Raw genomic sequence first — 71533 nt, 5'->3', positions numbered from 1 at the left:
ATGTCAGACGGAGCAGGTTCCACCTGCACTGGCGGCCAGGAGCTGTCAGAGCTGGACACAGAGAGCCTGCTGTCGTGCACGTACAGCTGGCTTCTAGAGTGCTAACACACAGGCATTTCATCCACGTTGAATTACCCTGCGGCCTTTCCAAAGGGCTGATTGGCCATGAATCACTGATAATGGAGGTCTTTATGTTAATGGTTAGTTTAGTTCTTTGGCAGCTCCGAGTGTGGAGTCTGTGCGTGAACATCTGCATTGGTAATCACATGGATTATTACTGCCATCCAAACGAAGAGAAAAAAACATCTCTCTTAATGTATGTTGTTCATAATTTTCTGTCATCTCCCTTTTCTGTTTCAGAGCCTCGTCTGTGCCAAGTGCCTGTTTGAATGCTCGCGCCTGCTCTCTGCTTTGGTAATCGCTTGCTTCCATCCCACAACCACCTGCTGGTCTCCCAGGGATACGCCTGGCACGGTAGGAATGGTGAAGGAGAGAGGCAGATGGGCGAGCTACTCTATGTGCCTGCTCTCCTCAGCCCTCACAGAGATGGGTGAGGCACGCAATCGTTATCTGCTAAGTGGCTTCTTTTGGGGTCAGTGGGGAAGTATCTCTACTCAAAGAGAGAGAGAGAGAGGGGGGGGGGGGGGGGGGAGAGACCCAGAGAGAGGGAGAGAGAGAGGGAGAGACAAAGAGACAGAGAGGGAGAGCGAGAGAGAGAGAGAGAGAGAGAGAGAGAGAGAGGGGGAGACAGAGAAAGAAAGGGAGAGACAGAGAGAGAGAGGGAGAGCGAGAGAGGCAGACAGATACAGAGTGGATGTCAGTGGTCACCCTGTGCTTCAGGTAATCATCTGGAGTGCTTCCCGTGTCATGCACTGTCTGGGTTCTGTGTTCTGGCTGTCGTGACATGAGACATGCACTGCCCACTTAATGTGCTACACGCTCCCCTGGGATTCATCTAGGAGGGAGATATGGCTTGACAGGTCTGATGAGAACACATCTTATTTGGGAAAACTCTTTCAAAACATTGACGACATCTTACATAAAATGGGCGAGTTTTTAGGCGAACTGGAGGTAAAAAAAAAGAAAAAAGTCTCAAATCAGGGGACAAATCAAACAGATGGGAAAGACAGGCCAGGCTAAAGGTTATAGGCAGTCGGGGAAAGATGTGCTTTGAGGAGTGTTGTGAAGGAGGTGGCAGCCTGTCGTGTGCGAGGACGGAGGGAGTTTCAGAGTCTGAGGGCAGAGCAGCTAAAAGCACAACCTCCCATGGGGGAGAGGGGACAGCATGACCTCCCATGGAGGAGAGGAGAAACGGGGGGGAGCAGATGAGGAAGAGGGGCTCCTCAGTTAGAAGACCTTCTTCCAGGTGTCTTGTGCTCTCAGTCAATTATCCTGATGGTTCGTTTGAATTTATGGAATGAATCAGAGTGTAAATGCTGCTCGAGGCACCGGGTCACAGAAATGCTGTCTGTGTGACGCATGACCGTGCTAACGAGCTTAGTCCATCATCATCGATACACAGTGATGAGGATGGCTGAACATGACATGGTTATTATCAGCTACGCAGCCTGGTGCTTTAATGGGCCGGCGGTTCTTATCTGGACCACAGGTGTGTAATTGTCAAGAATCCATTCGGGTAACAAAACTAATCTCTGATGGCAAATACATTTAGCAAAAACCCGTTATCTGACACACAAAAGGAGGACAATGTGCTGTGTTTGAGACCTGCTATTCATAACGTCCGGGCCAGGACTTAGCTCGGCACGGATGAGGAAAGCAGTGATGTCGTGGAGACACTGTAGCCAGGCAACACACAGGGAACAATGGAAACATGCAGGAGCTCCACTGCAGGGCATTAAACCGAGGGACACGGAGCCAGGTTATCTATCACTGGCCATGCTACATCAACACACCAACTTAGACGGCTTCATCTCCTCACAGCTCACATTCGTTCCCATTAAAGCTGAGATGTTTCACACGTGAAATCCTCTCCTTTTCTTTTGATAAGATGTCCTAGGCTTCATTGTTTTTTAATCCCCATGCTCAACAGGGTTCCAAACACCCGATCCAATGCCCTCCGTATGAGCTGCCTAGGTCACATGTCCGTGCGCGAGCCAACGTCTCCAGAAGACACTGTTCTGCTCATGCGTCCTTCTAGTGTGTTGTGAGTGTGCCTCTGGGAATGTTTATTTAGTCATTTGGCTAAATTGACAGAATCTCAACCTGCTGTGCTCAGGACCTCTACAGAACGCCCTCACTGTGTTGAGGCTGGGTCCTCTACAGAACGCCCTCACTGTGCTGAGGCTGGGTCCTCTACAGAACGCCCTCACTGTGTTGAGGCTGGGTCCTCTACAGAACGCCCTCACTGTGCTGAGGCTGGGTCCTCTACAGAACGCCCTCACTGTGCTGAGGCTGGGTCCTCTACAGAACGCCCTCACTGTGTTGAGGCTGGGTCCTCTACAGAACGCCCTCACTGTGCTGAGGCTGGGTCCTCTACAGAACGCCCTCACTGTGTTGAAGCTGAGTCCTCTACAGAACGCCCTCACTGTGTTGAGGCTGGGTCCTCTACAGAACGCCCTCACTGTGCTGAGGCTGGGTCCTCTACAGAACGCCCTCACTGTGCTGAGGCTGGGTCCTCTACAGAACGCCCTCACTGTGCTGAGGCTGAGTCCTCTACAGAACGCCCTCACTGTGTTGAGGCTGGGTCCTCTACAGAACGCCCTCACTGTGCTGAGGCTGGGTCCTCTACAGAACGCCCTCACTGTGCTGAAGCTGAGTCCTCTACAGAACGCCCTCACTGTGCTGAGGCTGAGTCCTCTACAGAACGCCCTCACTGTGCTGAGGCTGGGTCCTCTACAGAACGCCCTCACTGTGTTGAGACTGGGTCCTCTACAGAACGCCCTCACTGTGCTGAGGCTGGGTCCTCTACAGAACGCCCTCACTGTGCTGAGGCTGGGTCCTCTACAGAACGCCCTCACTGTGCTGAGGCTGGGTCCTCTACAGAACGCCCTCACTGTGCTGAGGCTGGGTCCTCTACAGAACGCCCTCACTGTGCTGAGGCTGGGTCCTCTACAGAACGCCCTCACTGTGCTGAGGCTGGGTCCTCTACAGAACGCCCTCACTGTGTTGAGGCTGGGTCCTCTACAGAACGCCCTCACTGTGCTGAGGCTGAGTCCTCTACAGAACGCCCTCACTGTGCTGAGGCTGGGTCCTCAGCCCTGGCATTGATGTTTCCAAGGGGGAGTATAACTTGATTACTCAGAAATCCAATTACTCTGAGAATCCATCATTGTTTCATTACTCAGTCTTGTATTATTGTCCACAGCTCAGTCCAGTGAGGATTCCTGATATTGATCTAAAGCCAAGCTTTAAATATGTGATATTGGCAGGAACAAATTAAAATAGATTTAGTTTTTTGGGGGCGATGAAAGGAACTTTAAGAATTGTTCAATTCGAATTTTTTTAAGCAAAAGAAATGGGATGAAGCAGAAAAGGCAGCTTCAAATTACATTGAGAAAAGTTAAGAAGTGTGGACGGAACCGTGAACAGAAAAAGTGAAACATGTCATTAAATGAAGTCATTGAAGGGACCCTAACTGTCGTGAAAGCCTTTTGTTCCTTTCTCTGGCTTCAACTGCACTGTCAGTTATCTGGGCTACTGAATCAGCCCATACATGAAAGGAAATGTCTCTGGGAGCCATTGGTCTGACTTATAATGTGATGACTCAAGTCATTTAATTTCAAAACGAAAGCACTGGTTGTTACTGTACTTCCTCTATAGTTGCAGAAGGGGAAAGCTTGTCTGGGAGGCGAGGGAGACCATAAAATGCGGAATGAGTGAATTTCACTTGACCAAAACCAAAGATGACCTCAGGGATATGAGGAATGTTGGCATCGCTCTCCCTTTGATACAGAAGGCTCCGTACTCCCTCCCATTCTCCCTGCTCTTGTATAATTTGTGTGATCTATGTAAAGTGTGTGTGTGTGTGTGTGTGTGTGTGAGAGAGAGACAGAGAGAGAATGTGTTGTTTGGCTGGCCTGCAAAGATTTATCCCCTCTGAAACAGAACCGTAGGGTAAAAGTTCACTGAGAACAGCAAGGCATTTCTTCAAGAACCGGGCCGGGGCTTGGCAGTCGCTGTCTTCAAGTTCCCGTCACGGGATGCTGAGTTTCCCTCCATCTGTATCCCTTCTCCTCCTCTGGTTCTTGGTCCCGCGCATGTAGAAGGGTGTTGATGTGCTCTTCCATAGCCAGAGCAATAAATAAAGTAAACTTGCAGAGCTTATCGTACCTACTGGAGTGGTTGTCCCAGATTGCATTAACACATGTGGCGTTGTTACGTAACAATATTCTGCCGTTGAGCACGTCTCACTGGCAGGTAAGTAGCTTAGTTAAAAGTGAGTTAGGAGGTTAATTGGTTTTAACTCGGCTCAGGATATAATCCGTTCAAAACTAGTTTTTGAGGAGGGAAACAGGAGCAGGGTTGGTTGTGTTCACCCTGACCTCTGACCCCTGAGGTTCGGAGGTCGCTGGCAACTTCATCTGGTTCACCACGTCAGGTCAACTCCCATCAGCCTCCACTGACAGACACTCGTAGACCCGTGTCCCGTGTTTAGGAAATACACAAGTACTGAAGTATTGACAGCCTGAACATGACTTTGAATATTGTGTTCTTTCTCAGAACGGAATACTCCATTTGGCTGATTATCGTACAGCCTTGTTGTGTTACATTTAGTCATTTTAGCAGACGCTCTTATCCAGAGCGAACTGGCAACCTTCGGATTACTAGCCCGATTCCCTCACCGCTCAGCCAACTGACTCCCCTATGTGTTACAGGGCATATAGTCTGACTCAACAAAAAAGACAACTGTAGATCTCTATGTTCAGTTCATGGAAATGAAGACTAAATAAGAGAATGTAGGTATGAGTGGGCAGGGACAAGAAACATCATTATTTTTAATGGCTACCCAATGCTACTTTGTCTTCTATGTTCTTTGAAAGAATGCTCAAAACTGTCCTTGAGAAGTACAACAAGCAAATCAAGTTCGTTCCAAGGAAGCGCATGCTGAAACAACTCAAGTTTTAATCAGTTTACTCAAAGAAACTTTCTAACAGTAGATGTTTCACCTTCAGCAAAGTCAGTGGGATCAGTAACACAAAGCCTTCACCTCAGAGAGGAGGCTGAAATATGGTCTCTGTCAGGCCCACGGGAACCAGAGCTGTAATCCAGGCTTAATCACAACTGCTTTACGGTGCCTCCACCAAGCCTGCTTCCACCGCAAAGGTCAGACAGCAGAGGCTAACAAGGACCTAGCATGGCCGTTATCTTCAAAAGCCCCGTCAGAGATGGGAGAGGTTTTTCCACGCTCGGTGCGTGTGGCCTTTTCCCTGCACTCGAGTTCATTAGCTTAATACCTACAGACATCTGTTTATGGCGCTCGCCCATTACTACATCTTAGCCAATCAGAACGTTCCCTGGGGAAATTACCCAGAGGAGAGAGACAGCATCTAGCAGGAGCATCTCTTGCCTGCGCCCACAGGGCAGCTATATCATTACGCCAATTAGACGCCTTATGAAGAAGAGGCAGCTGGTGTTCCAACTGCTGGTGTTCTGGGTATTGTCGGCGCTGACTCCTGGGGCTTCTGTAGTGTGTGTCACTGCCGCCTCAAGTCCTCTTCTCTGTGTCGAGCTGAATGTTTGAGGGTTCCCAGAACAACCACTGAGAGCTCAAGGAAGGATTATAGACCGATGGAGCCTGTTTCCAATGGCAGGGAAAACATCAACATGGCCAAAAGCCATGTCAATGTATGGACTTAAGAATAATAGATTTTTTTTGTTAATGGAGTGAGCTTTAATGATCTGAAGGCCACCATATTGGATATCAGATTCATGGTTAGGGTTAGTCTCTCATTTGATGGACCTCGGTTTTAAATGCAAATTCAAAACGGATGGGCCTAAGGAAGCGAAGGCATTCTGAAACCCCTTCGTGAATCGTAAAAAAAGAATAATCATAAAATGCATTTCATTGCAATTCCAGGTGCCTTTAAATCTCCACAGACAGGCGGGGGGGTGTTGAAGCCATTAGGAGAACATCTACCCCAACTATGCCCTTTGGATCTGCAATCTATCCTGGCATGTTTTCGCTGCTGTTAGGAAGACATACAACATGATGAGGAAACAGTCCATGTTCTGAGCTGTACATTTGGAATTCCACTGCAAAAGCCATCTTTTGTCGTAGATATGTTACAGTGCCACGGCTGTGGGTGTCCACCCCCCCCCCCCCCCCCTCTCCTTATGTGAAATAGGCCCGATTTCCTAATCCCTCTCGCACACACAACAAGTGGGGAAGGGTTGAGTTTCATTCATCTCTCCCAGCAGAGATCCAGGCCCTGCTCAGATCATAAATCCTATAGGCCCCCAAAGCTCTTCGTCCTCCAGCATACGTGATGTGGCCAATGATCTTTCCCAGCCTCTTTCTATCACCTCTCCGTCTGTTTCAGATGGAGGGATACAGTAGAGAGGGGAGATGTCTGCAAGATGACAAACCAACCAGGGATGTTTTGCATTGTGATTTAATGGCATTGTGGTGTGTAACATGTCAGGGAGTTTAGATTATATGGATGTAAGCCATGAAAAAGAGTTAAACTACTCAGGGAGAGAGAGTAAACCACATGTTATGCACAGCAATGTCCTAAATCTTTTTTTTTTTCCTCTCCAAACATTCCAACCAGTCCTGGAATGAAAAGTTCATAAATATATTTGTCCCGATAATTGTTCTACAACACAGACTCATTTAAATGTAGACAAGGAGTGTGTGTCTACAGTTGGATAGTTTAATGCGTTAGGAAGAATGTGCAAGCGGGACCGGTGACCATAGCACTGTGGCAGTTGTGAAATTAATGTGGACATTTATTGAAATGACTGTGAGGGCCGTAAGGACTGATGTGTTATGTAAATGTGGTGTGTATGGCTGACCTCACCTCATTCTTATTAGCTCTCTATTGTGTAGAGTTTCAGAGGAGCCATTAGCTGCTGGTGGAGGTCAGCGGGTGCAGCTAGGAACACCACGGTTCAGTGGCTCCGAACAGCACTACAGGATCTGCAGAACATGCTCTGCCAAAGTTCATTTTCTCTCAGGACAAAATTCGATTCCCATCACTCTGCGGAGTGGTCTTCTCTTTGTACGAAAACGACCTACGAACCAGCATGGGCGTTGCTGCAGAGCGATACAGGATAGTGGTTCATCTGACCTAAGGGGAGCGCTGAGTTGATCTATTCAAGATACTGCAGACGTGGCCGGTTTATTAGGATGTATTTCAAACTGTCTTTAAACAATACTCAAGGATTATAGAATCAGCTGAAACATTTGCCTACATATATCTGTCACAAATCTAATCTAGCCCTATGCCTATCCAAGACAGTTAAATACCACTGACATTAATCCCACTATAAAGTCATTTCATTTAGTTTTTAGAAACAAAGTGAGACATATGAATAATCCAAACGTGAACCAGGGACATGCCCTACATGTAATGTGTCCACTGGGAAGAGAGTGGAGAGTTGAACATATTTTAACAATGCTCTGGAATCCCCCAATCCTCCAAATTTGATGTAAAGATCATGAATTACATCTGCTGGGGCAGTTGACACTGTCATTGCCTAAGTATGCAACCACTGGATGGAACAATGTGGCTTGATTGACATGAATATAAATTAAAATGATTTTCTCACAAGACACAAACCACCAGATTTTGTGTCCTACAGGAAAGTGGGTTGAGCATATCCATGTGTTTCTAATTAAGACGCCAAGCAAACAAATTCTGTTAAAAGTCCAAGTAAGCAAAACCCATTTCATTATTCAAAATGTCATTAACAGTGAGGCTTAGCTCTTTGATGAAGATTTTGCATTCAAAGTCAAAGCCATCCCCAAAGGAAATAAATGTTTTCGTAGTGTTTTTATTAGAATTTTAAAAGTGAGTGGGTAATGGGAGTGGAATTGCAAAGTGCTTTTTAACAGCTGCCCAATTAAAGCTAGAAGCTTCGTTCACTGTGACACATCCTAGCAGTGATATACGATCGGCACATCACAAAGAATCTTGCTCAGATGATGAAAATGAAGAGGCCATGGCTGGAGAAGCTTCTCTTGAAAGGCCTGTTTGGTTTTCACAGGGCTTGCCACAGTGACAGCGCCCCTCCCTCCTCAGCCAGTCCCATCCACCACATTACAGGAAGTTACTGTTTTCTGTGGGGATGGCTGGAATGTGAGAAGAAAATAAAAAGCTCAACTTAAAAAGCACATACCAAGACAACTCGGAGAAACGTTCGGAAGGCTCTGCCAAGACTTTTTCAAGGGAGAGAGGGTGGAAGGGGCTAATCTTTTAGGCAATACCACCCCCTGCTCAACTGGAAAGGAATGTGTCCTTTCACTAGTTCAATTGAGGGCTTGGCTGGCATGGAAATAATAGGGAAAGAAGTCACTAATTTCCCAGATTGGGGTGTGGGGGTGGTGGCGGGTGGGGGTTAGAGGGGGGGGGGGGGGGGTGGTGTTAGAGGGTGGGGTGGGGGGGGGAGTTTACACTAGTCACAGTGAGAACCAACACTGCTCAGCCATTTCAACTCCATTGGAATAAAGGCTCAATACACCGTCACATGGCTTTACATTGTGATTTCATCACACTGACGAAGACAAGAACAAACAGTGTTATTGTATCTTAGGATGACACTGTGCTTGCCACGTTAATAAATAAGCATTGTGCCCGAGACCATGAAGTTATTTATATCATATACCTCAATTATTCAGTGTTTTCATTCTCCAAGGGGCACTATTGATGTAGAATGGAAGCAGGAAGAGGGAAGTGCATGAATATGGGCTCAATAAATCACATTTTCAGGGTGTTTTTCAAGTCTTTTTCAGCTGGGTAACAGCAAAGAAAATGCCTGCCTGGTGCATGGCAGAACCTGGCAACCCGGCGGTGCTGTGCTGGCAGAGAGGGGGGGGGGGGGGGGGGGGGGGTAAGCACCGTTGTGCTTCTCAACTCTTCCCAGAGCCTTAATTGTCTGCTGTAATTACAGCCCCACGGCCTGATGTGGAGCAGACATGAGCAGGGAGCTGTTTCAGGCCTGGCAGGAGCAGGATGAGGAGGTGCTGACCGAGCAGGAACTTCCACCACAACCCTCCCTGCACATCACCCTGCCATCCCTTGTACCAGGCCAGCGCTGGGGCTGTCCTCCACAGCTGAACCCCCCTCGGCCTGGCTACCCGGGGGTAACAGAGGGGACAGATCAGGGCTAACGAGCATCCCTGGACTAGCACGTTTGCGCTAGCGCAGGTTCTGACGCTCGGTAGTTCTGCTCAGCACCTTAAACAACTGCAGCTTTAACGGAATGTGCTGAATAAACACATTCGCTTATGTTCTGCTTTTTGGGGGAAACTTCCAAAGAGTTGGAAGGCAGTTTAACTTTATTAGCATGTTCCCTCAACCATCCTTAATGATACAGCAGTCAGAATGGTAGGCCTAACGTGGATATTTGATTTTTTTTTTGTCTATTTCCAGAGGGGAACTTCTCTCATAATTACAGAGGTGGACATTCAAGTTTCCTTTCACTTTTTGGACTCATGAGTCACGTTCCACATTATTATGGATATGGAAAGTTAAGGAACCAACTGCTGCTTTGTACCAATGGCTACTGGCAGAGTGAAGCTTTAGAAAGACACCAAAAAACATTTTAGTATTTCAGAGCAGAAGCCTAGAGAGCTTTCCATAAAGAATGCAGTACACCTCCAGGGTCATCTTGAACAGGGGACATACATGCGACAGTCAGCCTAGCATACTTGATAAAACCACAGATACACAAACATGTTGTCGACTCCGTCCTGATAGGAGCAAATGAACCTTTCATTTGACCCCTTCTTCCTACCACACTTTTGGCACACGGACACAAAAATGGAATGGAACCTACAGTTGACCCTTCTACGACTAGATCTACAAACGAGAACAAGCCATCGCTTGTATACTCCAGATGCATGCATGGAAGTGTACAAGTGTGTGTGTGTGTGTGCGTGTGTGTGTGCATGCGTGTCAGAGTGCTTGAACGTCATGCGACCAGACAATACCTCCAGTGTAATGATCTGTGGCAGTGGGAGGGCCGTGGATGCCTCCTGGATGCTTATCTAGTGTGGGCTGACACTGCGACAGGAACGAAGCTCTACGACATGAGGCTGATAAATGATGTACAGTGACCCCCAGCATTCCATCTGCATACCCGCGGGAGTGTCAGGGCACAAACGACAGCCTCGCGCTCCGAAGAGGTAGCGGGTCAAACACCTGCCACGCAGTTTCTGGAATGTGGAAGAATGCAGCCTCGATTTGGACAGTCTCAGATACTCGACTGATCGTTTCACCGTTCGAGGAAGACAGAATCATTTGTCAGTCTTTTGAAGTTGCACATGGACTAAATGTGTGCCTGTAGGAAAAATAAGAACAGAAAACAGACAATAAGAAGAGCTTTAAGCTTGTGTTCTTTTCCAGGAAATATTTGGACGACGGGTATCAAATACTTCATGGAAGTACATTTCCTTTCCCTTTTCTATCCATCTTGTCACTCACTTTGATATCTCCTTTTAAAGATAACTTAAGAGGCCTTTCTTTCCCAAACTCCCATGACATCATCAACTTTCACATCCAATGTAAATCTCGCCGTGACCTCCACAGGGGTCATCTGCATTCACTAACGACTGGCTGTCACAAGCTTGATGACAGTCCCAGCGCATAATCAGGGTCGTCATCACTGAGGGATGCCATTAGGCACGGCTGGCTGGACCTCTATGGCCGGCTGGAACGCAGATCCTCGAGCCTCCAGAGCCGCTCTGCTTCTCTGTGACCCGGTGAACCCCGGGCGCCCAGGAGGGCTAAGCACATTAGTGGAGCCACCATAACCGCTGGCTCACTCCCCGCTGCCAGTCCGACCCACAGAGACCCCTTAGGAGGGTTCATGTTGAGGGACACTGCCGGTGGTGTGGAGAGTCGTCTCACAGAGCCTGCTAAGACACCAAGGAGGGGGCAGCCGGACAGTAGACAAGAGGGTCTTGGGAAGTGAGGAGGGTAGATGGAAGAGCCAGGGTTTCTATACTGTGCTTCACTGGCAGGCAATTGAACCTGGACATTTCAGACCATTTGTTTAGAGGCAGGCTGGGAGTTTATCTACTGGTAGGGCTGAGCTGAGGAGAGAGGTTAGGCTCAGCTTGTGGGATAATCAAAGTCATCTAGTTAATCACAGAATAACTGTGTAACTCTCCTGGTGAGTTGTGTTCTGAAGAGCTTCAGAACACAAGTTCCTGTGCTGTCTTGACTGGCCAGACTACTGACGCAGTTCATTTTGCATAGACAAATGGGATGTCCTCCTCTGATTTGATTTAACACAGAGACCATGCAAAAACACACAAACCGCTGTCTAAGCGATGCTTACGTTTGTGCTACAACGTTGGCTGACAAATAGCTCATCGTGGAAAACTAAAGAACCGATTCTGAAAGTTTTATTTGAGGAAGCACTCATTTCAAGGTTCCCTTTTCTAGTTTATTGTTACAGCCAGAATAAGCCTTAAACACCACCGATGCGTCAGAAGTAAGTTTCTAAAACAAACTGCACACTTGCATTTAGTCATACCACACATTTTAGGGATTTCCATTTTGTTGCCCTTTCGCCGAAACCATGCTGTGCTCATTAAATCTAAACCCAGTTTGAAAAGGGAGATCGACAACCATTCACCAACATATTATACAGCAGGTGAGATCCATAGCAGACGTTCCTGTTTTTCAACTGTAGGTGACAACGCGTGGGTGGGTTGGTCTCCTACTGTGTGCTGCATAATGAGAGGCAATTACTCCGTATGACAGGTGACCGTTTCATCCCGCGTCACGGCATCAGAACCAAGCCCGTTAGCCGTGGGAAGGCGAGACGCCAACACCGCTGAATCACTGCCTCAGAGACTCTGGTCTCACAGCTAAGAACTCATCACTGCACAGCTCATCAGAGAAGCCATCTTACATCACCTCAGAAGGTTTAGAGTTGTTCAGGTCCCACTGAATCAGTGCAGGACATTCCAACGGCTCTGACACTGGGAGAGTAGGAGGTGTCCTACACCCTTTAGATAAACGGTGTAGTAGATCATAAGAGCTTCACGTTGACATGCTCTGTTTGTTTAACTCTGAATGTAAACTAGAGACGTATAACTTATGTTTAACTGCCATGTTGAGTTAATGAAATGGCTATAAGTCAAACATGCAGGCGTCTGACAGTCATCTGCTGTTAGGAAAATGTTATGGTTAACTCAGCTGATTGCGACATTGCTATTTATGATTTGACAAAGCACACTTTAACAAACCTTAAAGGGAAATTGGAACATTTTTGGAAAACATTCCTGGCCTTATTTTATTCAGTCCCTGCATGAACAACAGTGTTGAAAGCTTTCATTTCAAACATAATGGCCAAGGGAGAAATAGATTTAAGCAACAGAAATCCTACAGAAAACCCTTGCAGAGCTAACTAAACAAAACACACGAGTTGGCATTTTTGCTTGTGTATTACTAATACACACATGAAGTGAAAGTTAACTGGGATAAGAGAAAACAGTTGTGTTGGAGAATCCCTCCAGTCATCAAATAGCATCTGGTCTGTGTCATGTACAGCCTTTTGTGTCCTCAATGAAGTTCATACAGTTGGATTCTAAACTTTGTTCTGAATCTGTAGCATAAACATTTTGCTTTCCATTCACAGAGGAAAAACACTTTCAACAAATTAATGTTGTGGAGATTAAGAATTACAGGCAAAAAATCAAATGTGATACCGTACAGAACATTCTAAAAATCAAGAACACAAGCAAAAATATGGGGGGTGCCATTCAATGCAGGAGAGAACATGTTATCACAACGTCAGACATTTGTCCAAATTGTTTGCATTGTCTGTGTTGTAAGGCTCCACAATACACAATTTACAGTTTTCAAGAGCGTTATTATTCCCCGTTGGCGTATTCAAACAGGCTTTGTTACAGTGTTCTAAGAGAAACCGCTACTGTAGGTCTTTTGAGGGGACCCAGCGCTAAATGTGAACAAACCTCTATTGGCTTCTATGGCATGTTGCCAAGTCAGGGGGTTTTCACAATGGGGCCTGTGGTAGGCAGGTATAAAAAGCGAAGGTTTCCACCAGGTAGGCAGTCAGTCCTTCACCAAGCGTTCCAGCCTCAGCAACTGAAGCCCCACCAGAGCTCTGAGCCAAAATGACCTCCAACATGATGTCCAAGATCACCTTCTACGAGGACAGGAACTTCCAGGGCCGTTCCTACGAGTGCATGAACGACATGTCCGACATGTCCTCTTACATGTCCCGCTGCCACTCCTGCAGGGTGGAGAGAGGCTGCTTCATGGTCTACGACCGCACCAACTACATGGGTAACCAGTACTTCATGAGGAGGGGCGAGTACCCCGACTACATGAGCATGTTCAACTGGAGCGACAGCATCAGGTCCTGCCGTATGATCCCCATGCACAGAGGTAACTACAGGATGAGGATTTACGAGAGGGAGAACTTCGGAGGTCAGATGCACGAGATGATGGACGACTGCGAGTCCATCATGGACCGTTACCGCATGTCCAACTGCATGTCCTGCAACGTGATGGAGGGCAACTGGCTGATGTACGAGCAGCCCAACTACAGAGGCAGGCATATGTACATGAGGCCTGGCGAGTACAGGAACTTCAGCCAGATGATGGGAGGCATGGGAGGCATGGGCGGCAACATGAGGTTCATGAGCATGAGACGCATCATGGATTCTTACTACTAGATACCGCTTGACAAATGTAAATCACTAAACGTTTTCATGAGAAATAAAAAAACGTTGTCGTAAAGTCTGATTCTGAGATTACTTTCAATTGGGTTTGTTGTGAATGGGAAAGGTGTGAACGTGTTTAGCTAGGATTGTGAGCAGAGATCTGGTGGCTACAGTTTTCAGTCAGAAGACGATCTTGATGATCTCATGAAGTCACAACCGACTCACATCCAACAGCAAAGCAGAGGCAACAACTATCAAATGAACTTGTCATGGTAAAAAAAATCTAATCCAATACTCATGTGTTATACTTATCTAATCATGTAATGTTGCCACCACATAGCAAGTATAGTTTTGTTTTAAGAGCAGGAACAACTTCTTGGATGTGCTTCTGATAGCTAACCACCTCAAACCTTTTTTTTTATATGAAATTACTAACAATCCACAAAAAAACACTAATTACTTTCTAAAACCACAACACAGAATACCCTGTTGAACCGGAATCCAGCAGCCTGTCTTAACGTTAATCCTAGAGGAGACCTGAGGAGCGGATCTCAGACCTCCAGTTCTGCTCCGCAAGTCAAGGTGTGTCTGCTCCATGGTCCAGCCTGAGCTGTTTCTCACACTACCAAGAGGAGTGGCTCCCATAGCACAAAGCTAATTAGGTGGGTTTGAATGGGTGACGTCATGAAGACTTACATTTAGTCATTTAGCAGACGCTCTTATCCAGAGCGACTTACAAGAAGTACAGGGACATTCCCCCCGAGGCAAGTAGGGTGAAGTGCCTTGCCCAAGGACACAACGTCATTTTGCACAGCCAGGAATCGAACCAGCAACCTTCTGATTACTAGCCCGATTCTCTAACCGCTCAGCCACCTGACTCCAAGACTTGGGGTCTAGGCCAGTCAGGATCCACTGTCACGGCCCAGTTGCATCAACACAGGATCATGGTAACCTACAATAGATCTTCGGTGCTTTATGAGAGAGGATCTTTGTCCTTGGATCCACATCCCAGTAAACGACTAACTGTCAGTGGGCCCAGTCATCCTCACGCATATCAAAATGCAGCTATTCTACGCTACAACGCTTTTTTCATGAGTAGGTGCCAATGACTTGCTGAGCAGGACCTATGTGTGTGTGTGTGTGTCTGTGTGAAATCAAGCAATTACGTTTTTATTGCCAAGGTAACCTATTATACCCTTAAAAGAAGTGTCACTAAACACCAAAGCTTGCTCAGCCTCTATCACAGGACACAGCATGGGTCCAGGGGACCAATCTGCCCACTCCATAAAGTTCCAGCCAACAGAGAAGGTTGAAAAGAACTCTGATCTTGGGTGCTGCGGCTGTTGAGGTCATCCTGCATCCCTCCTGGGTTTGAGGCGTGGGGGAAATAACAAGAGAAAAGTGGAAAATTGCTTGTTTTGTGTATTTAATCGCTCTCAGCTTGTGTGGTGGGAGAGGATGCAAGTGAGACAGAGAGAGAGGGAGGGAAAGAGAGGGAGAGAGAGAGAGAGAGAGAGAGAGAGAGAGAGAGAGAGAGAGAGAGAGAGAGAGAGAGAGAGAGAGAGAGAGAGGTGGTGTGGCTGTTTGTAAACTTGGCTTTTCTCAAATCAGTATTAGGTGAAAAAGAGAGTATTTGAATACGACATAAAGTCACAGCACTCTTGTTGTTAGGAGAGGCCCCAAAAAACCCTGCATGCAATGATGACAAGAGCGTCAACAATTTCTTTGAAATTCCAACAAATGGACAGAAATAATTCATGAATCGCGCTGAAAATAACCTCTCTGTTCAATGTTTTAAAACTGCCCTCTGTGCAGTTGGGCTGTAATCCAATGTGACACGGGTCCTATTTAGTTAGAATCATTCAGATGGAAAGAGATGCACTCTGGCAAAGCCAAAACCAAACAATGAGCTCATCTATATGGATCCACTGTCTATTTAAGCCTGTTAATTTGAACAGTGTCACTGGTCTTCCAAACACCAACACACAGACTAGCTTGAGAGGAAACAACACTGCAGACCAAAGAGGGGGTGAGTGTTAGAGAATAGCTGCTACAAGACTTCAGACACGGTATATTGTTTGGTCTTCTGGGCACCAGCAACAGAGGCACTGAGGTTAGTCAAACCTGTTCAGGGGGAATTGAGAGGAAGGCATGGAAGGACTGCGATCAAAGCAGTGTTTGTGAGGTAAACTAAGAAGAGCCTCCATCCATTTGGAGAACAGCAAGGGGTCAGAGAGAGGAGGACGGCTTTTTTCCTGGGATTAATTCAGCTGTGGTGCTGCCGGGACACCAGGCAACTGTGGCGCTGCCAGGACACCAGGCAACTGTGGCACTGCCGGGACACCAGGCAACTGTGGCGCTGCCGGGACACCAGGCAACTGTGGCGCTGCCGGGACACCAGGCAACTGTGGCGCTGCCGGGAGACCAGGCAACTGTGGCACTGCCGGGACACCAGGCAACTGTGGCACTGCCGGGACACCAGGCAACTGTGGCACTGCCGGGACACCAGGCAACTGTGGCGCTGCCGGGAGACCAGGCAACTGTGGTGCTGCCGGGAGACCAGGCAACTGTGGCACTGCCGGGAGACCAGGCAACTGTGGCACTGCCGGGACACCAGGCAACTGTGGCACTGCCGGGACACCAGGCAACTGTGGCGCTGCCGGGACACCAGGCTACTGTGGCACTGCCGGGAGACCAGGCAACTGTGGCACTGCCGGGAGACCAGGCAACTGTGGTGCTGCCGGGAGACCAGGCAACTGTGGCACTGCCGGGAGACCAGGCAACTGTGGCACTGCCGGGACACCAGGCAACTGTGGCACTGCCGGGACACCAGGCAACTGTGGCACTGCCGGGACACCAGGCAACTGTGGCGCTGCCGGGACACCAGGCAACTGTGGCGCTGCCGGGACACCAGGCAACTGTGGCGCTGCCGGGAGACCAGGCAACTGTGGCACTGCCGGGACACCAGGCAACTGTGGCACTGCCGGGACACCAGGCAACTGTGGCACTGCCGGGACACCAGGCATTCGGAGACTTTGAAAAATGGAAGCAGGCTGAACTCCCGGATGTTGAAAAAGGAACCAGGAAACGACTGTGTGTGTATGTGTGTGTATGTATGTATATGTGTGAGTGTGTGTGTGTGTGTTTGGGGCAGGGGGGTAGAGTGACATCTGTCCATCATGGTCTCACAGGGAGGAGAATATGAAGAGAGGTAGATGAGACTAAACACACAGCCCCAGGGTTTCCAACACAAGCCAGGGAGTGGGGGGGTCAAAGGGTCGACCACAGGCTGTGCTTAGCTGAGCCCGCAGATCAGTCTAATATGATCTTGGCAGGGCTCCTAGTCAGGGGGGAGGGGCTGGGGGGAGGAGGATCACAATAAGGGTCAGCCTGAAGATCTTCTAATTGATCTCACTGACGGAATAGAGACATTTCTTGGGATCTTTTCCAACAAGACATTTTATAAGCCAGACGGCCATGATAGTAATTTTTTCTCAAATAAAAACAAGTGCTATTCAGTTACAACTCACATGAATGAATGATCTTTGCAAGGGGAACTGATAAACTTCACAATATCTCTACAGTTACATTGTGGGATTGACTGACAAAGATATTTGGCAGGCTACACAGTAACTTCTCTAGGGTGTGTATTTGAAGAAGATTCAGCTCAGTGTGAGCTGACACCGCAGGAAGAGAGCCCTCTCCAAGTATGCTACTTTTTATGTGTTTTTTTTTTTTAAATAAAAGAATATGACAAAAAAAGATTGCTCTTTTTGTAAGGTGTCTTTATTGACAGAAGAATCAGGTTTTTTTCTACCAATGTAGAAGAGTGAGTTTTTCAACAGTTGAAGAGACTTATTTCAACACTAGAGACAACACCTTCATTCTCCTGCCCAAGGTTGTTAATCCCCCAGACAGCCTCTGTTTAGAGTTTGGATCTAAGTCAACTTTCTACACAGACACATCACCGTCCTATGACAATCTGCAAAGAAGGCTCTGACCTCCACAGTGAAGTGCAGATCACTAGCGACTGTGCATGTCAGGATGAAGTTTGAAATGGCTCAAATCCAGTGACCTTTCAAATCCGGTGACCTTTCAGGAGGGCCCTGTTAACGGCAGATGTTGTCGTTTGGTTATTTCCCTGCTACCAATAAGGGGATGATGCATTTCAGAGATAATACCAGGGGCGTCATCGGAACAGAATAATTATGACTTCTACAATGGATTACTGTTCAATTAGTTAATCATAAACTGTCAAGGCAAATGACTGGATTTGCACAGAATAACTTTTTACAGAAATTAACAATCATTACCAATACCATTATGTCTTTCCTTGTGCAAAACAATACCGTTTCCATTTTATAGTGAAGCATGAGTCTGTCACTTTCTGCCATTCAGAATGTGACAACGAGGGCTGGCGACCCTTTGTTTGTTGTACTAGTCGGGACATTAAATCTTAACTCCTTCAAAAGATGAATATTGAACCAAATCTGAAATGGCTTGGTTTTCCAATACCACTAAGGTCTAGAGTGAGCTAGTCATTTGTCTGTAAACATATTTCAAACTGTGGTTTTCTGCTCTATCCCCTGAATACACGAGAGAGGGAGAGAGAGAGAGAGAGAGAGAGAGAGAGAGAGAGAGAGAGAGAGAGAGAGAGAGAGAGAGAGAGAGAGAGAAAAAACATGATCGTCTGAACTTATGTACAGACATGCTTGTTGGAGGCCCCAGGGTGAAATGAAGTCTTCCATATCAGTTTCAGAAGTTGTATTGAAAAAGAAAGAGGGGACAATTTTCTACAGGGCGTATTTCACAACTAAAAGTATTTTCTCCCGTGTTCACTTGGGGGAGATTTGTATTTTTCAAAACATTATGTTTTTCCGGGCCTTTGTTTTGCAAACCTCTCCATACCACCGGTTGCCATGGTAGAAGGCTGACAGACTGGAAAAGCTTGTTGAGAAGAGAGAATGGCAGCAGAGATGGAATATCAGCCCGTTGACCGCTCGGGGCAAGGGGGAGGTTGTCATACAGAGTCTCATTGTGGTATCCACACAAGATTTACATGAAGGGAAAACAGGTGTGAACTGGTAGAAGGCTGAAGTAATTCAGCGTCCACAAATGTGGGAATCCAGTTTCACATGTTTTTCAATAAATTTGACAGAAGCAGGCAGCTGCTTAAGAAGTGCCAGGCTCTGCTATCAACTCCCAAACCTGCACAGGCCGTCTAAAACGGGCCTTCACATTACCGGGTCACACATCATTTGGGAGAGAACATTTTGACAGCACCCCACTGTCCAGACTGTTTCTGTTCATGTAAAGTGATGTGGCACGACACGATCCTGATTAGTTACCCTCAGTAACTAGGGTAACCAAGACTTTCTCCTCACTGCAGAGCTGCAGAGATCAATAGGATTTCAGAAAGTAGCTAATATGATCAAAAAGTGGAATTCCATTACCCGTCACATTGATTTCAGAATTCACAATTTTGTTGGCAAAGTAGTGAAAGTGGTGACAGGTATAAGAAGTGTGTTTAGAGCTGGCAGCTGCTGAAGTGCGTGGCTTCTTTCCATGTCACAAACTGCCGCAGTACGTACCCAGAGACAGGCAGACAGACAGACAGACAGGCAGACAGGCAGAAAGACAGGCAGACAGGCAGACATAGAGACAGACAGGCAGACAGACAGACAGACAGACAGACAGGCAGACATAGAGACAGGCAGACAGACAGGCAGGCAGGCAGGCAGGCAGGCAGGCAGGCAGGCAGACAGGCAGACAGGCAGACAGACAGGCAGACATAGAGGCAGACAGGCAGACAGACAGACAGACAGACAGACAGACAGACAGACAGACAGACAGACAGACAGGCAGACAGGCAGGCAGGCAGGCAGGCAGGCAGACAGACAGACAGGCAGACATAGAGACAGGCAGACAGGCAGACATAGAGACAGACAGGCAGTAAGACAGACAGACAGGCAGGCAGGCAGGCAGACATAGAGACAGGCAGACAGACAGGCAGACAGGCAGGCAGGCAGACAGGCAGACAGGCAGACATAGAGACAGACAGGCAGGCAGGCAGGCAGGCAGGCAGGCAGGCAGGCAGGCAGGCAGACATAGAGACAGGCAGACAGACAGGCAGACAGACAGGCAGACATAGAGACAGGCAGGCAGACAGACAGGCAGGCAGGCAGGCAGGCAGGCAGGCAGGCAGGCAGGCAGGCAGGCAGGCAGGCAGGCAGGCAGGCAGGCAGGCAGACAGAGTGGTGTTTGTCACCAGTGTTATCTGAGCTGTGTGGTGGCAGTTGGCAGGATAGGTTTCACCCTGCGTAAATGTGAAGTGACAGTGTGTTATTGTGATAAGATTGAGGCGGGCCAGTCCAATTCTTGGGGTTGGGGGTGTTCAGTTGAACACTGGGAGAGAGAGAGTGGCATTGGCCAACTCTGTAATACGATCTGAGCCAAAACTGCCTGCTTCCATTTGTGTGAACAGGGAAAAACGTCTGTTGAAGGATCAGAACCCTATCCCTTTACAGTTGGGGCCAACTACTTACCGCATTAATAGCTATATCCTTGTAATGCTTTCAATTAATTATTTAAAAAAAGGACAATCTTAAATGACAGGTTTGTGGTAGAAAAGCAAAACTCCCTGTGATGCAAATTTTGTATTCAAAAAAGAAAAGTGTATGGTGTATTTTGGGAGTGTGCAGTGTCAAATATCTGATATATACACTGACTGCAAGTCAACAAATGAGGGTGGGGGGGGGGGGGGGGGGGGAGAGAAAGAGGGAGAAAAAAACTGCCAACATGGCTGGCAGTGAATTGTGGGAGCATATGGCATGGGAGGGGAGGAGCAGCATGAGGTTATCCGTGCGGCTTGAAAGAGAAATGGACACGAGACTGCCCTGCGTCCACCACAGACTGGGTCACACACACCAGGACCATGCTGGACGAGCCGCCATATTGGAATTTACACCCTCCCCCCCCCCCCCCCCCCCCCCCCCCCGTCCATGTGTGCTTTAATTATTCACTAACAAAATGGAGGACGGTGAATGAGAGAGGAAGAGTGATTGGGGTGGGGGTGATGGGGGAGTCTGGGGGGCTTTGTGCAGCCCACCATTCTACTCTGCAGGTCAGGGAGTGATACAACCCTCCACTCCCTCCCATCTCCAGCCCGTCAGTGCTTCACTGGGGCATTGTGGAGCTGTTGCCATGGAGATGTGGGTCAGAGCGCTGATGTGCGAGCACCCTGTGGATTTGAGGCTGGCAACCGAGTGAAAGCAGCCCAGGCTGGAGCCCACAGTAAACTCTGACTGAATCTAGGTCACTGGGATTCTCCAGAGCAGCTAGCGACCAGGCTAAAGTTATGGGGGGGGGCTGGGGGGGTGCTAGTATTTGGGGGAATGTCAGATGGGGATTTGGGGGGGTGTAGGGGATTTGGAGGAGGAGGTGGGGGGGGGGGGGGGTAAGAGGTACTCTGGGAGGAAATGCATGGTGGCTGAGAGCTGGGGGTGGGGGTGGCCAAGGGAGAACAGGGGATGTTAAATATATTTGGGGTGATGCCTGTGGTCAGTTTGATTTCTACTCTGTGGTTATTATTCAGACCTTGAAAAGTACGGTCTTAGGTTGTCCTAGTAGGGGACAAATCGATTTAATAGCCACCACTGGAATATAAATAATGAGTATTAACGAACAAACAATGCAAGTAAAAGTTTGATTATTTCCCAACCGTACTGCTAGGTCCTGTTTGGAAGGTAAACAACTGTAGAATGAGCCATCACTAGTGCTTGTCATATGAGGTTACGTAGAATCCGATGTCCTTCACAACATTCGACTCCCCTGTTGTGTCCCGAAATGTCTGTCTTTGCAGAAGTTGATAAAAGGGTAAGAAACTGTTCGTATCAGAAAGGACAACCCTTCCACACCGATCTGAAAGAAAGACTACATGGGTCAAAACCAATCTTCCTGTGGTCTCTTGGTGTGCTACAGTAAATACCTCCTAATACGGACACACAAGCTTTATCAAACACAGATTTTCGTGGTCTTCTCTGCGCTTCTCCACATCGTGTTATTAAAGGATTAGTCTGTTCTTTATGTAGCCTTTGTTTGCGAGTCACCCATACGATGTTTTCTCTTTGTAAAACCATCCATCTGTTAAATGTAACCGCAGTAGGATACTGTAGTAGTGGGCGTATCTTATTTATTTATTTGAGATTGGATATGCAAATGATATGATGTTATTGAGAGCAGTGTCTGTTGGCACTAGTCATCCCAAATCCCTCATTACACCACTCAGGGTATTTACAAACCCATTAAAAAGGTAAAACCCTATTTTGTGAAGTCAATAATTTGGCTGGGATTAGAGTTACGTCATATAATGGGCAAATGCAATTGCCTCGAACCAGGTTCACTTTTAAGAACATATTTTAATTGAATTGTAATCATGGTTATTACCTTACACCAAACAGTCAACAGATATTCCATAACAGGAGCCTATAGGTTCAGTATCTAGGCGAAACACATTCAATTCTAGTAAATCTTTTACACTGTTGAAAAACGTAATCATAACCATCCAAGCATTCTTTACCTCAACAACAACAACAGCAACACAGAGAAAAAGGCAGGAAAAGGCAGTGAATAGCCATAGTTCCCCATCCACTTATTTTGGAGTATGTCCGCAATCTGGGGAAATGCAGATGGAATGGTGGGATGTAAAAAAGAGAGTGTTGGAGCCTCTATTGTGATGCTGATTCCAAACCATGACGATGGGACTAATTGAGTAACTTCTTCAATGGCTAACCCCTTACAAGTCAGAATGGCTAGGAATAACACTGAGCCCATTTCTTTGTAAGCTCCTGAGTGGCCATTTCAGCTGTTTGCTGATTCAACCACAAGTGTCGTCACTGCTCAGCGGCTGCCTGGTTACCATTTGCATAATGTTATTACAACGAGGTAACTATTCTCAGTATTTGAATATGACATTGTCAACGCAAATAAAATAAAACTGTGAGATTGGATACAACACACATATTGTTTGTCACAATCAGGAGAGGGGTATCAAGAAAGGGCTCAAATGAATGCTGGGTGTAGAAAATTAGCCAAATAACACTTTTCAAGTAATCAAACTGCCACATACAGTTGCATTTTTAACTGTAGTGACTGCAGTTCAGTCAAGACACTCACGTGATTGATTTCACCATTTATTCATACACATGTTAAATGGTTTTACATTGGCGGAATGGATGTACATGGGGAAGCGCTCCCTGCCTTCCCTGCAGCATGCATGACATGAGGCAGGGAGCAACAAGTGAAATCCCCCACGAGGAGAACAGACAGACAACATGGGGGAGAAGGGGACGGTGGTGGGGGGCAGCAGCGCAGACAGTAGGTATCGACAATGCGTATGCGTGCATGATGCGGCTTTATAGAGCCGCCTATTGAGCTGAGCCTATGGCCTGAGAGCACGGCGGTGGGTGATATGACGCGCACTGCCCGAGTGCCATGCCTGAACCTGCTTCCCTCATATCTGCATGAGCGAAGCAGGGAAGGTTCTCTGAAAGGAAGGTATGTACTTTTTTAAAGAAAAAAACATTCTTCTTTAAAAAAAAAAGGATGCTTTTTCTGATACCTCTCAAAAATACAAGCAAAAGAAATACACAAGCTCTCGTTGTTTTTCCTTTCAGAAAACCTTTTGACCACTGGAATAAGATTCATGAGGATTTTAGCTTGGACGTCAAGGGTGTGGTTGCCCATGGCTGATCCAACAGCTTCAAATCAGTCCTCCTCTCCTCCAAATACTCTACTGACGCACAAGCCAGAGATGTTTAGACCCACGGCCAACATGTCTCTAGTAACTGAATTCTCCTCACACAAAAGGGTGATTGTGCTGCTGAGGATGCTATCACCAGGGACACCTGGAGACCCTTTATGCAGCAAAACCAGACAGCACCGCAACAAAACACGCTCAAATAAAGCCATACTTCCACCTGACAGAAAACCTCATTATTTAATTGAGGCTAATCTAGCTGGATTCTTTAATGGAACACAAAATCCACCAGGCCACAGACATGAGTGACTAAGATAGAACCACTGGGTTTTAAACTAGAATGTGGTTAAACAGTAACACACTGTTCAAATATAACCGTGGATACATTTTGTGTGAGAGTTGAGTGTTTCACGCTCTGTAAGAGAGTGTGCTTGTGTGTGTGTCTTAGTTCACCCAGAATCAGAGAGAACCAGAATCCCTCTCTAATCTTACAAAGCATGCTATTCTTTAATGGCCACTCATCTGTAGATTGTCCTTTTGTAATACATTTAACCCCTTTTGAAACTGTGTGCATGATGTTTTTATTCCCCTGGAGAATTCCAAGAAGCCCTAACCATGGCCTTGCCATTCTTTCCACGAAGGCTCTGACCAAAGCCATTTGTTGCCTGTCACATACAATATGTGGAGGGCTTGGGAACATAACATTCAGGGTTCTCGGGAGACCTTTTCAAAGCACTCAACAATGCCTATGCAGCATACCAAGCTACGTATATACATGTAAACCTGTAGCAAGAGAGGGCAGTGGTGTGTGTGTGTGTGCATCTGTGCTCACATTCCACATTGTGTAGGCATCACACAAGTGATCCTCTGAAGTCCGAAGGGCTCACAATTAGCTTCAGATGGAGAACAAGGTAAAGAGGTCTGGGGGGTACTGTCAGGGTAAGCACAGTCCCATTGAGATCAACCTTTTAATCCCAGATTCAATGAGCTCCGATTCATCTATGGGGCCTGGTTCCCATTGGCTGTTCTGCTCTGAGGTGGGCGGGGCTGTCTCTCCTGCAGCAGGTGATTGGACCCAGGCATGTGAACGGTGCATGAGTGTCATGCAATGAAGAATTTCCTTCCATCCATCAAAGTGAGTTAAAAGCATGCGACCAGCCTGTCCCACTGGGGCATCGCGTCTTATCTACGGCGGAAATGGAAGGCCTGAGGTGGGTTTGGTTTGGTTGGCAACAAACAGGCCTTCTGAGATTTGACGACTTAAGTCCAGTGTAGACAGTATTCAGCTCTGATGCATCTGCAGCCGGTGCGCCCATGCATTGCTCGGGCCCTAACCAGTCAGTGACCCCTAGAAAAATGGTTGTTTTCAGCAAGGGATTTAAAAGCACTTCACCCTACTTGCCTCGGGGGAATGTCCCTGTACATTTACATTTTACATTTAGTCAGTCGCTCTGGATAAGAGCGTCTGCTAAATGACTAAATGGTCACACATAGTACTACATTACATTTACATTTAGTCATTTAGCAGACGCTCTTATCCAGAGCGACTTACAGTAAGTACAGAGACATTCCCCCCGAGGCAAGTAGGGTGAAGTGCCTTGCCCAAGGACACAACGTCATTTTGCACGGCCGGGAATCGAACCGGTAACCTTCAGATTACTATCCCGACTCCCTAACCGCTCAGCCACCTGACTCCCCTGTTGTTGAGTATTATATGGCTAGTCTCCTTATCAGTGGTGGCTGTGTAATGAACAGGAAGACTGATAAGAGCATTATTATGCTTCTGTAGGCTGAGAATGGGAGCTGCACGCCCTCAACGACAGCAGGTCCCCGAAGGCCACACAGCTCCATAGTGCTCAGGAGACAGATTCCAAGCTCCTCTGAGCTTAATTGGTACAAGATGTATCAATCACTCTCCTCGTCCTCACACTAACAATCAACCACTGAACTTCATAGGCTGTGTGTCTACCAGGGAAGCTGCCATGGCAGAGAGCGAGAGTTGTCTGTTTCGGGGAGGGCAGTGGATGCCAAAAGGCCTGCGAAGCATGTGAAGTAAGGCCGCAGAGATGTGTGGTAGATGCCGGTTCCCTGAGGTGCATCTGTGGCCCACGTGTATACAGCCCATGAGTGGCCATCTATTCACTGTTGCTCATCTGTTAACACTCACGCAGGGTGTCACGGCGATGGGCCAACTGCCGTCAACATGGCTCGCTACGGGGACAGAAATAAGCGTGCTCACACTCGTCAAATCAGACCGTGAAAGCCGTCTAAGCTGGGGGTTCATTGGCGTGATTCTGATTTACCTGAAACCCCATGTGTTTGTGTGAGGGTAACATTCAGTTTTATCCTAAGTCAGAGCGGACAAACACGTGAAGCAGTTTGATCTGAATGACAACTTTGAAATGGAACAGAATTTGGTCTTCTGTCTCTTTGATAAGGCTACACAAATTAATTCATCAGCTCCTCGTACAGTACATGAATTGAATAAAATCAAGGTAGCAAACCACCCCGAATCGTGTGTGAAATGGCAGACTCAAGACATGGATGACGTTTTGTACATGGCAACTGCTAATGATGATGGAGTGCTGGAAGAACCAGGCTCTCCTGAGATCCAATCTTCATTGAATTAAATGAGACTGGAAACTTGAGTCAGAGACAGCAGATTAGTCCCAGACAGCTCTTAGGTAGCTACAGAGGCAAGGGTGACCAGAACAGACCCAAACAGGCCTGGTGTGGTCTCATTAAAGAGTTTATTCCTCCAGCACACAGCCCTTTGGCAATTTGACAGAGGAGAGAAAACAGTATAAGCAGTTCACCTCCAGCTCATTAAATCTGTGTACTTGGAGACTAGTTGTGTCACCAGGCAGAGACAAAAAGGTTATCTTCTAAGCCCTTGCAGTCTCCATTCCGCATAAGGATGTGAGCCCTCCTATGTCAGAGAGATGACATTCATAAGGTAACCAGAGAGGGTATAATTTCAGGGGATACTGTGAAGTGTGCTTGCGGCTGCTGAGGGTCATTTTCTTTTCTTTTTTAACTATATCATTTACATTTACATTTAGTCATTTAGCAGACGCTCTTATCCAGAGCGACTTACAGTAAGTACAGGGACATTCCCCCGAGGCAAGTAGGGTGAAGTGCCTTGCCCAAGGACACAACATCAGTTGGCATGACCGGGAATCGAACTGGCAACCTTCGGATTACTAGCCCGATTCCCTCACCGCTCAGCCACCTGACTCCCTGTATCAGGGAGCTCCAATCAGCTCCAATTCTATCAAACAGCCAAATATTTAGAGAAAAACAAGAATTTTAATGGGTGTACTTACATTCTACAACTGATGTATATATATTTTTTAACTATGCATAGTCTACTTAGTATTTAGGAAGATACTAGCTGAGCAACAGCGCAAAGACAGGGACAACTAAAGCTAAGTATTTAGCTAACTAGCTACCGTAGTAGCTGGATAATCCGGTGGTTTGGACAACTACTGTGGATAGACTGTGGATAGCTAGTTTTAAAAGGTTGAAAAAAAGAATTTGAAAAAAAGCTTTGAAAAAAGATTTCTTTCAATTGTGTTGGAAAGAAAGTTTTAAAAGGTTGAAAAAAAATTCTACAAAGGCTGAAATGTTTTTTGAATCATTGATGAGTACTTGTATTAATGTATGATGATGTGAGGTCCAACAGCTAGCAGTATCATGGAGCCTAACCGAACATTTTTACTTACGGATAAGTCAGAGCCCACGTTTCTTGACCTTAACTTGAGTGAAAAAGTGTGGTCAGCACTTCAACTTTTACATTAGTCTTTTTAAACATGAGTATCTGTACTTCTACTTGAGTGAAAGATGTGTGTACTTTTGCCATCTCTGCAAACTTACAATTACGTTTACTGTACGTTAATAGTTGCATACCAGCTACACTGTTGAGGTTGACAGTTAATCATGTCAGTATGTTGGAATCCATTGATTCAGACAAGATGATGTATGAGTCTCCTTGTCTCTGAACCACTTTAATGTGTTATAAGTGCCTCAGGACATCTGTTGATAGGTTTAATGTGGGATTCAGCTATAAAATCTCTTAGTTCACTTTGAAACGGCAGGCCTGACAGCTACAGCATCCCTTCAAGGCATATAAGAGGTCAAGGGTTAATTTAAAAATCAGAGTCAACGATGCAGATTCACAAGTAGGTCACTGGAGAGACTTTAGGAAGACTGAATGAGAGCGAATTGCAACTTGCAGTCTTGAATTCACCCCTGGTCAGAAGTTTGCTTTAATAGACATGTCTTCCATTGTTTATCCATGATGTCTTTATCCTTTGGTGTTAGTTTCCCTCCCACTATCAGTACATGCAACAGAAGGAAAACCTGGCCTGGAAAACTAAACCTAATAGAGAGGAGATCTCTGAGCTCAGTCTCTAGACTCATTCGTTTCCTCCCGTGCCTGCTGCAATCGAGAATTCTGTTTAATCTTTGCTGGGTCTTGTATCCATTATTTATGTTATCAACAAGCTTGCTGCTAAAGCTATTCATGGACCTGGTTTCAGGGTAACCCCAGTCCAAGACTTATTAAATTGTGTCAGATATAAACCAGAAATAACAGTATAGGGTACATTATTATAATATCTGTATCTACACCATATGTAACATAGGTGAAAACCGTGGCAGGGTTTAATCACATGCTTCATGATTCAAGTCTCTCTCTGTGCCCAGCTTGCTGTATACTCATTATAATCTCTCTCTCGCCAAGATGAGATAGTCCTTTAGAGTAAGCTGCTAGTGACTGAACCCTGGAACAGTGCAACAGTCTCCACTACTTATATTCATGAGAGCCAGGCACCAGGGGCATCAGAAGTGGCTGTGGACTTCGTGGTCCATTAGGAGTTGTCCGTCATGCTCTTGAGGCGGTCTAAAGTCACCATCAAGCTTTGCTACTACTGAATCTACAGACGGGAAATTCTCTAGAACATTCTCAGAGCCAGCCACCTGAAACACACCACCAATAAAGAACGACATCTGTTGCTAACAAAGCAGGGGAGAAAGAGACTGTTTTCATATAGATTAAAGGGATCAACGTGGGTGTGTGTGTGGGGAGTGGAGTGTGTGTGTGTGTGGGGGGGGGGGACTAATGGCGGTGAATGAATAAACTTGAGCAGGCTGGGACAGATCTTAAATTATTGGACACGATGTTATACAATGGTGAGCCTGCTCTGCTAAATGTAGTTTCCAAACACAGAGTCCGTCAGACAGCATATCCTATAAAGAGGTGCTTGACAAGCCAAACAGAAACCCATGTTAAACGAGCACAAGAGAAGCTCTCCAAGCTCTTAACCCTAACTCTCTAATGAGGAATAAGCCGGCCACTCTGGGCTCAGCCTCTCCTCTAAGCTATCTGCCACGACCAAAAAATCCACCTGGGAGGGCGACCTTACTGGATGGATAACTGGCACTGTTTACCTTTCTGTGGTGTGTTTCATAAGCTGCCATTTCAGCTTATTACTAGACATCCAGTACAACAAGTATTCTGGTGTGACAGCAACAAGCGCAAACTCCCCCTCATTATCCACAGGCTCCACTGATCCTGTGCCTGTGCTAACTACATAGGTGAGCTGGGATGATCTGGGCATGTGCAGATCGAATAGCCAGACTAGATGTGCTCTGTTAAGCATGGTAGCCCAGACATTAGCTGGTGAACACATGAGACTAGTGTTTGGTACACAGCACTGGCCTGCCACCAGTGTGTATGCTCTACTTACATTTCTGGAATCCAGATTTCCTCTGTTTCTATCACATGCCCCAGGGGACTTTGACAAAGATTCTCAAACAACACACCGCACAACCTAAGCACAACCTGAATGGGTGCTTCGTACTTCTACCACGCAAAGAATAAGTTAACCAACAGACTCCCTGACATGAACTCTATTTCAACAACGTAGTTGACACATCTAATTTGTGTTGTCTTTCTGTGCTGACATGTACCCATTTCATTCATGATTGAGTTTGAATTATCTACATTAAGACCCTCATTTAAAACACTCCACATGGCACACTAATATTGCTTATATCTATTCCTTTGAATTAAGCATACTCAACTCAATTTATACCATCAGCACATTCTTATAAATCTCAAGTAAGTTACATAAAGTCTTTAGCCTCTCATCAGACTCCATACAGAGTTACATAAGAGAAGGTGGAACAACCATCCAATATGGTGGCCTTGTCTGTAGGTGGTTACTATGGTGATACAAATTAAGTAGAAGGTCAGGCTGACTAAAAAGGGGGTGGGGCATGGGCTTGTTATTTTCTTGCTGTCCGTAGACGTGCTTGTTAGCCGTGCCAGGGAGGCTTGCAAGGCTAGCAGCCCTGTGTAGCCTGCTTCCTATTCAAACTCTGTCATTGAAACACATTACCTGTAATTGTATTAATTTGTTTCTGACGGTTACAGTCGAGCTATCCCTGCCACCAAGTGAACCTACATTTCTGGGATCAAAAGGCCCTCTTACATTACATTAGATTTACATTTAGTCATTTAGCAGACGCTCTTATCCAGAGCGACTTACAGTAAGTACAGGGACATTCCCCCCGAGGCAAGTAGGGTGAAGTGCCTTGCCCAAGGACACAACGTCATTTTTTCACGACCGCAATCGGACCGGCAACCTTCTGATTAATAGCCCGACTCCCTAACCGCTCAGCCATCTGACCCCACCTCTTCTATGACTCTTCTGAAGGTACAGCACTACTGTTGGCATGACGGGTTGCAGTAACTAGGGGGTGAAGGCTGAGTGGCCTTAATGATTGCTGCTGTTATGAAAACAACAGGTGCATCAGGGCTATGCTGAGACCCCGGGCTGCTATTCAGCCAATCACTCCTCTCCCTCCCCTCTCCCTCCACCACCCAAAACAACTCTCTAAGGCTACTCTGTTGCCAGTTGACTAGCTGCCAGAGGCATATCCCCCTTCTTCTCTCTCTCTCTCTCTCTCTCTCTCTCTCTCTCTCTCTCTCTCTCTCTCTCTCTCTCTCTCTCTCTCTCTCTCTCTCTCTCTCTCTCTCTCTCTTCCTCTTTCTGTCTCTCTCTCTCTCCCTCGCTTCCTTCCTTCCTTTTTCTCTCTCTATCTTCCTCCCTCTCTCCCCCTCTCTCCCCCTCTCCCTCCCCCAGCTGGGTCTCCTAACAGATCACAGACATGGGGCCGATAGACAGACAGATCCCCTCCACCCACACACCTGTACCTCCTCTCCTCCATCTCTTTAACACAGACACATCCAGGGATCACTGTCTCATGCATGCCACCACACATGCCCATGCAGCCTGTCCACAGACAGGGCAGCCTGTCCACAGACAGGGCAGTCTGTCCACAGACAGGGCAGCCTGTCCACAGACAGGGCAGCCTGTCCACAGACAGGACAGCCTGTCCACAGACAGGGCAGCCTGTCCACAGACAGGACAGCCTGTCCACAGACAGGGCAGCCTGTCCACAGACAGGGCAGTCTGTCCACAGACAGGGCAGCCTGTCCACAGACAGGGCAGCCTGTCCACAGACAGGGCAGCCTGTCCACAGACAGGGCAGCCTGTCCACAGACAGGGCAGCCTGTCCACAGACAGGGCAGTCTGTCCACAGACAGGGCAGCCTGTCTAGCTTGGTAGAGTTAAGAGAAGTGTCAGGGGATATTACATCACACTGAGGTTTCAGAAAAGGTGGAGGTTTGAACAGCAATAGTTTACTGAAATGATGTGGAGTATTGCATTGTTGGTTCATACCGTGTAATCTTTTAAATAAGTATTTGGTAATACGAGTACAGATTATGGATATTTTTTAAGATTATGGAGCATTTCTTTATCAACGACAAAACAGCACTACAAATGCATTTGAACATGACAACTGACAACATTGAACCCAAACTCCACAGTAGCTACTGTTACTTCCTGTTTGTGGTGGAAGAGAAACCCTTTTCTGACTGTCTGTGCATGTTTGTTTGTTTTGTGGGGAAGGAACACCAAAGCAGACAAGCTTAAAAAGATGACAACAGTGCCAAAGTTATCTAGCCCAGTTGCCAGGCGTAAGATTCACACACTTATAGATTCAAAACAACCCAATACACATATCATTCACCATACCACTGTGTACTTGATTGGAACAAGAAAAGACCCGATTACATTAACAGTTAATTTTACATGGGATGTTTCGTAATGTTATTTTTTGTTGTTTCAGTCACTATGTTTAGACCACAGACAAGCAGGGCACTTAGACAGCAGAGTAGAGGGAGTCACCTAATATACCCACCCTGGAGAATAAGCCACTATTATGGGGAGTCTGATTTAATTCATGACACATCCACACCAGATAAGGACTTGAATCAATACCCCTTTAACTGGGACAGGATTACAAACACTTAGACTCTCCATTGAGAGTTCTGTGGTTTCTCTTCTCGAAAGATCTGAACCCTGAGCTTGGACAACTCACTCACGCAAGCTTTCTGCCAAAAATGTTTCTTTTCCAGGGACCAGAGTGCCTATTGCCATGTCCACCATGTGGCACCGTTTGGAACACTTCCTAGAAAAATTTGCTAAAACATCAAACCTTATAAACACCGTAGGGGTCCCAGTCAATAGAGTATTACATCAATAAAAAGCAATCATTTGTTCATCAACATCATCACAACATGAGCAAAGTCAATCAATCAACCATTCCTGTGGAAAGAGCGAGAGAGAGACAGAGAGAAAGACACAAAGAGAGACCGACACAGAGAGAGAGAGAGAGAGAGAGAGAGAGAGAGAGAGAGAGAGAGAGAGAGAGAGAGAGAGAGAGAGAGAGAGAGAGAGAGAGAGAGAGAGAGAGAGAGAGAGAGAGAGAGAGAGAGAGAGAGAGAGAGAGAGAGACAAACAGAGCCCCCTCGGGCCGTCCTCTAATGACATAAACGTGTGGTTGTTTTGGTCTGGTGCTGCGCCTGATGAGTCTGCAGGTTCCACACTGATGCTGGAATGCCTTGTAGTCAAGACGACCGGGAGGGGAACCTTCAGAGCCACCACGCTGTTCCTGCTCCCGCCGCCCCTTAAAACTCTGCTTCAAACACGAGCGACCCCAGACGCCACACGCAACAGAGGGCCTGTTTACGCTGGCCGCAGGTCACAGACCCTCCACACGTGTTTAGCATTAATTGGGAGCAACCGGCCGATGGGACGATCAAAGGAGAGGGGCGAGGATGTGTAAACAGTCCCAAGACCCCGGAGGCTTTCTGGGGGCCAGCAGGGCGGAGATGGCCCCTGGGCCCGGGGGAGCTCAGGAGGACACTTCCAGAGGACGTGAACTGACAAAATGATGATGGAGACACACGTCTCATGTTCAAAGACTCATCAGCATGAGAGACACTTGTATTTTCACAAACTCACAACGGGTCGCTCTTACAGGCCACGATCTCTGCCCATGCTCCACCACAACACAGCCCCTTGTCTGGTGTACTCTCAATGTGAGGCTAAATAGGAGGGGTGAGAACAGGCTGAGAATACACTGGAGGAAGAAAGTCTTCCCCGCGTGGCACAGATATGAAGGAAAAAGCATTGCTATCTAAGCTCAGTCATCAAAATCTACAAATCAAGTTGGCTGTGCTGGCAGTGTGGCATTGACGGGCGTAACAAAGACACACACAATGCTGGGCTTCTCTCCCGTGGGCTCCGAGGGGAAGAGGACAGAGGGATGGGAGCTTGGCACCCACCGCTCTGGGCTGCCTGCCGGACTAAACCATCGCTCTGGGAGACACATGCTGCTTGTTCTGGTGCATCTGTCAGCCGGTGGCATTCCTGCGGCTGCTGCATGTGCTGATGCAGCGGCCCACACAGACAAAAGTCTAATCGACACGCCGCACAAACAACAGTCTGACCCCCCCCCCCCCTTCCCCCCTCCACCCCCCCTTCCCTTGGAAACATACACAACACTTCATCTTTCGTTTTCTAGTGTTCTACTTTAAAGCTTTCTACATGCTAACAAACAATGCACGTTCATGCAGGTGTTGGCAAAGCAGTTTTCTGCAAAGTTTTTTTAATCACAAAACTATAAGATCTGTCTGTATTGTTTGTTATTGCTGATTTATTTTCTACCAATATATTACCCATCTACTTGTCAATATATTTTAACAAACCCAAATCATTAATATGTAAACATGGAAAACATCCACTTAAGTCACTCCTGGGAAGACAGGGATATTACAACTCCCAATGCATTTTCCTACAATGCGGATAAAATAAAATATTTACATAATCACTTTGCAGGAGAACACAACTTGCATAATAGATGTGTATCTGCAGTAATTGAATGCTGTTTCTCCCAGTGCCATGGTTTCACCCACTCACAGATGTGGGAAGGCCAGGCTGAGAGGAGACAGAGAGCTAGGAGTGTGAGCACATGCACACAGGTCCCTGTGGGTAGGAGCATGCTCACCGCTCCCCGCCCCAAAAAAACAGCCAACACACAAGCCTTCGAGGTGTCCCATCGCAGAACACTGAATGTTTTTCCCGAATGCAGCAGGAGTCTAGGATCGCCGTCAGAGATAAGCTCGCCACGGTGTTGGATATGAGGGGGGCTTGGTTCGCCATCTGTGTCAGCACACAGGCACACCCGAAACAGAAGGAGATATTCCCTCATCGCTCCCAGAGTGGGTGTGGTGGTGAGAAGAGGAAGAGACAAAGCGAAGGGAGCAGGAATCAGGGCCAGATCCACCGAGGGGAGTGGAGACCTGTAATCATTCAGCAGAGCGGAAGCTCAGCCCTCCAGGACACACAAAACCAAGGCTTATGAAACGGAATATTAGATTTCCAGATCTTTTGTGGCAGGACGAGTGTTGGGTTCCCGTGCCTTTTGTTGGTATAACGACCTGGACAAATCTGAGTTTTGCCACTAAGGTTGAGTGAAGCTATTCCCACAAGACACAAAGGCCCCCAACTAATGGGATTCCCATAATGGCAGTGGGAGAAGCTAAGGACTAGAGTTTACGGACGGGCAGATTGAGTTTTAAATAGGTTCCTTTCACCTCCTGTCACAGTCCCGTTCAGATGGGTCAGCAAGGGCTCCTCCCTGGTGTTGTGTGTGTAGACATTCACTCACTCTCTCTCTCCTCAGCTCAGAGAAATTACACAACATCGGCTGTAGACAAATGTAGTCTGGCATTCCTCAACACCCAAAGAAATGTTGGGATCAAGGCTGCCGAATGTTTTCCTTACACAGAGATACATAACACGTCAACACTGACAGATCACGAGGGAAGGGGGAAGTGGGAATCCAAAGGGAGTGCCATTCTGTGTCCTCAGCGCTGCAGAGATTAGGGCCTTCTCTCACGGCTGTTGAAAGCAAACTGGATATTAATGATCCTTATCTCTATAAGTTAGGATAGACTCTGATCTCTTATCAACTCAGAGTTTGGGTGGAGGCTTTTGTACTAGCACTTTTGCTCTGTAAAACCTGGTGATAGAGATTAGGGTTGACACCAGTCTGCTCTCAACAGGCAGTTTGAAAGGGAATTGAAAGCAGATTGTGGGCAATCCATTACTCTTCTGATCATAGTAATGTAAAAGAGCTTTGTAAAGAAAATAAGAACAAGACAAAAATAAATGCACCATGTGTTGCAGATGCACAGAGAAAGTTGTTTTCATCCAGCCTTACACCAATACACTATGATGTCATGGCTCACCTTTCCTCAGAAGTTCACACAAACACTGAATGCAAAAAGGTATGTCTCTGTGAGGAATTCATACGCTGGCTTCTTTAAATACATTTGTAAGTAGAATATTTTGAGTGTGTTAATCTGGTCAGTAGAAGGCAAACAGGCACAAGAGATTTCATTTAACTAAACACCCTCAAGAATGCAGTGTGTCAACAACTATCCCATTAATACAAATGAATGAGAGTCTGGGTAGAACCAGCTGTGTAAATAGTTTCCTGATCGATATTTAGATAAGTAACAACGACTTTGGGGCAGAGTAAAGTCATCAGTCTAGCAGATTGAAAGTGTTCTTTCAATGTAAAAGAACAGATTTCACTTGCTAATGTCATATCAACAGGGTAAGAACCCATAGCCGGAACAGTTTTACACAGACAGATTGGGATTTAGGTGTAGGTAAAAGACAGTTCTTAATCTTCCTGTTATGTTACACTTGTGATTAATGTGTTACTGCACATTCAAATGAGCTTTAATTTGTCACTAGATGTGAGCAACAACAAAAATCTCCATGCACTTCCTAGTAATAAGGAAAAGGGGATACAAGCTGAAATAGTGTATCACTGGAATATGTGTTTGCATAGTGTACATGTATACGATAACAGAACAGAACAGATAACTGTTCAATTCCCCCAAATCTTCCAGGAAGCCCAACATGTACTATGTGTAAGTAACCTAGCCGTATCTACATTATCATCTTCCTGTGTAAGAGGACGTTTGACACTACAGTGGTGTATTTGCATAGCAAATGTTGGACCTGTTTGAACACCAACTTCCCCTTTGGGGCAGATCACTTCTAACATACACAACCTACCAAGCCAACACCTCCCACCCCAAATTACACACACAAACACACACACACACACACACACACACACAAAGGGAGGTTGTTAACCCTTTGCTTGGCTGAGCGTGAGGAGAGGACGAATCACAAGGAAGTGGGTTGTTAAGTGACATATTTAAGTGTCTGTGGCTGCTGGATGTGTTTCCTTATGATCTAGTGATGACCCATCCCCCTCTCCTCTCTTCATACACATACTTCTTTCAGTCTCTGTAGATAGATGCCCAGAGAGCAATCTGTAGGGAGATAGTGAGGATCAGTTTGTGACCCTGAATAGCCCTTTGCTCTTTATCTTGTCGCTTAAAAAGGAGATTTATGTCACCCATGTTTATCCCTCTCATATACTGTTAATCAATGACTGGACTGTGTTTACTGTTACATTTGTAGATCAGTCAGAAAATATGACTAATCTGATTTTCATATGAATGTGTCTCAATGTGACCCAAACTTGAAGGAAGACATTTGATATTTGGTCTGTGTCAGGTCAGTGTAATATGTAAAATTGAAACTGCTGACTGACTGTTTTGACACAAACTGAAACTCGGCCAGACAGGGAACTGCAGTACAGGCAGTGATTGTTACTGTTACTTGTACTTTTTAAACTTGTGCCACAATGGAAACACTTGACTTGCACAATGAATGCAAGTCAATCAACATAATAGTGAAGTGAACCAAATGTGCGCATTTTATACGCGGGGTGAAGTTACTTGACTAAATCGAAAGTAACTTCAGCCTTTACAGGGGCATTTATTTGGTCAGGTCAAAGTAAATCCTGTCTTCCAGCACAACAAAGCATTGTGATTCGTCCAACTGCACATGTAATGAAAAAATAATCATATATATATATATAAGCCTATATATATTACACTTCCGCAATTTGTCAACAACGGTCCAGAGACGTCCTCAGAAATTTCCAAATGATGTTAGGCTACCTCTCATCAATGTGCATCCCATCAATTACACGAAATCGCCGTGTCAGCTAACTTTTACAACCTTATCCTGGTGTAGACAAACTCACCAGTTATCAGTCATCTAGTCACTATCGGTTTGCGATCATAACGGTCAGAATATGTCCCTGTTAAACACTTGCCCTCTCTGCACAGACGCGCTCTGAGCAATGTGTTTCTCCACGCCCTCATCTCAATTTTGAATGCATTTTAACCATTCTGATTACCATGACAGAAACACAACACCTAGCAACAATGAGAAATAAAACTACCCTTTACAACTCCATACCCCATGTCTCCTGTATCGACTGGGAACAATAACATTAAAAGAGGAAGCAATGTGAGGCTTTTAGATTCTGACTGCATGCAGATGAATCTCCACAACCGCAGCATCCACTGCATGGATGTATTCAGCAAACCAAAGCATTTTACATAGCATTGATTTAAGCCTGTTGCGTGTTGCCCCTCCCTCTCATTTTATTTGGTAGACCTAACAGGTCACCTTAACATTATTCATGCAATCAATTTATTACGCTGGCCTAATTAAAGCTGGTAGAGTAATGACACGACATTGCTCACGAATAAGACAATTAATCTCATGCATTACATAGGCTACTATATCAAACCAAATGTGTCAACTGGATGGTAGCCAAATACGTTCAGTTACTTCTCAAGATAGTATATCGCATTAAAAGACCTGAATATGCTGTTCCTTACTGTACTAGACATAGTATCCATGCACAGGTACATATGACTAATGCAATGTCATATACTAATTTAAAATTAATTAAAAAGTGTAAACACACGATGATCATATGGTGAGATAAGCAGTATTTATTCAAGGAGAAAATACATCCATGACTAAACAGCCTGCATAGAAATATGTGCAGTGTCAAGTGGATGTTGTTACAGCTTATTCAGGCCACGTAGGCTACAAGAGTCAAAAAGCTAAATACCAATAGGCTATCTTAACCACAATCACCGAGTTACGATCCCATTGGTTGAGATGGGATAGATACCAATGACAAATAAACTTCAACAATTAATACAAATTAGTCAATGTTATAATGAGACAGGTATCAATTTGTTCAGACTAAAATGTTCGTCCTCCTCCATTCGCATATTCCAAAGTCATGGTAAAATTATCCTCTTGAGTCGAGTATCAATTTTAGAAGATTTGTTGCCGGGACATGTTGATTTTTTTCTGATTTGTTACAATCTCCTAAAATCCATTGTTCACTCGTTTTTAAGCCTTGCCCACTTTCTGTAAGAGCCATTTGATTGGCTGAATCCGAGCGCGGATGCCGTCATCGCTCGGAATGCCCATTCATCTGTGCACTTGGGCGTTGTACTCCGCATCTTATTAGCAACAAGGGAAATTTCTCCATTTTCCACCCTGTCTACAGCGACACAGCCACAAATCTGGGATTTTTTATTGCTTCTCTTCACTTGGCAGGTTTTTTCTGCGATTTTCCAAATTTGTTCACTGTGACTGGACTTTGATTACTTGTACAGTGAACTTTACAAAGAGGACCATCGGCTAAGAGCTTGCATTTAAGAAAGACGATTGTGGTCTTTGTTCCGTTTTTTGGATCGGTAGAGTTTCTTTGTTGGAGCGAAAGCATGGGAGCGCAATTCTCCAAGACAGCAGCAAAAGGCGAAACCGTGGCTGAAAAGCCAGGGGAGGCGGCTGCTTCGCCAACCAAAACTAATGGACAGGTAAATGTAATTCCATGTACATAAATAGTTTGATATAAATGTTTTAGCTTCATTTGAGCATATGCGCAAGGGCGCAACCCGTGCGTTATTGTGGGTAGGCTACACCATGAGACGCACGCCGGTTTATTAGGCTAGCAAAAAAAACAAATCGTCGGCTATATTGATAAAAAATGCATTGTCAACCGACCAGACATGAGTTTGTTTACAATAATTGATCGTTTCTACTGCATGCGGTATTTTATTAACTTGTTGAATAGTCGACATGTTCTTTGAAACTTGGTGATGAATATTTGGAACACAATTGTTGCAAATAAACCAAGACTCCATAGATTAATTGGGAATATTATTTCGTGCCAAATTTGGAAGGCTTTCTTTTGAAGCCGTGATTTCAGATTCTTAATATGGTGCATATAAGCGTGTATTAAATTGGAAAATTAATCAATTTGAGTTATTCTGATTTCGATCATTTAACTACAACAAAGAATACAAGACTGTCCTTGTGAAAGATGCTCGACGCCAACAATGGCTTTCTACGGTCTAGCTAACTCCACCACGCCTTTTGTTACAGATGCTCAAACTGTGTGTGTAGATGGAGGCGACTCAGAGCCACATTAGAATTATGCGCCCCTTTTGGGGAAGCACAGAGAAATATTTAGTGAATTTAATAAGTGATAGGAAGGAAAAATGCAACGGTTGTGAAGGATTGGATTTTTGGGGTATCCTTAACGTTGCTATTCGTGATGTGGAGTATTAATGAGCATCTGCTGTTTTAATGAGCAGCTGCTTTGCCTTGGCGCTTCGGTGTCGGAGCGAATGTTTGCAGATATGCATCGCCCCCTCGCGACTAATCCGAGATGTTGCGTCCGTATTTCCAATTTGCGATTTATTCTTGACTGATTAAACGCGAAATAGGTTGTTTCGGATGGGAAAATGTGGAAAACTAAACCTTAAAATGTATTCGTAATCAAAGAAAGATTCTCATCTACAATATTGAACGAAATGTAGTCATTAGACAGAATTATATCGAGTCAAAGGGCTACGCTTTGATCCCAGTTGATTTTGTGGTCTCTACTGCCTCTAGTGCCATTGGGTGGAAAGTCTTAATGGACACCATCTCCCTTGAAACTCCCTTGAAAATCAATTGAGCTTAATTTTGTTTAATCAATGGACTCTTCTATCTTAACAGGAGAATGGCCATGTGAAGGTAAATGGTGATGCCTCTCCTGCAGCTGCTGAGGCTGGCAAAGAGGAGGTGCAGGCCAACGGCAGCACTACAGCAGAGGATGCCCCCAAGGAAGAGGCCGAGAATGCCGAGGCTGCTCCTGCTGAGAAGGAGGCCGTAGAGGGGGAGAAGGAGGCTGTAGAGGCCGCTCCCGCCGCCGAGGGGGAAGCGGCCGCCAAGCCAGAGGAGGGCGCCACACCCTCAACAAGTACCGAAACCCCCAAGAAGAAGAAGAAGCGCTTCTCATTCAAGAAGTCCTTCAAGCTCAGCGGCTTCTCCTTCAAGAAAACCAAAAAGGAGACCGGGGAGGAGGCCGGGGAGGAGGCCGCGGCGTCCACGGAGGAGGCCAAGGCCGACGCAGCAGAGGCTCCAGAGGCTGCCGCCTCCGAGGAGGCCAAGCCAGCTGAGGGCGAGGCTGCACCTGCCGCGGCTGGGGAGGAGGCTAAAGAGGCTGTCAGCCCGGTAGAGGCCAAGCCAGAAACGGCAGCAGAGAAGCCAGCCGAGGAGGCCGAGGCTGCCCCACCCGCTGAGGAGCCAAAGGCCGAGGAGAAGCCTGCTGAACCTGCTGCAGAGGCCAAGGCAGCTGAGGAGGCACCTAAAACAGAAGAGGCCGCACCTGCAACACAGGAGGCCGCATCCAGTCCTGAGGCCCCCGCCGCTGCCGCCGCTGAGACCGCCGCCGAGTAAGGCCTCATGGTTAAAGAGCAAAACGGAAGAAATATTAAAAAAAAAAAAAAAAGGAGGAAAAAAGATAATCAAAGAACATTTCCCTGTTTGTATGTTGGAGTGGTGCCAGGTCATGGCTGTGGAGAACTTGTCTACAACCAGGGATATTTTAAAGCTTTTTTTTCTTTCTTTCCCTTCCCCCTCCACAAAACCCATCTCGGCCCATTGTTACTATCATTCCAAGGGGCGGGGAGGTGGGTGGCTTAGAAATGTAATACAGAAAAAATACATCCACACTCTGCCATATATTTTTTTGCATCAGTATTAAATGTTTTCCTTTTTTTTTTTTTTTTTGCATTTTTATACAAAATGTAAACTTGTCAAAATGTATGGACATGCCCATGGTATGAAGGAGGAGGGGGATAAAGTTGAGATGTAAATGAAGGGGTTTTGGGGGTGGGTTGGGGAAAGATATTGGAGGTGGCATATTTGTGCCTAGGGTTTGTGCCACAGACTACGATGTAAAGAGTAGTCTTGAAATACAAAAATGAAACAAGAAATATCCATGTACCATGAGAGTACTATGTGGTTTACAACACTAAGTCATTTTTACAATAAGACAACCATACAATTCCCAGATCTAGGTTTAGGAAGTCATTTAAAATCATAGGAGCTTTTCACTTCTCATTAGCTGTACCAGTCAGTGATTCAGTAGAAATACAAGTTGTATAGGCTTAATTGTTTATTGCTGGTTTTATGACCTTAATAAAGTGTAAGTATGTATAGGCGGGGTGTTTTTAACTGTGATTATTGTACAAATGAAATCTTGATCTCAAGAAGCACATGAAGTTTGCAGCTCTTTTCCACCCGCTCATTTTTGTAAGATAACAAAACAAGTCATCCTGGAGGACCTTTTAAGCAATTTTGAACTCAACCAAGCTGTGATAAGTGGAATGGTTACTGTTTATATACTGTGGTATGTTTGATTACAGCAGACAAATGCTTTTTTTCAGTGGTCTATGACAAATTAAGGAATCTCTATCAGATGCAATGTTTGTGTAGCATCTTGTCTCCTTTGCTTTTGTAAATACTGAAGAAGCTTTGACCAATTTGACTTAGAGATGGAATGTAACTTTGCTTACAAAAATTGCTATTAAACTCCTGCTTAAGGTGTTCTGATTTTCTGTGAGCACACTAAAAGCGAAAATAAATGTGAATAAAATTTGAAATGCATATGTCTTTTTATTTACAACATTTCAAAGAAATATGGTTAAACGCTAGTGTGTCAACCTTCAGTACTACTGGTGGAATACTGAGATCTTGGCCAGGTAAGTATGACGTCAAATGTGTCTATATTTATAAAGGGGAATGGATTAATGGACAAGATGCACCAAAAGTTCTTAGTGACACATTTTTCTGTTCTGTCATCCAGCACAGGTTTTCAAATTACACACTGACTGATATAATCATTTTAACTGAAGGTAATTTTCATCAATAGCAGATGAATCAGTGCCTTGGCCTATCTCTGAAAGTGGTTCCCTTGTCTACAAAGTTAATGCAACTAAGCAGCAGCAGGATTAATTATAACGTGCGTTGAAATATTTCATCTGCACAGATACGACCATACACCTCCAAACTCATTGGAATGTGCTTCATCATACAGCAGACAGTACACCCAAACTTAATGACAGAGAAACCAAGACGTTGCTTACAAGTAAAAACTGGGAACATTGTGGCTGACAAGTCTATCACCTGATATGAGTTCAATTCAATATGGCCCCTGTTACATGAACTTAACCTGGCCTTTTTGTGACAGGCAGATTTCACACGTCAAAGGTTAACACCTTCTAAAAAGCTCATTTATAGTCAGTAGATTAAGGATATGAATTCAAGTGTCAACTGGGGAAACTGCAGCTGACCTAGAATGAGGTAAAACTGCAGCAGGGCTAGAACACTGGTCGAGGCCAGCTGCCCTGTTAAAGATGGAAAACCTCAAATGGAAAAGTTCAAATGTTTCAGTTCCAGTTCCAGCGCTACAAAGTTTATGAACAAACTCCAAGGAGTTTGACTATGGTATTATATAGGAAACAGCTACTAAATGTTCCATCTCTAGATTGGATGAAATTATATGCAGTTTCCCTAAATGCAAATAAGTTTTACCTGTGGTTGTGGTCACTTCTCTGGTCCAGATTTCACCTGTCGGCAAGGCTGTGTCAAATCCACCGAAGCTAGGCTACATGCTTAATATAAGCTCTCCTAAATGAGAACGTTTTTTTTAGGTAGGTAAATGTATGACATTGTGAATTTACGAACAGTATTAACGGGTAACCATGTTTCTATCTTCTGCCAACATGGCGTTTTACATCTATTCGATTTACGTGTCCTCAAATGTTGCTACTCTCACTTTGGCATTGGCATGAAGTTCCACGGGTGGTCTAAAATTAAACTGGAGTAGCTCTGCCTCTACATAAAATGCTTAATTCACAATTTGTTCAGCATTTTTAACTCTAGCGCCATCAGGCGTAATACACCACGCACGAGCTGGTTGAGAGTGGAACCGAAAATATTTCAAGTGATACTGCGCCATCTTGTGGATACATTGTATACATTGATTCATTAGATAATCTGTATTTCACACGAAGCTGCATATTGTATTATATTTAAAACACAGTAGTAAAAAACTCAAGTTTGTAAAAAAGTTTATTGGCAAATGCAAAATATCAGGTTTTCAACAAATATGAAATCATCGTAGGCTATTCAACAGGAAGTCCCACATAATCCTTTAAAAACAAATAATTACAGATCATGGATATTTCATTCAGGTGAAAGCACGTTGAAATATAAATGCATTCAAGGGATTGTCAAAGTAAGACACAGCACATGTACAGGGGGTGGTTAACCAGTAAGAAATAATCCAATACTACGTTGTACAAAAGAAAAACAACTATGTCACTGAGATCAGTCATAATAAATATAATGCTTCTTGTGTTGTATGGTCAACAAGTCAAAAAACATCAGGTGCTGCTGGTCTGTTCAGTCTTCACACTAAAGAAAAGAGGAATGACAATGAGTTGGATTAATCAGAAAGTAGCTTCACATTTTAAATATACACGAGAGGTTCAAAACAGACAGAAACAAATGACGAACCTTTTTGTGTCAATCTTCTCTGTGCTGCTTTCCTTATCTTTCTCCTCCTCTTTCACCTCTGTAAGGAAGCACGCAGAAAGCCACGCCCACGTTAGCGCTGTGACCATGAGCATTAAGAGGAGTACTGAATATGAGTTTGGATTACTTACCAACTTTCTTCTCCTCTCCCTCCTTCTTGTCTTCCTCCACTCTGGGGCGTTTGGCCTTTTTGTTGCTGGCCACGTTCCTCCTGCCTCCCTCTCCCTCATCCTCGGAGTCAGAGAATTCCTCGTCGCAGGCTATCCTCTTGTCTGAGGCACGAACTACCAAAAACACACATTCAAGTTCAAGTGCTGCCTATTTTTTTTCTGATTGTGTGAATACTTCAGTTTAGTCAATTCACATTGGTTGCACCAGCAACGCCATAGCGTGTTAATCAGTCGTGGGTGTTTCTTACTGGACATGCGCTTGTCTGGGTCGTCTGTGTCCTCGTCCACGGTATCGTCTGGGATGGCGTCTTCCGGGATGGCCTGCATCTGAACTCCCGGTGCGTGAGGCAACATCCGCAGGTTCTCAAACAGACGCTGTCTGGAAGGGAAACACACCAGAATCAGAAAGGGTTTTAAATCGCCATGAAAGTTTGCACAGACAAGGAATTTACTTTGGCAGGAAGGTGCATACATTCAACATATAGGAGTAAATCTTGAATAAGTGGTGTAAGTTTAAACAAGTCTAACTATACTATACAAAAGGTGCAAAATCTAATTAACTAATACACGCAACAGGAACGGGTTGAAAGCTACCATGTCAAAGGGGAGGCACACTCGATAAGGAGCTCGAGAGATTTTGGGGGGTTTGTTTCATTGTCAGGTGGTGGCTGAGCGGTTAGGGAATCAGGCTAGTAATCAGAAGGTTGCTGGTTCGATTCCCCGGCAGTGCAAAATGACATTGTGTCCTTAGGCAAGGCACTTCACCCTACTTGCCTCGAGGTAATGTCCCTGTACTTACTGTAAGTCGCTCTGGATAAGAGCGTCTGCTAAATGACTAAATGTTATGTCTCTCACCCGTATATCGTAATGTGGATCGTATATTAATGTACAATTTATTAATGAAAACTTTGAGGGTTGAGAATATCTTTACTTGATTTTTTCCATGTACTCCATTGTGTTTTGGTTGGTCATGTTAGACGGGCTGATGTGCAGCTTGAAGTCAGGGCCGAAGTACTCAAAGTAATCATTGTAGGGCAGTTCTGATAACAAATAAAATACAAATAAAAAAACAACAGCATGAGAAATGGTTAGGTGGAACAAGAACTATCCTAAACATGAACATCAGTATTAAGATATGATGTAACTCAAAAGGAGTCATATTATTAACCCATGGAATAAAAATTGTGCCATTTAAGGGGGAAAATGACAGCTATTTGATTTCAATCAAATAGCTGAATGAATCCATGAATCAACAGAGACGAGAACAGCTTCCGTCCTTTCAAACGACTTTACGCTTTGACATTTACAGTGAGACACACCGTCTGGGATCTCGGTGTCCAGCGCCACGGCCGTCTCGTAGGTCCAGCATCGGGCCACGTTCCGGATGGTGTAGCCCCCTCCTCCCAGCATGAGCAGGGGCAGGTTGAAGGACTTCATGTACTCGACACACTTGGCGTGGCCTGACAAAGATACAGAAGAAGGGAAGGAGAAGATGGAACCTCTGATTCAGAACAGAACCACGGTAACAATGCGACCATGGTAACAATGCGACCATGGTAACAATGCGACCATGGTAACAATGCGACCATGGTAACAATGCGACCATGGTAACAATGCGACCATGGTAACAATGACAGGAGAAGACAAGGCAAGGCCAGGGCCGACTTACCACGGATAGTGAGGTTGAAACACCCGAGTCGGTCCCCGGAGAGAGAGTCCGCTCCACACTGCAGGACCACGGCACTGGGCTGGTACATCTCCATCACCTTAGCCATCACCTGCCAGGCCACACAAGATGGTAACGTTAGACATGACTGGTGCAACAAGTGGGGCGTGATCCCAGTTTGTTTCCCTCCCCCCTTCAGGAGCACAGGGGAAATGCAGCCAGCTACTTACAGGTTTGAAGATCTGCTCGTACGACTCGTCCTCAATCCCGTCCCTGAGGGGGAAGTTGACAGCGTAGTATTTGCCTTTTCCAGCACCAATATCCTGAGGAGAGGCAGAAGATTAACTAAACGCTGGGATACAAACACAATCAAATATTAAGATGTTTAAATCAAGCTTTTTAGACATTCATAACTATGAAAACAGTATATCCACATTGAGTACATTTTACATTTTAGTCATTTAGCAGACGCTCTTATCCAGAGCGACTTACAGTAAGTACAGGGACAATTCCCCCCGAGGCAAGTAGGGTGAAGTGCCTTGCCCAAGGACACAACGTCATTTGACATGGCCGGGAATCGAACTAGCAACCTTCAGATTACTAGCCCGATTCCCTAACCGCTCAGCCACCTGACTCATTATAACTATGAAAACAGTATATCCACATTGAGTAACATGCCACCCCCTAAATCTGTGCTTGTAACAGGGGCAGCTGGTTGTTGTTAGAGGTGGGAGCACTTACTCTGAGGTCTCCGGTCCCGGGGAAGTACTCTCCGTACTTGTGGAAGGACACGGTCATGACTCTGTCTGTGGTGTAGAAGGCCTCCTCTACCCCGTCGCCATGGTGAATGTCAATGTCAATGTACAGCACCCTCTGATGGTACCTGAGAGAGGGCGGGATAAGGCAGAAGTATGGAAAAATATACACACACGCCAACAAAACACCCCATCATCACCCTGTTCTCTCTCACATCTCATCTGATAGGGAGTGTATGGGGGGGGGGGGGGGGGGGTTAATGGACTAATTGAGTTGAGGGGTTGAGGGAAACGAGCAAACAAGATTTGGTTTGTCTGAAAGACACTTACATTTAGTAATTTCGCTTATCCAGAGCGACTTACAGTAAGTACAGGGACATTCCGCCCCCGATGCAAGTAAGGTGAAGTGCCTTGCCCAAGGACACAACCTAATTTTGCACAGCCAGGAAACGAACCGGCAACTTTCTGATTAATAGCCCGATTCCCTAACCGCTCAGCCATCTGACACTTACTTTAGCAGCTCCAGGATAGCCAGGACGATGTCGTTGACGTAGCAGAACCCAGACGCCTCAGACTTCTTGGCGTGGTGAAGTCCTCCAGCCCAGTTCACCGCGATGTCCGTCTGCTGCCTGTTGAGCTTCACAGAGCCAGCTGTGACACAGAGCGGACAAACCGGGTTCTCATAACAGCATTTCACAGAGAAGAGAAAAAAAACATATTTCAAAAAGACATGGAGGAGAAATCCTCTCTGACAGCACCGAGCTTCAGTGAAGCTACTACGACAGCTCCTATAAATATCCATGATCTGCCTCCACATCCACCTCGCCAAAGCGTGACGTACAGCTGTCTCAGCTGGTTTAGGACCACTGGGGTGTGTTGTGCTTCCAAGGCATTAGGCAGCGAGGAGACAGCCTGACAAGTGCTTCCATTTCTTCCATGTGATGACAACTATAATTATATGCTAATAAGAAAAGCTTCCATGTAGAATATATGTGACAGATACCTCCTAACTGGATGGATGAAAGGAGACCAGTAACTTTGCTGAGCAAAAGGCTAACATGACCAATATGATTTTACGTTTGTGTAACCAACTTCAAAATAGGATGGCAAGAAAACGTACCTGCAGATCCACCTGCGGACAACTGGCAGAACTCGAATAAGCCGTCAAAAACAGGACAGTCCTCTCCAACATTGACTACCAGGAAGGAACACAGCACAATTAATTCTGATTAATAATTTGCCAGAACATAATCGCTTGGGTTACCCGAGGACAGGAATACAAGCGCAGCATCACTCTACAATCCATTAACAAGAGCGTTGTCTCCGTTAAGTCTATGATAGGTGACACTACAGGGTCGGCTGACAGGACTTACATCTCTGCATTTGCTTGCTGAACTCTGACATGTTATCCGGTCGAATCGATCGGAGGAATTTGATGTAATCGTCGCTGTGATACTTAGTCATCTCCTCTGCAGTGGCTTTGTGGGGTCTCTGTAAAACAAAGACAACCAGAACATGAGGATGGCTGTCAGAGGCAATCCAAGTTGTTTAGTACTAGCTAAGTGTCCTTCACGTACATATATTTCCATTTTTCTGTAGAGTCCATAGTTCAGAAGCAGGTTATGGGTCATACGGATTCTGTGCGGTTTCATGGGGTGCCCCTGCCCATAGTAATAATTTCCAATGTCTCCTGCAAAAGAAAAAAAATAATTTACAATGCAGTATAATAAGGCACTACAGCACTGATTCAATGCGTGATATTTACAGTTTAGGCTAATGCAGCTTGATGCATTATATCATAATCGGGTTTTACAATTTTGAGTAAACATTTTTACTAGTCAGAGTCAATCATATGGTCGGCTTCCACTACTCATCTGGGCCCTTCTGAAATAGCTAATGAATGAACTTGCCAGTTTGTGTGGTAAGAAAGGATAGTTGCAAAAATGTAAGCTAGGTACTTCAGCACCATACTATCTTGAATGCAATGCATATTTAATGTATTTTGTCAACTTGTGATTTGTGTCTACAAAGCAAAATCACAAGACTGATGATGAAACAGATGAAATAGGGGAGTCAGGTGGCTGAGCGGTGAGGGAGTCGGACTAGTAATCCGAAGGTTGCCAGTTCGATTCCCGGTCATGCCAACTGACGTTGTGTCCTTGGGCAAGGCACTTCACCCTACTTGCCTCGGGGGAATGTCCCTGTACTTACTGTAAGTCGCTCTGGATAAGAGCGTCTGCTAAATGACTAAATGTAAATGTAAATGTAAATGTGAAACGACATAAAACTGAAGCACGGCTTGATGGCCATGCTTTACTATGTGATAGCAAGTTAGCTAGCTCTAGCCAACTAACGCTAGCATTTACCAGCAAGGTGGACAAGATTGAATATATGGCTTAAACTAGCCTAACTTCTTATTTGACTACTCAGTGGATGGTTGAATTCACTCTGTCACATTTCCAGTGACAGAGGAGTCACAAGTTACTGGCCAAATAATCTAGTCTAGTTCAGTCACGGAAGAAGCATTCTCCTGCTGCTCTCAGAGCTATTGTCGCTCGGCCGAGCTAAGATTTGCTATCGAGCATCATGTCGTTTGCCAGAACTCATTCTCTAAATACATATTATTTCCATACCGTCATAGTAGTAGCAAACTTTTTTCTTGGTTCCACCTGCAACAGTGTACGCCATACTCGGTAGATCAGATCGAATTCCTTTTGTTTTAGAAAATATGAACCGGGTCGGAAGCTAGCACAGTAGCTAGACCACCTAGCCTAGCTTGAAGAGAAGAAAGAACGCTAGTGGTGAGGAAGAGATCATTAAAAAGGGGCGGGACATATTTGCTTGTGTTGCACTCACGGAGGTTAGGTTGTGTTCCGATGTTCCGGAGAATTCAGTTCCCCTCACGACGTTTTCTCTTGTTGCTTGGTTGAGCTGAATGTGATTTATATAATTGCGTGTGTTAGCTTATAGTGTACTCTACCTACTTTCCATGAGCATAAGGTAAATTTCTTGATGTTAGTTAGTTAATTTGTACTCAAATACAGGCTTTAAAGTACTGTATCGTATAGTAAGTTGTACAGTGAGAACGCAGGGGGAACATATTTCCCTGGAGGCCTGAGGAAAGTGGTTCCCCCCTGTATATTACAGTCTGGCCATTTATAAAGCAATACAGTAATGCTGGTGATGTATGTTACTGTGATCATTATGTATAACACATTTCATCTATACACCAGTCTTTTACACTGAGAACACAGGGGGAAAAGATGTCGCCGGAGGCCTGAGAAAACTGTGTGTTACTGTGACCATTATGTATAAGAATACAAATGCAAAATAACTTAGCTGGTGTGCAGATATTCTAAATAGCACAGGAAGGACACAAGAGGTCATCCTTTACTAGGCTGGCTACATCATAGATTTTCCTTTAACCTGGCCCCAGACTGATAGCACACATGATAGGACTGGATACTGAATAAGGCAGCATTTATTTGGAGACGCATTTCAACATTTATAGTATCATCGGTGCAATCTTTAAAAACACTTCTTAATTGTGAGTTTCATCATATTTGAAGTAGGGTGTAGATGGATTTGAGTGTTTAATAGATGGTCAAGATATTAGGATAATAGCTGGAATAATATTCAAGCCATCAAGTGCTTAAATGTTCTTTTAATTAAATATTTTTTGTTACAGAATGACACAGAATGGGTACTTGCACAGAAGACAAATCTGTTCAGAATAAACACCAGTTTGTTTCATACGAACTATCAGAAAACATTTCACTATGGCTTTTTACTAAGGTTACTGATGAACCAATGTAAAATATGTCACAACACACATCCTTTACATAATGAATTGTATGCACTTGAAGACATTATTTCAGTCAAGGTCTTTTTCTTAATTTTTTTTGCATTAATGACCTTTTTATTTTTTATTTCTGACCTTGGAATATATGTGAAATTTTAGATACATGTACTTCATGTTAGATAAAATACATAGAAGTGTATCTGTCAAAAATAGAGTGCATGTTATGGCAATGTTAATGGAAAACTAAATAAAATATATAAACTCAAGTCTCAAGTAAACGAATAATTTAGAATAAATAACATAAAATAATTTAAATCAGAAAACCAATATGACATAGGAATTTTCATTCTAAAGTGACACTTCATTAAAACAAAAAACAGTCATAGATAAATGAATTTATTATTCTGTGTTTTAATGAATTTGTAATGAATTCAGCCATGTGTTTTTTTAAGTAAATGGTTTTACGCCCTCATGTGTAGGGCACATGAATGAAACGTGTGTTTGCAGAGTCACTTAAAAAGCAATATGGCAACTTAATATCGTCCCCAGTCTCAGAGTATTTTGTGTTATTTGGGATAGGGTCATGTGTGAGGTATATGCAAGAAGATCAGGTGCTTTAAACTGAATCATTTTACAACAACACAACCTCCAAACTATTTTAGTTTTCCAACAAACAGAGACTGATTCCAATAAGTATTTGGTCACATTTTCGTTCTTGTATTAAATTCAATCAAAGTGCTTTTAATATCCTTTTAACGGTGTTAAAAACGCTGCCAACTGAAGAACTTCAATTGACAGGTTTAAAGTTCATCAGGGCCAGTTAAATGTCCTGCCAGTAATCTGGTAAAACTTCTGATTGAAAGGATGAAAGAACTTCCTCAGTTTGTTCACCACTGATGGGTCCACCTCGGGGTGGGTGCGTCCTTTGCTGCCAGCCAGGCACTTGTTGAAGACAATGTTAAATCTCAGGCAGAAAAACCCCCTGGTAGCATTGAAGTACAGGTTATACTGGCTGATCCTAGAGGGAAGGTTGAGGAAGCGCTCCACCAGCTGCAGCTCTGGCAGTGGGTTCGTGATGAGCCGGTCCCCGTCCACAATGTGGAACTGCTCCACTGGGAAGTATTTCAACCACCGCTCCAGGTGCTTGGTATAAATGCTGGTCCGTACAGCTTTGTACTTGGTGTTCACCTCACAAGTGTTGGCGTCAATGGCCAGCTTCTCAAACTTGTGGTAGGTCTTGTTTTTGCGCTCCTTCCCCTCCAGCACCTGTGTGTAGTCAGACACCGCCCTGGTGGTGGGCTCCCGCACGATGATCAACAGCTTGATGGAGGAGTTCATCTTGAAGATGCGCTCGGGCACCTCGTCCGTGATGAAATAGGCAGGGCTCTTCTCGATGGTGATCTGATGGGGGAAGGAGAAGGGCATTTTCTCCCGGTACCAGTCGATTCCCCGGGCGTAATTCTGGTCATTGTCAAAGAAGTGGATCTCCTGCGAGGCCTTGACCACCGCTGGGTGCAGGTTAAGCATCTCCAGCAGGGCCCGTGTGCCCCCCTTACGGACCCCGATGATGATGGCCCGCGGCAGCTGCTGAACCAGGTTGTGCAGGCGGATCTGCTCCTTGGTGGCATTGCCCTTGCGGAACTCGTGGAGCAGGCCTCGCTTGTACTGCAGGGTCCGGAGAGGAATTTGCTCCGGCACGCCAGGAGGGGTCAGTCTGCTCTCAACGGGGCAAATAGGCTGGAGCCTGGAAAAAAAACAAGTGTTCCAGATGAGTTGATGCGTTCTCATACATGCTGAATCGTGTTCAAAGTAGATAGAACTAATTGACTGTAAGGTCATACCGAGTATGACCGTGAAAACCAACCTATCCAAGCTCCCAACCCGGGCCACAAGATACAGGAGACTCCCGATAGCAAGGCTTCCCAGCACGAAGAGCTTCTGTCTTAGCAACGCCTGCTGTTTGAATAGCATGGCCCTCCATCAATCTTCAGGACTGCGTCTTCAGCCTGTGGAGAGCAGAGCACATAAAGCACTAATCACTGCGAGCGGAGAGACGGACTAATGTTTATTAACACACACTCAATCAAGTCTTACAAGTGATTAGGCCACACTCACAGGAGCTTGCAAAGTGCTGCAATGCCATTAGAGCGCACGCCCACCATCCTTACGCCCTTACTAACTTATTTCGCTATTTATGCCGTCTCTTGGATCTCGGATCAGTTATAACCGGTAGCCTCTCCTGGGAATGTTTGGTTGTGTGTAGCCTGTGATGAGACGTGTTGTTTTTGTCTAATGTGAATGTCTCCCAATTGTATTATTGAAACTCCAGGGAATTGTGATTCATTTTGTACCAAAACTTGTTAAAACAGGATACAAATTAAATTTTCATCTAAGCCCACATGTCACAGAATATGCCTAACCAAAGAGACAATGCAGTTGTTGGAACAGGCATGACCGCAGCAAGCTGCAGCAAGCACATGGAAAGTAAAACAGTAAAAAGATCAAAGGAACAGGGAAATGTGACCTCATTCTTCACCAACTTCAGCCCTTGTTTCTAACCTAGAAAACATATTCTACTACACAAAAATGTTTTCTCAAGAAGTCAATTTTACATCATAAGACGGTGTGTCTGTCCTTGGCAACACATCAGAGACAGACTAAGTAATCTTATTGTTTTAAGATTACTGAAATACGCTGCCTAAGAAGATTAACTTGTAGTGCCAGCTGAGGATAAAAAAACTTAAACATATCGGACATGGATGACTCTTCTGACCTTCAATTAAATTAAAAACAAGAAAACACGTTCATCTTATCATCCTAGTGGGGGCAGTGTTGTATCTAACACAATGATCAAGTTTTCTGCAGACAACATGTGAAGAAGAATGAAGTCTTTCATTGTTCCCTACTGGTGCAGAATGAGAGGAATAGAGATTTCTTCCTGATCTGAAAACCAGCATTGTCCATACAAGGTAATTGGTCAGTTTTGGTATGATGGTCTGTGTGTGGATCCTAGTAGTGAACAATCATCTCTTTCAACATTTAGTAGTATTACAACTGTAAAATCCATAGCACTGTAGTATAGAAGTTTAGTAACAGTTACCCCTACAATAGAGGGCTAATTTGTAGCATAGTTTTGTAACAATTCCCCCTACAGCAGATGGCTAATATGATTCCTGGTTTTATGCAAGCACCTAATATACCAAATCTAACAGGGATGTGCAAAGAGCTCTTACCTACAACCATAACTGGAATACATTGAGTAAGTAACATTGACTGGCAGTGGTCTCTTCATAACAGAATGCCAGCAACAGTGAGTAACTTCAATTGTATCAGTCCAACAATACATGAGAATAAATCAATTTAGCCCGAGGCCTGAATCATGTTTGTGGATTCCCATTTAGAAATTAAATGTTTTTCATTACAGTTGGTAGCATCTCCAAGAGGCAATGCGGAGCCATTGTTGATCTCACAGAAGAAGCTTTCCCTCAGTGGTAGTCTTTGGTTTATGCAGGGTGTCATTAAGCAGTGCTACAGTTCATCCGGCCAATCAGATTGAGATTTAGACCGCTATCAGTTACCTAATGAACTATGGCTGAACCAAGGTTTGCCCTTCTTGCCCTTACTATCCTTTTTCTCTTCTCCGAGAAGACATACAGTACATACCGAAGGAAAAGTCTTGAGATACATGAAAATCTACAGACAAATCTTTCTTTTGGTGTTTTTTTAAATGTCCTCTCACATTCTGACCCCACTGGCTGAGTTGATTATGACAATAACGTTTGCTTTTTTCATAAGAAAAACATATACCGTAAAATGTTTGGAATGAGAGTGATTATACAAGAGTGACATAATTAAGGGTGAAATACCATGGCTTCTTCTGCTTCTCACGATTCATTTGTTGAGGAAACATTTAATGTAGACAGGTTTCAGACGTAACAACAAGCTGTCACTGTTGAACTGTCATAACCCCACAAAAGCAAAGTTAAAAACTCATTAGTTTCACAAGGCAACCGAAGCAGAATCTCACACGATGTGACCTGAATAAACAGAAAAGAGACGCAGAGATATTCTTCTAACAACCAGAGGTTGACAACCAGTGACACAGACAAACAAGCAGACATATCCTTGGAGAAGGAATTACGATTGTCTACAGATGAATTGAACAGCCCCATCAAATAAAAACCATGAGAGGAATTTCCTTTATTTGTGACATTTCACTAGTGTCGAAAAGTTTTTGACAGGATAAAAAATCTTTTTAAGTTTCTTTTTTTTGTTTCACAAGTCTCGCTCTAGCTCTAAGTCAATTTGCAGTTTAACAGACAACAGATGGCATTTGCATTAATGTAGACGAGTTTTTGTAAAACTAATCTGGCAGTCTTGTGGGGAACAGCACATCAAAGAATGGATATCCATAATAAGGCACCTTGATATTTCACATTGCAGCTGGTGAGATTTTCGTCTCTCGCCGTCATTTTCTATTTCCTCTCATCTCTGCTTGTGACCTTAGAGCTTGGAGCACTCTGACTTCCTGAATGTTTATCAAATGCAAAACAGTTCTTACTGATGTGTTCAAACGGATCCACTTCACCACCGAAGCTCACGCCAACAACAGAAATGCTAGCAGGCATGTTTCAAAGCATGTGATGAACGATTGTATTTCCATGCTTGACGACGCCAATTACGGACGTATAAATATTTTTTATGAGTGCGTGTTTGTACTGATACTGTGTAGTACTCGCTTAGTTATTAAGGTTCCAGCTGAGTTGAGCTAATTATGTGCACTCTGCTGTTCTAATTCTCGGAACGTCACGCTGTGGGTGCAATAAAAATAGATCACTGCAGTTGGTCTCGATGGAGTTCCGTGGCTGTGAGCTCGCGCTAAAACACCTGAGTAGGCCGATGTTACGTAAGACATTTGGCCCACCAGCGCCCCATCCTCAAAACCCCCCATCCCCATTGCCCCCCACCCCCCCACCCCCACAGCAGAATTGCAGAGCTGCTCCTTATGCGTGACGCCGGGGCCTCTGAACAGGGCCACGGGGCCTGAGGACCAGGGCCACATGGACACACATGGGGGCAGCTGCAGAACCAGCTGGTTGGCTTCACGTGAAAGTCTTTGGATCGAGACACGTATATTCCCCCTCTGATTTAAGATATCATGTGAAATTAATTATTTTCTCCGCTTCATCTCGTTCATTGAGAGATTATTCTGTCACTTGTCCTTTATCTATATTGCTTCACAATACGATTTTAAATGAGAGAGCAACATATCTCTTTATGAAGAAGACCATTAGGATGTGGCAGTGTTCCAGGTGGGAGAATTGATACCGGTCTCTACTTCTGTGAGTGTTATTTTTTTCCCAAATGACTCATTGTTCAGACCCATAAAGCACAACAACTAATTCCATATCTTATTCAGGATCATGTCGTTTCCAGAGGCGCTCTCCTGCAATGTTATAACTGAGTTATGACATTAGAGTTCGAGTTAATTAGAGTTAATGACTTCCTGCTTAAAACACACTGCTTTTTGCACTGCATTACAAAATTGTATCTTGTACATTTGTATTTTTTGTAATATTTGTATTTTTGTATTTTTATATTGTAAATTACGGCAACTTATATTTGATTTAATTGTATATTTTATTTAATTCTAATACTCCACTTAGTACTGCTAGTTTATGTACCCTTAGTATAGATAGTCCACATATTTAAATTTGAGGTCCCTATATGTTTATTGTATGCATCTTCCTGCCAAAGCAAATTCCTTGTCTTTGCAAACTTTCCTGGCGAATAAATCCCATTCTGATTCTAATTCTGAGTATTGAAGTCCACATTTACTTATTTTTGGAGGAGTACATATAACTGATTTACCTCACACCATTTTCCGTAAGAATCCTGTGGAGGCAGCCATGCTAACAATATCATAAATGTCCCAGCCTGCTTAACACAGGAATTGCATTCCCCACACTACATTGCTGACTTTAACTGCAACTGTTGAAATTTGAAACGACAACTGTACAAATCATAGCAACCACACACTGCTTAAAAATATACTGTTAATTGATTCAGGCCAAATAACTAATATCCTTTGTTTCCATGTTTTTATATGAGATACACTTTATTCTCTTCCACATTTCTGTTAAAGAAAGCTCTGTGATAGTCTGTCGAGAAATTAGTCTCTTTTATTTTCAGTACTGTCAGTTGAAGACACCGTGGAGGGAAGAGACACAGAGAACAGAATGTTTATGAATAATTCAACACTGTGGTTTATTATTGTTATAGTGTGTGTGTGTGTTTGCACAGGGGAAGTGATTCTGCTTCTTTGTCTCCATCCTAGTCCCCCTTTGAGTCTGCTCCTCTGAGCCTTGCGTCCATTTTGTGATATTACACCTACATTATTTATCACCCACTACTGCAGCACCTCCGTCCTGGACTCTGCTCTGGCTCCACTGACTGTCTGCCACTGTCCACCCCTGCAACCACCAACACGCAGACTCACACACACACACACACACACACACCAACACTCACACAAGCACACACAGATACACACGCATACACCAACTCACACAAGCACACACACAGACTTGCCTACATGCCGCAGCAATGCATATCTCCTATACAGAGAAAAGTCACAAACAGGGGCACTGGCACCATCAAATGGCATAAAACAACTGAATTGACCAGTTCATCTACACACTGGGACTACACACAACAGTTCCAGACCCACCTAGAACCAGACATCTTGTTTTGTTTAATATTGTGCTAACTCTCTGACGTGTGCCCGTCTCTACTGCATCATTAAGGAGGCTGACAGCAAACCAGATGAAGTATGAAGGTCTGTTTTACGTTAGTAGCTAAGTGCACTAATGGGACTTGAGGTGTGTAGGTGGGAGGGGAGGGGGGGGGGAGGAGGGTCGTGTGATTATGGGGGGGGGAAGGGGTGTGTTGGAGGGTGCTTCTGGCTGCATCTGTACCTCCAGGACAAACCTGGGCTTCATCAGGCACCTGCTGAGAGAGGGGGCTCTGGAGCAGATGTGCTCCCTCAACAGCTGTGCATCCCTCCTCCCCCTCTCCCCCTCCTGAGAGGTGAATCCACTGTCCCAATAACCCAACCAACCAGCCCCCAGCCCTCCAACCCTTTTCTCCAGCCCTGGATCCTGGGGAGAGACACGGCTGGGCCCGGCAGACTGGCGCTGGTGGAGCCAGGCACAGCTCAAAGCAGAGCCCCCTTGGCAGCCTGAAGTCTGCCCCGGCACCAGAGGAGGAGTGTGTGTACAAGCACAACATCCCCAGGGCTACCCTATGCTGCCTGGACTCATCATATTCCCTTCCATTAATATGACATGCAGTCCCCCTGCACTGGGCCAGCCCCAGCACACACACAGCTAGGGGACTCACCGACTGGGCACTGTTTCTTGTCAGGGGAAAACATCTTTCTGTTGTGTTTCCGGTGAGGGAGTTTGGTTCGTTGGAACACGGTCGTGCCAGCACCATCGCACGGATTCTGTCTTCCAGACAGGCTGGAGTTGTTTTTCAAAAGTGTTTCTATGTCGACAGGAATTTGTGAAGGATATGCCTTTACACTGACTGTGATTGTGTGTTTAAAACGGAGTTAAGCCATGATACAGGTAACAAACAGCCTTTATGGGATCTTAATATTTGTTGTAGCCAGCAAACCCCCTGCATCCCTTGCAGATCAGCAACACGACGCTTCCCATGACAGAGTAGCAGAGAAAACACTTCATTGTTTTCTTCCCAGGATGATGGAATACATCCTATTAAGCTAACTATGTCAGATGATATCAAGAAGATGCTCATCCTTTATGCATGCAAACACCTAATAACCACATCATCTGTCCTTAGTCAAATACATACATATTCAGCCCAGAGTGTATGTTGTAGCAGAGTTGTGGGACCTGACTTCTAAAGCCCCCCCCAGGGAGGAGACACGGAGGAGACACGGAGGAGACACGGAGGAGACACGGAGGAGACACGGAGGAGACACGGAGGAGACAGGGAGGAGACAGGGAGGAGACACGGAGGAGACAGGGAGGAGACAGGGAGGAGACACGGAGGAGACACGGAGGAGACAGGGAGGAGACACGGAGGAGACACGGAGGAGACAGGGAGGAGACACGGAGGAGACAGGGAGGAGACAGGGAGGAGACACGGAGGAGACAGGGAGGAGACAGGGAGGAGACAGGGAGGAGACAGGGAGGAGACACGGAGGAGACAGGGAGGAGACAGGGAGGAGACAGGGAGGAGACACGGAGGAGACAGGGAGGAGACAGGGAGGAGACAGGGAGGAGACAGGGAGGAGACAGGGAGGAGACACGGAGGAGACAGGGAGGAGACAGGGAGGAGACAGGGAGGAGACAGGGAGGAGACACGGAGGAGACAGGGAGGAGACAGGGAGGAGACAGGGAGGAGACAGGGAGGAGACACGGAGGAGACAGGGAGGAGACACGGAGGAGACACGGAGGAGACACGGAGGAGACAGGGAGGAGACAGGGAGGAGACAGGGAGGAGACACGGAGGAGACAGGGAGGAGACACGGAGGAGACACGGAGGAGACACGGAGGAGACAGGGAGGAGACAGGGAGGAGACAGGGAGGAGACAGGGAGGAGACAGGGAGGAGACACGGAGGAGACAGGGAGGAGACAGGGAGGAGACAGGGAGGAGACAGGGAGGAGACAGGGAGGAGACACGGAGGAGACAGGGAGGAGACACGGAGGAGACAGGGAGGAGACAGGGAGGAGACAGGGAGGAGACACGGAGGAGACACGGAGGAGACAGGGAGGAGACAGGGAGGAGACACGGAGGAATGTACTGGAGTAGAGCCTCTGTAAGGGAGAACATCAAGCTGGAAGCACACAAGACACACTGCTTCACTTTCATGGCTTCACTGAGGTCTAAACGCCTCGCACCAGACACATCAGTTTGAAACGTTACTATGGGAGTCAGGCAGCTGAGCGGTTAGAGAATTGGGCTTGTAATCAGAAGGTTGCTGGTTTGATTCCTGGTCATGCAAAATTGATGTTGTGTCCTTGGGTAAGGCTCTTCACCCGACTTGCCTCGGGGGGAATGTCCCTGTACTTACTGTGAGTCGCTCTGGGTAAGAGCGTCTGCTCAATGTAAATGTACTAACAGTTTCCTTTTTAAACAGACTATGGTTTTACTTTCATTATTGTAGAACTGAATTCGTTTTTAGTATTAACCAACATGAGTATTAATAATTTTTTGACTGAAACTAAATTTTTCCCAATGAATTTACCCTCAGGAAACACACAGTATGTTCTGTAGTTTTACACATTACACGTTCTTTAGGGTGTCACACTAGCCGGTGTAAGTTTGAGCTGAAAAGTGTGCAAGTCATCAGACTGCGAGTCAGGAGAAACAAAGTTGAGCCAGTTAGCTCAGCAGTTTGTCCAAACGTTCCTCTGTGTCCTTGCTGACCTCGACAGGGGAAACAAACAGCATCTCTTTCTCATCTCCGTCTCCTCCTCTCATCTCTTCTGTACAGTCATGAGAATCATCCAGACCGTGTCTTAATCTTTAACCTCTTTGGTGCTGGTGCCCATGGTCCCGACGGTCCATCTGGAGGGGTAAGGGGAGGGCAGACTAGAGACAGCCCTAGAGAGGGGGGGGTGGGAGGGCAGACTAGAGACAGCCCTAGAGAGGGGGGGGTGGGAGGGCAGACTAGAGACAGCCCTAGAGAGGGGGGGGTGGGAGGGCAGACTAGAGACAGCCCTAGAGAGGGGGGTGGGAGGTGAAACAGTCCTAGACACAGTCCTTTATGGGGGGGGGTACTAGAGAGAGCCCTAGAGAGAAAGCACAGGAGGGGGGGGGGGGACGTACTAATCACACCTCTAGAAAGAGAAATGGAGGTGGGGCATAATTAGGTCTAGAGCCATGGAGCTAATGAACCTAACGAGGATGTAGATGCATAGATGCTTTGTCTGTTTCCCAGCACCCCCTCTCCTATACGCAGCCGTCTCCATCCCGGCAGGCTCCCTGCTCTTCCTTGCTTAAAGAATTCACCTCGCAGGGGTTTAAAATTTCATCTGCTCGTTTCTGCTGAGACCTATCGCCGTGGTTTCATTGCTCTATCAGATAAGTCTGCAAACGGAACACCTCAGCAGGAAACCCCAATCAACTCTGTTAACCCCTTTTTCATTTCCTGTCAGATTCCTCTTATCTCCACTGTCCCTGTTGTCTGACAGGCAGATGCACAATCACATAAACATTAGCATTTGCTGCTTTTTTTTCCCTCCCATCTAAGACGGAAAACAATGATATGCGATGAAGTATGGATCGATAGGTTCAATCTCATGTTTCAATCCCACGAGCAGGGAATCTAAATGGTAATTCATGGTGCATCGCCGTTCCCCGTAACGTGGATAGTTGTAAATGGGAACATCTCTGGACCTGTTTCTCTGGAGGACTCTAGGTTTCTAATGGACTCATTACTAGCCCAGCAATGTTCCGACTGTCATCTGCTCCCTGTGGAGAACGGACCAGCGCTCCAGCGTGATGCTCCGTATGGTCCTTGGTGGTGAGAAAAAAGGACAACAGTTGAGGAGGAAGAGGAGGAGAAGGAGGAGAAGTCCATGGCTTGAAAGGTTTGTCTGAAAACCTCAGCCTCATTTAAATCCCTTTGGTCTCAGTTTTACATATTCGAATTAATGACTAATTATTAAATACGAGATGTTGCTATTTTGTTGGCAAGACCTGCGTCTTCACTGTCGGAAGGGTAACAGTAATGTTAACATGATATATTGCTGCCAGGGCCACTGAGACTTCCTTCCCCCTCTGTCACACACACACGGTGAGATCGCCTCACTGTCTCCTGCCAATGAGTGGACTGATGGACCAGAACGGTTCCACTGTGGAGGTTGGCACTTGGGCTTGCCTGATTGGTGGAACTGTCACACAATATTAGCCCCCTACCGGGTGTAGGACCCCCCCCCCCTCTCTCTCTCTTCTTACTGGAGGGGGTGGAGAGTGTGGACTGGCTGTCATCTTCTAATGGCAGTGATATACTTATGCCCCCAGGCAGGGTGATTCTCACGTCTCCAAACACTTGGAAATACTCGACAGAGCATTGTTCTGGAAGGACTCATTTTATCATGTTGCCAGACAATCCTTGTTCCTGGGACCGTCGAACGCAAGTAGACGTCATGTAGGGATTAAGGCTTTCATTTCTTAATAAACTTGTTTTCAACTTTTTTATTTATTATTTTAATGTCGGTAAAGCCATTCGGTCTCATACAAAAAAGTATCCTCCGTATTTTAGTGGAGCTAGACAATTATCTTTTTGACTGTGATTTCAAGGCTTTCAAGGTCAATAGTGTCAATAGAATCTGGGCGGTGGGATCCGCCCCAAACAATAAAGCAGTCCAATCAAATCGAGCCCCAAGAGTACTAATGCCTTAAATACTGATTCGCTATTAATATTGTAGACAAAGTGTATCTAGCCATGCCTGACTGTTCTTAGAGTACCTCTCAACTTATAATGAAATATTGATGCATCCATGTTTGGTGCTGCTATCAAAGGATAAAGGCTTCGCACAGCTTTGTCCAACATGCAGCTTTGAAACATACTGCAATATGTGTGTAACCTCAACTGATGGCAATCTACATATAATAATAATAAATAATCAAAATAATAATTCAAGTCATACATAAAACATTCCTTATCATCAAAGTGAAGTTCCTGTGGTCTCGGCAAATTGGGCACTTCTTATGCAAACCTTTTTGATAAACTATGCTACCTGCATATAAAACAGTAAAGCAAGACATGACTCACAGCCTCTGTCATTAACCTCCTGTCTTCTAGCTCTAAGTCAGGAAAGACAAGACACTGTTGGCTATAAAAAGCTCTTATAAAGACCATCTATCTACACCACAGTGAGATCTCCTAACAGATCCTGATGTAGCTTATGCTGTGTGTAGTCAATCCATCTGATGCAGTGCTGAGAAGTGAATTCATCTAATGCACACAGGGATTTTTTTCTCTCTCCTCAGGCATAGAGCACTTTTGACAGTTGGGAGAGTCCAGCACAGACAGATGGTCCGTGTGAAATTATGTGTTTTGTAGTTGCAAACATCACAAATAGACTATGACACCATGTATTGGTTCAAATAGGCAGCTTCCTCACCACTTGCCGACGAGACAATTTCATTTTTTTGTCATGTGTAACTCCCCCCCCCCCCCCCCACAGTAGCCATAGCCACAGTAGCCATAGCCACAGCCATCAGCACTGCATCATGTTTCAAGAACGTTTGCAAAGTGCATGTGCTAAAACGAAGGACATAGAGAAGTTGTGGAAATTCACTATGAACCCAAGGAATGGGCAGAACTCTGTTCTGAAGCCGTATTTTAGAGTGTGTGGGGGGGATTGGCCCCATCACAGAAGAGCCGGAGCCTCGCCCATTATTGATGAGTTGCATCCATCTCTAACACGTTTGGCGTTTCTCGAATGTCAAGGAGCGAGGCAAGGCTGTACAACAGACAGGCTGGACACTTCACTTATTACAATTAATAATTTATCCGGCTGTATTAGCTAGGCAAAATCCACAATTTCACGTAGGAGGATCTGCAGAGCCAGTTAGAGCATGAGCAGATGGAATCGAAAAGCCTTGTTACATGGACTGAAGACTGCTGCGGGTACACGGGTCATGAATAATGCATCGGGTGCATCGCCGCTGAATGATAACGTTCCTCTGTTCTCGCCCTGTGTACGTGCCTGGTGAACCCTGTCCTGGCTAGACGCATCTAATCGGCATCGGCTGTGTTTTAAACTGGAGAATATTGTTGGAACTTCATATGAAACTAGTCTAAGGTAGTTTCAAGTTTCAAGTTGTTATTGTCAGGTGCACAGAACAACACAAGGTCAGGCTGTGCACTGAAATTCGTGGGACAAGACAACACAAGCAACCTGGCATAACATAACATATAAGTACTACGAACATAGATTACATCTATGATAAGCTAAAATAGAATAGAAATAAAATAATAATAAACCTCCTAAATACACAAAGGTAGAAAGGTATCAAGAAATGAATCTCTCCTGAGCTTGACACTCACAACACAAAGCATTGTGCTGCACATGCTCTGGGACACTGACATTGTGGGTGTGTTCACACTACTTATACTTCTGCCACTGCCAACCGACACTGTGAAGGCTCTGCTTTCAATTCCACATCAGCGATCATCACTGACATTTGATGCAACTGATAGCTTGAAGTCATAAATGTAACTTAATTACATCCAGTCAGAAAAGATAGTTAGGAGAGACTCATGTTCAAAGTAATTTATATTGAATAGAGAATCTATTAGGTATCAGCACATGCTTGGAAAAATATATAATAATAATAATACGTACAGGGTCATTTCCTCAACATCTCACTTTTGTACACTTTTGTGGGAGTCAGGTGGCTGAGCGGTGAGGGAGTCGGACTAGTAATCCGAAGGTTGCCAGTTCGATTCCCGGTCATGCCAACTGACGTTGTGTCCTTGGGCAAGGCACTTCACTCTACTTGCCTCGGGGGAATGTCCCTGTACTTACTGTAAGTCGCTCTGGATAAGAGCGTCTGCTAAATGACTAAATGTACACGCACCCATCAATACCCCTCAAGGTGAAAATAACCTTTCCGCACAATGTCATCAAGGCCGTACCTTGTTTGAATGCCAGTGGTTTATGTGTCTATTCTGCCCCTGCATAGGCCACCCCAGTGGCAGTAGTTTATCAAGTTTACAGGGAAGGTGATTGCGGTTATAGCCGCGTGTCAGTTGGTCACTCGCTGGGTGTGTTGTAGCGATGACCTCGCAGCACTATCCTCATGACCTACGCATTGCTCCTGTCCTTTAATATCAACTTCAATTATGACTCGACTCTGGATGGTAGCCTAGCAGGGACACACAACAATACGAAGCCACATTGCCTCAAGCTATAGACCCGAATATTGCTTTTAGTATTAGATTCATGACTATCATCCTCCAATGTATGCTGTATTAGGAGAAATATGGATGCAGTTGAAATAGGTTTAGTGTGACACAGGATCGTAGCCGACGGCTTTTCATAAGTAATGATGCTTTGTGTCAATAACTCATTTTGAATTTCGAAAGCCTTGTATTTGTATTGATATAGAGCATGAGTTTGGCCCGTGATCACAGAGACCCTACAGACCTGCCAATTCTAGGCAGGATTGGCTCCATTAGTTTGTTTGTAGAAACTGATGGATAATTTCCAACACTCCCTGAGGAGCCGATATTCACTTCAAATCCACTTTGTTAGCCGTTCACGTTGAGCGAAACACCGAACATTTCAAACCACTGTGTGGAGGGACGCTGAAGAAAGTCCAATGGCTGAGCGGTTAGAGAATCGGGCTAGTAATCAGAAGGTCGCCGGTTCGATTTCCCGGCCGTGGGTAATGACATTGTGTCCTTGGGCAAGGCACTTCACCCTACTTGCCTCGAGAGGAATGTCCCTGTACTTACTGTAAGTCGCTCTGGATAAGAGCGTCTGCTAAATGTAAATGCAAGAAAGTACAGTACAACTGGAAGTCAGTTCAGCAGAATATATTTTAACTAGCATTGGTGCCAGCACACTCTAACACTAGTAAAACCAGTGAGCTTATAATAATTTCAAACAACAAGACCAGTATGTACCCTAGTAGCAAAAAACCACTACACAGCAGTGTTGAGGTTAGACAGCACCAACAGAGTAATTCTTCACCTCCCCAACCTTTAACCAGCTCACCGTTATACATGGTGAAATACATTTAATTACTGGAGTTCTGTGTTGTGGCTGTTCTCATTGCAATGCACCGGGAGAAGGTATTGATTTCAGCTTGTCTTCTGCCTCATTAGAGCGTAGCGAAGTTCTGCCCTGCAAGCTAAAAGGGAACCACGTCGATCCATAAATAAGCTGCCCGAACCATATCTTCCATTGTGCTGGGATGAAATATCGCAAGGCCTGAAGGTGAGCGTGTTGCAGCCAGACAGGCCCATCGATGGCTACCCTGGAACATTCAGGCCACGGAGCACAACCCTGTTGATGGGACTGATTGGGCACTTCAGCGAGGAGCGGCTGAGATCAGCTCATTTGCATCAAATCAGAGGTAATTGCGTCATTACGATCATTACCGTCCGGCTCGTCGCCAGTCACTTCCACAAGGGGAGAGGTGTAAGAGAGGTCAGCGGAAGTCACAGACATTAACAGGTGTAGAAAGGTGAGGATGGCTCAGAGCAGCAGCAGGTTTTTATCACCTGCTAGGAACAAACGGCAGGCTTGTTCACACTTCTGAATCAGAGTCATGGCTCTCAGGTTCGACAGCGTCGTTCAGAACAGGGCTCCTTGTTCCACTGGCACTTTATCTCTCAACGAATATAGCAATATATATATATGCATACACATATTGATATGGGGACAGATGGCTGAATGGTTAGGGAATCGCGCTAGTAATCAGAAGGTTGCCGGTTCGATTCCTGGCTGTGAAAAATGACGTTGTGTCCTTGGGCAAGGCACTTCACCCTACTTGCCTCGGGGGGAATATCCCTGTACTTACTGTAAGTCGTTAAATGACTAAATGTAAATGTAATGTAAATGATATATATACCCATACAGATTTCTTGCCAGTACAATTTGTTTTCCTACCTCAGCCCAGTGTAACACAGCAGCTTGTATAATAATCCTGAGAATGGAAGATGAGAAAGTCTTTAGGCTTTACTGTACAACAAATCAGTTTAACTTTTCAGAAACGATGCCGTCTGTATTTAGGGTCTTTTTATAATTTTGTCTCATCTGTCTAGTTCCTTAGCAACGCTTAGTGATTTTTTTTTAATCCCTTTCCTGCCTCTCATTGTTCTGTGCATTCTGGGTAAACTGGTATATATTCCCTACATTTCAAAGGGAAAGGAGGAAAATGGAGGCAACCCTCCTCTCACACATGTCTCTGCTCTATCAAGTATGGGGAGGTATATAAAGAGAGAAACATTTCACTGCTTCGTCTAAGAATTTAAATTCCAGCCCCTTCAGTTGGAGGCTAAATCCTGGATGACGGGTGATAATTTAAACATGCTTGAACTGTTGGAATGGGATTTCAGAGCAGAGCCAAAAATGTATTTGTGTGTGTGTGTGCAATGTGCGTGTTTCTATATACGGTATAGGTGTGTGTGTGTGTGAGAGATGGAGCTTATCTTGCATTCTTTCCACAGCTTCCACACACTCTTACGAAATGAACTTCATGCGTATGCAGGTGAGTCACATCCAGAACTGGGGCTGTAAGCGTTTGGTTGCCACGGCGCACAGTGGAGAGTTCTCCAGCTGTCTGCTGCTCTGCAGCGTTGAAGGGCCCAGGAGCTGGAAGAGACTCCATTGGGAGAAGCTGCCTTCCTCCGCCTCTCATCAAAGTGTCTCTCTCTCTCTTTCTCCAAGTAGAACAAGTTATCCCATCGTCAAGCTTTCAAGTGACAACAGAAGCCTGCTTGAAACTGAAATGAAACCTTTGAATTTACATTGAACAGTCAGATGGCTGAGCGGTAATCTGAAGGTTGCCAGTTTGATTCCCGGCCGTGCCAAATGACGTTGTGTCCTTGGGCAAGGCACTTCATCCTACTTGCTTCGGGGGGAATGTCCCTGTACTTACTGTAAGTCGCTCTGGATAAGAACGTCTGCTAAATGACTAAATGTAAATGTAACAAGAGAGGAGGGGGGAGAGAGGAGGTGGGAGAGAGGAGAGGACAGAGGAGAGGGGAGGAGGAGGAGGGGGGAGAGAGGAGAGAGGGGTGGATTCTGTAATTGTGGTGAAGCATTGGTAAAGTACAAATACAGTGTTACTGTGCTTAAAATGTATTTAAAAGAAAAAACGTTTCCAAAGTTATTATTATTATTTTATTTATTTTTTTAAACTTTTTTGAAAATATTTTATTACCTTTAGTCGAAACGTTTAAAAAAGAGTTGTGAAAAAAAAGTTTGCATCATTGATGAGTACTTGATGAGGACTCTACTCTATTGTGCTATGCTCTAGGCTTCTCTGTCCTCCTCCCCTCTCCTCTATATGCACAACACACACATTGTTTTTGTGAACTGCCATGCTACCATACTAGTCAATAAAGAGTTAACAGTCCATCTTGATATCCTCCACAGTCTAATTTATGATATTGATACATATTTTTTGTTGTTTACACATGCCCGCAGGTCTTAATTTGGTGATATTTTAGTGCAGGTCTGCCACTTCATCTTAAAATAACCCTATAAAGCAGAGGGACTGACATCAAGGCAGGGATATGAGAGCTGGGATTAATCATGTGGTACAGGAAGTGTGTAAACAAGGACGTTTCTCAGCCTAAACTAAGAATGGGGCGGAGAGGGGGGGGGGTAGAGTGAGTGAGAGAGAGAGAGAGAGAGAGAGAGAGAACATAGGCAGATTGATGAATGACTGTGGGGAAGATTTAGTGTTCTGCCACCCCACACCCCAGACTGCTCCCCCACTCAATGTGTGTGCCAAGCCAGCAGGTTTTGCCAGCTATCTCACCCTCTCAGTTGAACTGTTGACAAGTGAATGAGACAAAGTCACAACCAAGGACAACAAGAGGAAGTAAAAACATTCACCGAGAGTTAGATCCTGCTGGTTGTGCTTTCTACCCCTGCATGAGGCCCTCACGACTGCTAACCTCACCACAGCAACCTGTCTGAGGCCCTCACGACTGCTAACCTCACCACAGCAACCTGCATGAGGCCCTCACGACTGCTAACCTCACCACAGCAACCTGCCTGGGGCCCTCACGACTGCTAACCTCACCACAGCAACCTGCCTGAGGCCCTCACGACTGCTAACCTCACCACAGCAACCTGCCTGAGGCCCTCACGACTGCTAACCTCACCACAGCAACCTGCCTGAGGCCCTCACGACTGCTAACCTCACCACAGCAACCTGTCTGAGGCCCTCACAACTGCTAACCTCACCACAGCAACCTGCATGAGGCCCTCACGACTGCTAACCTCACCACAGCAACCTGCATGAGGCCCTCACGACTGCTAACCTCACCACAGCAACCTGCCTGGGGCCCTCACGACTGCTAACCTCACCACAGCAACCTGCCTGAGGCCCTCACGACTGCTAACCTCACCACAGCAACCTGCATGAGCCCCCCACGACTGCTAACCTCACCACAGCAACCTGCCTGAGGCCCTCACGACTGCTAACCTCACCACAGCAACCTGCCTGAGGCCCTCACGACTGCTAACCTCACCACAGCAACCTGCCTGAGGCCCTCACGACTGCTAACCTCACCACAGCAACCTGCCTGAGGCCCTCACGACTGCTAACCTCACCACAGCAACCTGCCTGAGGCCCTCACGACTGCTAACCTCACCACAGCAACCTGCCTGAGGCCCTCACGACTGCTAACCTCACCACAGCAACCTGCCTTATAGTTCACTGTTGTCCCTGACACAAAACACAATGTCATTTTATCTTCCGTCAAACCTAATTAATGTCAGATCATTCTGAATTTCAATAATGAAGAGACTGTCGGCTTAATTAAACACAGACAGCAACTTAGCTGAGGATGCCTTTTTAATTTGGTAAACAGTAAAATAATACATCATTGTAATGTGAGGGAATTAAATCACTAACCCATCTGTTTATCTCTCTCTCAGGTAAAGTCTCATTCACCTCCACTGTGCTTGATAGATGTACAGGCAGTCACCACAAAGACTGGGAGCTTTGTTAAAACTCCCCAGAAGACAAATATTAAACAGCCCATCAGTGTAACATTGGACATTAGCATAAACACAAGCACTCTGCTATGAAGTTAGGGAGAAATTACTCATGTTTATCACAGCACCAGTAAGACTCCTATAACATAATCATAATAAATCCAGCTCCCCTGACTGAAACATTTCAAACCCACACAGCTGTCTGGATACAGTGGAAAAACTTTTTTTAAACATAATTATGTATGACGTAAAACAGTAAACAAACCACTAATTCTATACCTAGAGTACCCAACCTACACATTACTGGTTGCTTCTCCATTTCCAGAGTAGCAAGTTGGAGGCAGGACACGTGTCACCTCTCTTCCACCCTGCCAGACGTAAGGAGAGGAGTGACTCTGCCACCCTGCCAGACGTTAGGAGAGGAGTGACTCTGCCACCCTGCCAGACGTAAGGAGAGGAGTGACTCTGCCACCCTGCCAGACGTTAGGAGAGGAGTGACTCTGCCACCCTGCCAGACGTAAGGAGAGGAGTGACTCTGCCACCCTGCCAGACGTAAGGAGAGGAGTGACTCTGCCACCCTGCCAGACGTAAGGAGAGGAGTGACTCTGCCACCCTGCCAGACGTAAGGAGAGGAGTGACTCTTCCACCCTGCCAGACGTTAGGAGAGGAGTGACTCTCTGCCACCCTGCCAGACGTTAGGAGAGGAGTGACTCTGCCACCCTGCCAGACGTAAGGAGTGACTCTGCCACCCTGCCAGACGTAAGGAGAGGAGTGACTCTCTGCCACCCTGCCAGACGTAAGGAGAGGAGTGACTCTTCCACCCTGCCAGACGTAAGGAGAGGAGTGACTCTCTGCCACCCTGCCAGACGTAAGGAGAGGAGTGACTCTTCCACCCTGCCAGACGTTAGGAGAGGAGTGACTCTCTGCCACCCTGCCAGACGTAAGGAGAGGAGTGACTCTTCCACCCTGCCAGACGTTAGGAGAGGAGTGACTCTGGAACAACACGGGTCTGGGAAGAATGCAGACCTGAGATCACGCCCTGCCTTCTTGCATGCAAAGGTCCTTTCTCTTCATATTACGTATTGATTATCTGTTTTAAGCCCCAGTGTAATTTATTCCATGTAGACCGATGCAATGAGACTCCATCTCGAGAATATTATGACATCAATTTTGAAGGGGAGCTTCATAACAATCAATAGGAATCATATGCTGGTTCTCTCCATTTCCTCAGGCAGAGCAGAAGGCCAGAGGGCTGGGCTGGGGCTGGGAGGCAGTGTGTGTTGTTACAGCACTCCTATCTGACCCTGAGGGTCAGGGTGTTCATGGGGTCAAATTCCCTGGAGGGAAGGCCGAGATGCACAGAATTTCAATAGTGAGCATGGGCACGATTCCAGCATTAAAAGGGGGAGAGTGAAGTATGTGGTCCTGTACTGGACTGTATGTATGGGGTTCTGAAAATAGGCCCTGATTATAGGTTTTGTGTTAACACTGGGATTGTGGGAACTGGCTTCTCCCCTATGACACACACACACACACACACACACACACACACACAAACTGCCTATAACTCAGTTTACACTGTTAAAGACAGGAATGTGTTTGCCAAGTGACGCAGAACAAATATTCATTTAACTTATGCAAATATGCACACAAGTAGATTCATTTTAATAATTGAAAAAGAGACAGCTCTGCCTGCAACAGACTGCCGTGCTTGTGAACTCGCTGCGTCTAACACCTCTCTTGATTATGAACCCAGCCCTCGTGTTTTGAGAAGCCCAATAGAACCTGCCAAACATGGAGCAGACACAGCCGGTATTGTAACTAGATCACCATTTTTTTGTTTTATTCTGAAGGAAGATAACCATCCACCCGCATGCTATTCTGTGGAGAAGTGTTGATTTCTGCTGCCTTAGATGTTTTCCACTGCTCTCTCTCTCTCTCTCTCTCTCTCTCTCTCTCTCTCTCTCTCTCTCTCTCTCTCTCTCTCCCCTCTCTCTCTCTCCCCCCCCCCCTCTCTCTCTCTCTCTGCTGCACTATCTCCCTGTACAATACCATTATATGTAATTGAATGTGGAGCACAGAAGCATCTGCAGAGGCAGGGTTTGCCCTGGGGCGGTAAACACGTCAATCCCCAAGCACACCTCTCTTCCCTCTTTAATGTGAGGGACCAATGGGGTTCCTGAGAACGTTGTCCCGTCGCCAGGTTCTCGTCTCCAGGAGAACAGGGTTATCTGCCGGGGTAGTTGAGGTGATGCAGGAGCAGCACAGATAAGACTCTCTGGAGTGCAGGATGTGCGGATGTGTGTGTCTGTGATGTGTGTGTGTATGTGTGTGTGGGTGTGTGTGTGTAAGGGCAGTATGTGCATGTGGCGCCTGTGAAGATGTGTGTGTGTTTGCCTGTGCATGCGTAAATGTGTGTGCGTACATGCCTGTCTGTGGCTGGTTGTGTGTGTGAGGGCATGGGTGCATTTTTGTGAGAGTGTGTGCGCCCGAGTGGGTACCCTCCTCTATCACCAGGCCATGAGGATGGTGATGCGGGTCTTCAAACCACCAAAGCACCGTGGATGT

General features: G+C 45.6%; 4 protein-coding genes across 4 annotated transcripts; 2 read left to right on the top strand and 2 right to left on the bottom strand.

Annotated features, from left to right (window-relative positions):
• Positions 1-13273: 13273 nt before the first annotated feature.
• LOC136947259 (gamma-crystallin M2-like) lies at positions 13274-13837 on the top strand. The gene has a single exon (XM_067241205.1). It carries the CDS (start codon positions 13274-13276, stop codon positions 13835-13837), a length of 564 nt encoding a protein of 187 aa, XP_067097306.1.
• A 24610-nt stretch (positions 13838-38447) lies between these two features.
• Positions 38448-41908, top strand: marcksa (myristoylated alanine-rich protein kinase C substrate a). Its single transcript, XM_067242422.1, has 2 exons — positions 38448-38787; positions 39974-41908. Exons 1-2 carry the CDS (start codon positions 38692-38694, stop codon positions 40694-40696), a joined length of 819 nt encoding a protein of 272 aa, XP_067098523.1. The 5' UTR covers positions 38448-38691; the 3' UTR covers positions 40697-41908.
• A 1449-nt stretch (positions 41909-43357) lies between these two features.
• Positions 43358-49233, bottom strand: LOC136947219 (histone deacetylase 2). Its single transcript, XM_067241143.1, has 14 exons — positions 49065-49233; positions 48009-48121; positions 47805-47922; positions 47552-47626; positions 46944-47082; positions 46418-46559; positions 45907-45999; positions 45680-45788; positions 45330-45470; positions 44942-45050; positions 44259-44389; positions 43972-44124; positions 43823-43880; positions 43358-43720 (listed from the first exon to the last, which is right to left on the bottom strand). The coding sequence occupies exons 1-14, from the start codon at positions 49117-49119 to the stop codon at positions 43690-43692; spliced, it is 1467 nt and encodes a 488-aa protein (XP_067097244.1). The 5' UTR covers positions 49120-49233; the 3' UTR covers positions 43358-43689.
• A 1810-nt stretch (positions 49234-51043) lies between these two features.
• On the bottom strand, positions 51044-52204 carry LOC136947865 (heparan sulfate glucosamine 3-O-sulfotransferase 5). The gene is made up of 2 exons (XM_067242090.1): positions 52098-52204; positions 51044-51977 (listed from the first exon to the last, which is right to left on the bottom strand). Exons 1-2 carry the CDS (start codon positions 52202-52204, stop codon positions 51044-51046), a joined length of 1041 nt encoding a protein of 346 aa, XP_067098191.1.
• Positions 52205-71533: the final 19329 nt, after the last annotated feature.

Source organism: Osmerus mordax, chromosome 8, assembly GCF_038355195.1.
Source record: "Osmerus mordax isolate fOsmMor3 chromosome 8, fOsmMor3.pri, whole genome shotgun sequence".
Taxonomy (NCBI): domain Eukaryota; kingdom Metazoa; phylum Chordata; class Actinopteri; order Osmeriformes; family Osmeridae; genus Osmerus; species Osmerus mordax.
This window is presented reverse-complemented; position numbering and strand designations above follow the sequence as displayed.

What these genes read in the sequence shown, in the direction of transcription:
- marcksa (XM_067242422.1), top strand. Translation starts at nt 38,692, where the DNA reads ATGGGAGCGCAATTCTCCAAGACAGCAGCAAAAGGCGAAACCGTGGCT. An exon ending in CAACCAAAACTAATGGACAG is followed by an intron (nt 38,788 to 39,973) that starts GTAAATGTAATT and finishes CTATCTTAACAG; the next exon opens with GAGAATGGCCATGTGAAGGT.
- LOC136947259 (XM_067241205.1), top strand. Translation starts at nt 13,274, where the DNA reads ATGACCTCCAACATGATGTCCAAGATCACCTTCTACGAGGACAGGAAC.
- LOC136947219 (XM_067241143.1), bottom strand. Translation starts at nt 49,119, where the DNA reads ATGGCGTACACTGTTGCAGGTGGAACCAAGAAAAAAGTTTGCTACTAC. An exon ending in GGGAGAGGAGAAGAAAGTTG is followed by an intron (nt 43,881 to 43,971) that starts GTAAGTAATCCA and finishes GCTTCCTTACAG; the next exon opens with AGGTGAAAGAGGAGGAGAAA. An exon ending in GAGAAGATTGACACAAAAAG is followed by an intron (nt 43,721 to 43,822) that starts GTTCGTCATTTG and finishes TCTTTTCTTTAG; the next exon opens with TGTGAAGACTGAACAGACCA.
- LOC136947865 (XM_067242090.1), bottom strand. Translation starts at nt 52,204, where the DNA reads ATGCTATTCAAACAGCAGGCGTTGCTAAGACAGAAGCTCTTCGTGCTG. An exon ending in CGGGTTGGGAGCTTGGATAG is followed by an intron (nt 51,978 to 52,097) that starts GTTGGTTTTCAC and finishes TTTTTTTTCCAG; the next exon opens with GCTCCAGCCTATTTGCCCCG.